The 72089-nt window shown below is 43.0% G+C and overlaps 3 protein-coding genes across 3 annotated transcripts; 1 reads left to right on the top strand and 2 right to left on the bottom strand.

Annotated features, from left to right (window-relative positions):
* Nucleotides 1–11131: 11131 nt before the first annotated feature.
* LOC124014388 (neurosecretory protein VGF-like) lies at nucleotides 11132–20351 on the top strand. Its single transcript, XM_046329296.1, has 2 exons — nucleotides 11132–11384; nucleotides 16328–20351. The coding sequence occupies exon 2, from the start codon at nucleotides 16373–16375 to the stop codon at nucleotides 18524–18526; it is 2154 nt and encodes a 717-aa protein (XP_046185252.1). The 5' UTR covers nucleotides 11132–11384; nucleotides 16328–16372; the 3' UTR covers nucleotides 18527–20351.
* Nucleotides 20352–31046: 10695 nt separating this feature from the next.
* Nucleotides 31047–52505, bottom strand: LOC124014024 (AP-1 complex subunit sigma-1A). Its single transcript, XM_046328670.1, has 5 exons — nucleotides 52314–52505; nucleotides 39180–39358; nucleotides 35325–35433; nucleotides 31657–31794; nucleotides 31047–31202 (listed from the first exon to the last, which is right to left on the bottom strand). The coding sequence occupies exons 1-5, from the start codon at nucleotides 52314–52316 to the stop codon at nucleotides 31155–31157; spliced, it is 477 nt and encodes a 158-aa protein (XP_046184626.1). The 5' UTR covers nucleotides 52317–52505; the 3' UTR covers nucleotides 31047–31154.
* A 664-nt stretch (nucleotides 52506–53169) lies between these two features.
* Nucleotides 53170–60342, bottom strand: LOC124014143 (plasminogen activator inhibitor 1-like). Its single transcript, XM_046328885.1, has 8 exons — nucleotides 60165–60342; nucleotides 58427–58665; nucleotides 56181–56405; nucleotides 55728–55922; nucleotides 55068–55367; nucleotides 54642–54728; nucleotides 54306–54389; nucleotides 53170–54026 (listed from the first exon to the last, which is right to left on the bottom strand). The coding sequence occupies exons 2-8, from the start codon at nucleotides 58662–58664 to the stop codon at nucleotides 53989–53991; spliced, it is 1167 nt and encodes a 388-aa protein (XP_046184841.1). The 5' UTR covers nucleotide 58665; nucleotides 60165–60342; the 3' UTR covers nucleotides 53170–53988.
* Nucleotides 60343–72089: the final 11747 nt, after the last annotated feature.

The following is a 72089-nucleotide window of genomic DNA, read 5'->3' on the forward strand; positions in this document are numbered from 1 at the left end:
TGGAACGACCAGGCCCTGTTGACGGTTTTCCACAGCGGGCAACAGGCGGACGTCCAAACCGACGTCCTGGCCTGTCACATTGGGGCGGCAGCGTAGCCTAGTGGTTAGTAACCAGAAGGTTGCGATTTCAAACCCCTGAGCTGTCAAGGTACAAATCTGTCGTTCTGCCCCTGAACAGGAAGTTAACCCACTGCTCCCAGGCCGTCATTGAAAATAAGAATGTGTTCTTAACTGACTTGCCTGGTTAAATAAAGGTAAATTTAAAATAAAAAATTGAGGACCTCACGTTGGACCTGCTCATAGCCATCCACCTGGATAATCTCCTGCGTGCCCGTCGTCAAGGAGAGACCCGAACTAGCAGGCAGTCTCCTTCCTATCGAATAGCCACCGCGGGAGTGGGGATGGAAGAGCAGACAGTTAGTGCAGTACGATCGTGGCCTCTTCCATCCAACATAAAGGCGGTGGCTGTTAGCCTGCCAGCTTAGTGGAGTCTGCCACTAGCACAGTCAGTGCAGTCAGCTCAGCTATCCCCATTAAGACTGTCTGTGCCTCGATCTAGTTTGGGCAAAACTAGATCGAAACATGGCGGTGTTCGCTCTAGCAATCTCACTGGAATGAAGACCTCCTCCATTCCTGTCATTATTGAAAGAGATTGTAATATATCTCATCTCAAAATATAGCTACTTAGTGTTAGATCCCTCAATTCCAAGGCAGTTATAGTCAATGAACTAATCACTGATTATAATCTTGATGTGCCTGACTGAAACATGGCTTAAGCCTGATGAATTTACAGTGTTAAATTAGGCCTCTCCTCCTGGTTACACTAGTGACCATATCCCCCGCGCATCCCGCAAAGGCGGAGGTGCTAACATTTACGATAGCAAATTTAATTTACAAAAAAATAATTGCTGCATTTTCATCTTTTGAGCTTCTGGTCATGAAATCTATGCAGCCTACTCAATCACTTCTTATAGCTATCGCATTCCTCACTGAGTTCCCTGAATTCCTATTGGACCTTGTAGTCATAGCAGATAATATTCACATTTTTGGTGACTTTAATATTCACATTGAAAAGCCCACAGACCCACTCCAAAAGGCTTTCGGATCCAGCATCGACTCAGTGGGTTTTGTCCAACATGTCTCCGGTCCTAGTCAATGCCACAGTCATACTCTGGACCAAGTGTTGTCCCGTGGAATAAATATTGTGGATCTTAATGTTTTTCCTCATAATCCTGGACTATTGGACCACCATTTCATTACGTTTCGCAATCGCAACAAATAATCTGCTCAGACCCCAACCAAGGATTATCAAAAGCCGTGCTATAAAATCTCGGACACCCCAAAGATTCCTAGATCGGTTGTCCTAGATTCCTTGCCCTTCCAGACTCCCTCCACCTACCCAAGGACGACAGAGTACAAAAATCGGTTAACCATCTGAGGAACTAAATTTAACCTTACGTAACACCCTAAATGCAGTCGCACCACTAAAAAAAACATTTGTCATAAAAAATGAGCTCCATGGTATACAGAAAATACCCGAGCCCTGAAGCAAGCTTCCAGAAAATTGGAATGGAAATCGCGCTACACCAAACTGGAAGTCTTCCGACTAGCTTGGAAAGACAGTACCGTGCAGTATTGAAGAGCCCTCACTGCTGCTCGATCATCCTATTTTTCCAACTTAATTGAGGAGAATAAAAACAATCCAAAATTCATTTTTGATATTGTCGCAAAGCTAACTATAAAGCAACATTCCCCAAGAGAAGATGGCTTTCACTTCAGCAGTGATAAATTCATGAACTTATTTGACACATAGATCATGATCATTAGAAAGCATATTACGGACTCCTCTTTAAATCTCCGTATTTCTCCTGAGCTCAATTGTCCTGAGTCTGCACAACACTGCCAGGACCTAGGATCAAGGGAGACACTCAAATTTTTTAATCCTATATCTCTTGACACATTCATGAGAATAGTCATGGCCTCTAAACTTTCAAGGTGCATACTGGACCCTATTCCAACTAAACTTCTAAAATAACTGCTTCCTGTGCTTGGCCCTCCTATGTTGAACATAATAAATGCCTCCCTATCCACAGGATGTTTGCCAAATTCACCAAAAGTGGTAGTAATAAAGCCTCTCTTGAAAAAGCCAAACCAGAAAATATCAAAAACTATCGGCCTATATTAAATCTCCCATTCCTTTCAAAATGTTTTGAAAAAGCTGCACAGCAACTCTCTACCTTCCTAAAGACAAACAATGGATATGAAACGCTTCAGTCTGGTTTTAGACCCCATCATAGCACTGAGACTGAACTTGTGAAGGTGGCAAATTACCTTTTTATTGGCATCAGACCAAGGCTCTGCATCGGTCCTCATGCTCCTAAACGTTAGTGCTGCTTTTGATACCATTGATCAACACATTCTTTTGTAGAGATTGGAAACCCAAATTGGTCTACACGGAACTACAAGTTCTGGCCTGGTTTAGATCTTATCTATCGGAAAGACATTGGTTTGTCTCTGTGGATGGTTTGTCCTCTGACAAATCAACTCTAAATGTTGGTGTTCCTCAAGGTTCCATTTTAGGATCACTATTGTTTTCACTATATATTTTAACTTTCACTGCTATGCTTTCACTGCTATGCAGACGATAGACAGCTGTACATTTCGATGAAACATGGTGATTCCCCAAAATTGCCCTCCTTGGAAGTCTGTGTTTCAGACATAAGGAAGTGGATGAAGAGGTGCCCATTGTAAACGGCCAGCTCCTCAGTCTCAGTTGCTAATATAAGCATATTATTATTAGTATTGGATAGAAAACACTCTAAAGTTTCAAAAACTGTCAACATATTGTCTGTGAGTATAACATAACTGATATTATTATTATATTGCAGGCAAAACCCTGAGGAAAATCAAAACAGGAAGTGGCTTCTATGTTCCATAGCCTCCCTTTGCTAGATTTAAAGGGATATGAACCAGATTCCTTTTCCTATCGCTTCCTCAAGGTGTCAACAGTCTTCAGACATAGTTTCAGGCTTTTATTTTGAAAAATGAGCCAGAACGATAACATCGTGTCAAGTGGTCACATGAGTTTTGCTCGCGCAACAGAGTTTGGATAGGTATTGCTTTTCCCTCTCCTTACTGTGAAAGACATTTGAGGTTGATATATTATCGATTATACATCGTGAAGGACTGCAGCACCCGCAAGGTCCCCCTGCTCAAGAAAGCACATATACATGCCCGTCTGAAGTTTGCCAATGAACATCTGAATGATTCAGAGGACAACTGGGTGAAAGTATTGTGGTCAGATGAGACCAAAATGTAGCTCTTTGACATCAACTCAACTCGCCGTGTTTGGAGGAGGAGGAATGCTGTCTATGACCCCAAGAACACCATCCCCACTGTCAAACATGGAGGTGGAAACATTATGCTTTGGGGGTGTTTTTATGCTAAGGGGACAGGACAACTTCACCACATCAAAAGGACGATGGACGGGCCATGTACCGTCAAATCTTGGGTGAGAACCTCCTTCCATCAGCCAGGGCATTGAAAATGGGTCGTGTATGGGTATTCCAGCATGACAATGACCCAAAACGCACGGCCTAGGCAACAAAGGAGTGGCTCAAGAAGAAGCATATTAAGGTCCTGGAGTGGCCTAGCCAGTCTCCAGACCTTAATCCCATAGAAAATCTGTGGAGGGAGTTGAAGGTTCGAGTAGCCAAACATCAACCTTAAAACCTTAATGACTTGGAGAAGATCTGCAAAGAAGTGTGGGACAAAATCCCTCCTGAGATATCCTCTTGAAGCTAGGGGGTGCTATTTTTATGTTTGGAAAAATAACGTTCCCAAAGTAAATGGCCTATTTCTCAGGACCAGATGCTAGAATATGCATGTAATTGACAGATTAGGACATAAAACACTCTATAGTTTCCAAAACTGTCAAAATATTGTCTGTGAGTATAACAGAACTGATATTGCAAGCGAATTCTGAGGAAAATCAAACCAGGAAGTGGCTTCTGTTTTGAAAGCTCCATGTTCCATAGCCTGCCTTCACTCCATTTAAAGGGATATCAACCAGATTCATTTTCCTAACGCTTCCTCGAGGTGTCCACAGTCTTTAGACATAAATTTCAGGCTTTTATTTTGAAAAATTAGCGAGAAAGATAACATCGCATCAGGTGTTCGCATGAGTTTGGGCAGCCATTGCCTCTCCCTCTCCTACTGATAAAGACAGTTGCGGTTGATATATTATCGATTATATATTTTAAAACAACCTGAGGATTGATTATAAAAAACGTTTGACATGTTTCTGTGGACATTACGGATATTATTTGGAATTTTCATCTGCGTTGTCTTGACCGCTCTTTCCTGTGGATTTCTGAACATAATGCGCCAAACAACCAGAGGTATTTTGGATATAAAAATAATCTTTATGGAACAAAAGGAACATTTATTGTGTAACTGGGAGTCTCGTGAGTGAAAACATCTGAAGATCATCAAAGGTAATCGATTAATTTGATTGCTTTTCTGATTTTCATGACCAAGCTAATTGATGCTAAGTGTACATAATGTTTCGTTGAGTGATTGATACATGTACACAAACACTTGGATTGCTTTCATTGTAAAGTATATTTTAAAAGTCTGAGACGGCAGGTGGATTAACAAAATGTTAAGCTGTGTTTTGCAATATTGCACTTGTGATTTCATGAATATAAATATTTTTTGTAATATTTATTGTATGTAGCACTATGCTATTCAGCGGTTGTTGATGACACTTATCCCATTAGTGGGATTGCAGCCATAACAAGTTAAACTTGGACAAAACAAATTTGCATTCCTCCTCCTCCAAACACGGCAAGTTGAGTTGATGCCAAAGAGCTCCATTTTGGTCTCATCTGACCACAATACTTTCACCCAGTTGTCTTCTGTGGACAGGTGTCTTTTATACAGGTAACAAACTGAGATTAGGAGAGTGTGCTGGACCCCAGTCTGGAGGAAGAGCAGGCCCTGAAAGCAGCCATGGAGGAGCAGAAGGCTGCCCAAGATGAGACAGAGGGCCTGGGTGGAGATGAAGAGGAGGATGATGATTGAGGAAGACTTTGTAGGAAACAGACACTACATTACAAAATGGAATGTTGACTAAAGCCATAATATGTAGGTCGCTCTGGATAAGAGCGTCTGCTAAATGACTTAAATGTAAATGTAAATGTAATCTCAGCTCGTTACCTGTATAAAAGACATCTGGGAGCCAAACAAATGTCTAATTGGGAGTGGGTCAAATACTTATTTCCCTCATTAAAAATTTCCCTCATTTTTGACATGCGTTTTTCTGGATTTTTTGTTGTTGTTATTCTGTCTCTCACTGTTCAAATAAACCTACCATTAAAATTATAGAGTGATAATTTCTTGGTCAGTGGGCAAACATACAAAATCAGCAGGGGATCAAATACTTTTTTTCCCTCACTGTATGCTCCCTCTAACTTTCCTCTCTGCTCTCGGAGGACCTGAGCCCTAGTACCATGACTCAGGACTACCTGGGCTGATGACTCCTTGCTGTCCCCAGTCCACCTTCTGCTGCTCTAGTTTCAACTGTTCTGCCTGCGGCTAAGGAACCCTGACATGTTCCTTAGCTGTCTCTAACTCTGAATGACCGGCTATTAAAAGCCAACTGACATTTACTCCTGAGGTGCTGACCTGTTGCACCCTCTACAATCACTGTGATTATTATTATTTGACCCTGCTAGTCATCTATGAACGTTTGAACATCTTGGCCATGTTCTGTTATAATCTCCACCCGGAACAGCTGGAAGAGGACTGGCCACCCCTCAGAGCATGGTTCCTCTCCAGGTTTCTTCCTAGGTTCCTGCCTTTCTAGGGAGTCTTTCCTAGCCACCGTGCTTCTCCATCTGCATTGCTTGCTGTTTGGGGTTTTAGGCTGGGTTTCTGTATAGCACTTTGTGGCATCGGCTGATGTAAAAAGGGCTTCATAAATAGATGTGATTTAAATTTGTATTTTATTTTCCTCTCTCTTTCAAAACAGTTCTCAGGAGACAGGTTAGTGTGTGTAGAGAGAACACATTTGACTTGGAGTCAGCCTCTCTTATACATGCAAGCTTATTTATTTACATTTGAGTAATTTATCAGAGGCTCTTATCCAGAGCGACTTAAAGGAGCACTTAGGGTAAAGTGCCCCACTCAAGCAAACATCGACACATTTTTCACAGTAGGCTCGGGATTCAAACCAGCAACCTTTCGGTTACTAGTCCAACACTCTTAACTACTAGGCTACCTGCCATTTATAGTGTTCATAGTGTATATACTACAGTGCATTTGGAAAGAATTCAGAACCCTTGGCTTTTTTACCGCACCCAGGTGGTGAGGTAGGCAACAACACATCCGCCAACCTGACCCTCAACACGGGGGCCCCTCATGGATGAATGCTCAGTCCCCTCCTGTACCTCCTGTTCATCCAGGACTGCGTGGCCACGCACGACTCCAACACCATCATTAAGTTTGCCTACAACACGACGGTGGAAGGCCTGATCACAGGCAATGATGAGACATTCACATCGACAGGGCTGTAGCGGAGTAGGTCGAGAGCTTCATGTTCCTCTGTGTCCATTTCACTAAGACCCGATCAAGGTCCAAACACAACAACACAGTCGTGAAGAGGGTATGATATCGCCTTTTCCTCCTCAAGAGGCTGAGAAGATTTGGCATGGGAACTCAGATCCTCAAAAAGTTATACAGCTGCACCATTGAGAGTGCTCGGCATCCAACTGCATGGCGCTACAGAAAGTATGTCACGCCCTGACCTTAGTTATCTTTGTTTTCTTTATAAATTTGGTTAGGTCAGGGTGTGACAAGGATGGTTGGTTTATTTTTCGTATTGTCTAGGTGTTTTTGTCCTGTCTAGGTTTTTTTATATTTCTATGGGGTTTTAGTATGTCTAGGTATATGTAGGTCTATGGTGGCCTGAATTGGTTCCCAATCAGAGACAGCTGTTTATCGTTGTCTCTCATTGGGGATCCTATTTAGGTTGCCATTTTCCATTTGGGTTTTGTGGGTTATTGTCTATGGTGAGTTGAATTTCAGCACTCGTATATATATATATATATATAGAGAGAGAGAGAGAGAGAGAGAGAGAGAGAGAGAGAGAGAGAGAGAGAGAGAGAGAGAGAGAGAGAGAGAGAGAGAGAGAGAGAGAGAGAGAGAGAGAGAGAGAGAGAGAGAGAGAGAGAGAGAGAGAGAGAGAGAGAGAGAGAGAGAGAGAGAGAGAGGAGAGAGAGAGAGAGAGAGAGAGAGAGAGAGAGAGAGAGAGAGAGAGAGAGAGAGAGAGAGAGAGAGAGAGAGAGAGAGAGAGAGAGAGAGAGAGCTTCAAGTTTGTTTTGCATAATTTGTTCAGTGTTCTCTTTCATTAAGGAGGAATGTATTCATATCACGCTGCGCCTTGGTCTCCTCGTTATGACGAACGTGACAAAGTAATGTGTACGGCCCAGTACATCACTAGGGCTGAGCTCCCTGCCATCCAGGACCTCTATACCAAGCAGTATCAGAGGAAGGCCCTACAATTTGTCAAAGACTCCAGCCACTCATGTCTCGGAGGAGAGAAGACACATACTTATTTACGAACACACAGGCATTGATTGTTGGTTTTTATTGTACACATTTAAAGATATCCAATACAAAGCTTAAGTTTCTCACTTTGCTATGTGTCCCACTACTCACCCTAAACATTAGACCTTGTGTGTGTATATACAGCGGGGCAAAAAAGTATTTAGTCAGCCACCAATTGTGCAAGTTCTCCCACTTAAAAAGATGAGAGAGGCCTGTAATTTTCATCATAGGTCCACTTCAACGATGACAGACAAAATTATAATTTTTCTTCTCCAGAAAATCACATTGTAGGATTTTTAATGAATTGATTTGCAAATTATGGTGGAAAATAAGTATTTGGTCGCCTACAAACAAGCAAGATTTCTGGCTCTCACAGACCTGTAACTTCTTCTTTAAGAGGCTCCTCTGTCCTCCACTCGTTACCTGTATTAATGGCACCTGTTTGAACTTGTTATCAGTATAAAAGACACCTGTCCACAACCTCAAACAGTCACACTCCAAACTCCACTATGGCCAAGCCGAGCTGTCAAAGGACACCAGAAACAAAATTGTAGACCTGCACCAGGCTGGGAAGACTGCATCTGCAATAGGTAAGCAGCTTGGTTTGAAGAAATCAACTGTGGGAGCAATTATTAGGAAATGCAAGACATACAAGAACACTGATAATCTCCCTCGATCTGGGGCTCCACGTAAGATCTCACCCCGTGTGGTCAAAATTATCACAAGAACGGTGAGCAAAAATCCCAGAACCACATGGGGGGACCTAGTGAATGACCTGCAGAGAGCTGGAACCAAAGTAACAAAGCCTACCATCAGTAACACACTACGCCGCCAGGGACTCAAATCCTGCAGTGCCAGACGTGTCCCCCTGCTTAAGCCAGTACATGTCCAGGCCCGTCTGAAGTTTGCTAGAGCGCATTTGGATGATCCAGAAGAAGATTGGGAGAATGTCATATGGTCAGATGAAACTTTTTGGTAAAAACTCAACTCGTTGTGTTTGGAGGACAAAGAATGCTGATTTGCATCCAAAGAACACCATACCTACTGTGAAGCATGGGGGTGGAAACATCATGCTTTGGGGCGGTTTTTCTGCAAAGGGACCAGGATGACTGATCCGTGTAAAGGAAAGAATGAATGGGGCCATGTATCGTGAGATTATGAGTGAAAACCTCCTTCCATCAGCAAGGGCATTGAAGATGAAACGTGCCTGGGTCTTTCAGCATGACAATGATCCCAAACACACCGCCTTGGCAACAAAGGAGTGGCTTCGTAAGAAGCATTTCAAGGTCCTGGAGTGGCCTAGCCAGTCTCCAGATCTCAACCCCATAGAAAATCTTTGGAGGGAGTTGAAAGTCTGTGTTGCCCAGCAACAGCCCCAAAACATCACTGCTGTAGAGGAGATCTGCATGGAGGAATGGGCCAAAATACCAGCAACAGTGTGTAAAAAGCTTACAGAAAGACTTACAGAAAACGTTTGACCTCTGTCATTGCCAACAAAGGGTATTTAACAAAGTATTGATATAAACTTTTGTTATTGACCAAATTTTCCACCATAATTTGCAAATAAATTCATTAAAAATCCTACAATGTGATTTTCTGGATTTTATTTCTCATTTTGTCTGTCATGGTTGAAGTGTACCTATGATGAAATTTACAGGCCTCTCTCATATTTTTAAGTGGGAGAACTTGCACAATTGGTGGCTGACTAAATACTTTTTTGCCCCACTGTATATATATATTTTTTGTTGTTGTTCAGATTTGAGTTATCTTAGGGTATCAGAGTTGGCAACTATTTAGATCATTTAATATTAGTTTTGACCTCACTTTCATACATATATCAAACCCACGTCCCAAAGGGGCCATGTGGGCAGCATTAGAGAAGGTGAGTCACTGCGGGGAAACGAGGAAGCTGCAAAACAACAAACCCGCGCTCCGCTCTAATATTGAGTGGCAGACGGTAAAATTAAACTGTTATAGGAGAATCTGCCCACTTGGCACCCGATTACCTGTGTCATCTATCTCTGCTGGAAACACACTCAGATCTACACAAACGCATATACATGCACACGCACACTCACACACACTCTTCCTCTCTATTTCTCTCTGTCGCTCTTGCTGGGTTTACACAGGCAGCCCAATTCTGATCTTTTTTTTCCACAAATGGGTCTTTTGACCAGTCAGATCAGCTTTGAAAAAGATCTGATGTGAAAAGATCTGATGTGACTGGTCAAAAGATCAATTAGTGGAAAAAAATATCAGAATTGGGCAGCCTGTGAATATGCAGCCTCTGTATTGCACACAAACACTTCCATGTCCAATCACTGTATGAGTCAGACAAGCACTGCTCATTGTAGCCTGCCCCACCATCAGATTAAATTATCCTTTAATTAGATTGGACTCTACTCTCCATACAGCAGTGTACGTCTTGACATTTGCTGGAGAAAATGCGTAGTGTTTCCAAATGAAGAAATGGCCGAGAAGGCATAAGATAGTAAATTAGTCTAACGTTGATAATCTATGATATAAACTAATGGATACAAGTTTTGTTGATAATAGGCTCATTAATGCATTTCACAGGGCAAAACATTCCAAGCATTCCAACATAGGTGGGGGGGTTACAGGTGCCCCAAAGGGACAAGCTCGAATATCAATATACAATAACCACTCATTTTTTGCAGTATTAATTTACTATCCCAAGAAACCACTTCATGTACATCACTGTATTGTACATAGGCTGGTCATCTAGGTTTGTACCTGTAGACTTTCCATCACCATGAAGAAAAACAGTGCACGATACAGTAATTGAGTACATTGAGACATTAAGTGGTGTGTGATGATTTAATGATGTTGCTCAGTTGGTAGAGCATCATGCTTGCAATGCAGGGGTTATGGGTTCAATTCCATGGGGGACCTGTATGAAAAGGTATGCACTCACTTCTGTAAATTGTTCAGGATAAATCTACTAAAATGGAAAATGTTAGACCAGAATAGATCAGATGAACTATTTTGTACAGATCATTATCAGACTCAAGAAGTTACAAATGCTGGTAAAGACTCAAATACATTTAGTTGTTTTTATCACAAAAGTAGTGTACTGGCCCTTTAATAGTTAGCGATTATAGTGTCTTCAGTGCAGGCAACAAAAACAAAAATATGCCCCCCCCCCCCCCTCCTGTCTGGAAACTAACGCAGCACCCACCCCCAAACTATATCCCGCTGCTTAGTTCACCTATCTCCCTCTCTTGTGGTGTGTTTTTGGCTATGCTCCCCCCTGGCGGGAGAAATACTATCTAATTCACCCCGTTTCCGTTCATTCATCAGGCTACTGCAGTGTGGCAGAGCCAGAACGCTCGTGGTTCATTCGAGCGAAGCGAAAATTCTTATCAATGAAAGCTTGGTTCCGTCACTAGGGGAAAACTCTGACGTCAGGTCACGTAGGCAGGGAGGGGGGGGGGACGTATAAAGAAGCGGTGCTGCCGGTGATAACTCACTGAAACAGAAGCGCAGCGAATGAGGCAACAGTAAGAAAACCTGCGGTGCTGTCGGTGATAATACTCACTGAAACAGACGCACAGCGAATGAGGCAACAGCAGGGAAACTAAAAGGGAGAAATAACGTTCTACTTTATTATGTACACTTCCAAATAACACCGAGCTTTATTTGTGTTAAGTAGACATTGGTGTGTTGAGTTAGAGTAACACGTTGAATTAGAGAGATTTGAGGAGTGGCAAGGAGGAGAAAGTAGCCTATCTGGTTTCACCGCAAGACACCAGGTAAGTCTTAACTACTTTAATATATCTTATTTAAAAAGTGATCAAACTGATTGATCCTGTGGCATGAACGATTGAAAACTAAAGCTATAGTAATGTAGTTGAGAGTTTGTATGGGATTCCACCTTGCATTTTGTTAGACAGACTGTAGGTAAAAGAAATAGTAACAAAAGTGTTTTAATAATAAAGGAAAATATATTGAATGTGTTTACTCCAATTAGGGGAGAGGTGATAGTGTAAGGGGGAGAGAAAAAAGAATATATATATATAGTGCATTCAGAAAGTGATCAGAACCCTACACTTTTTCCACATTGTTACATTACAGCCATATTCTAAAATTGATTAAAATGTTTTTCCCCCCTCATCAATCTACCCCATAATAACAAAGAAAAAGCATGTTTAGACATTTTAGCAAATGGAATAAAAATGAAATCACATTTACATAAGTATTCAGACCCTTTACTCAGTGCTTTGTTTGAAGCACCTTTGGCAGTGATTATAGCCTCGAGTCTTGAGTATGACGCTACAAGCTTGGCACACCTGTATTTGGGGAGCTTCTCTTATTCTCCTCTGCAGATCTCCAGGTTGGATGGTGAGTGTTGCTGCACAGCTATTTTCAGGTCTCTCCAGAGATGTTCGATCTGGTTCAATTTGTAAGTCGCTCTGGATAAGAGCGTCTGCTAAATGACTTAAATGTAAATGTAAATGTAAATGTAAATGTTCAAGTTCGGGCTCTGGCTGGGCCACTCGAGGACATTCAGAGACTTGTCCCGAAGCCACTCCTGCATTGTCTTGGCTGTGTGCTTAGGGTTGTTGTCCTGTTGGAAGGTGAACTGTCACCCCAGTTTGAGGTCCTGAGCACTATTGAGCAGGTTTTCATCAAGGATCTCTGTATTTTGCTCCATTCATCGTTGCCTCGATCCTGACTAGTCTCCCAGTCCTTGCCGCTGAAAAACATCCCCAAAGCATGATGCTGCCACCACCATGCTTCGCCATAGGGATGGTGCTATGTTTCCTCCAGACTTTATGCTTGGTATTCAGGTCAAAGAGTTCAGTCTTGGTTTCATCAGACCAGAGAATCTTGTTTCTCATGGTCTGAGAGTCTTTAGGTGCCTTTTGGCAAGCTCCATGCTGGCTGTCATGTGCCTTTTACTGACGAGTGGCTTCCGTCTGGCCACTCTACCATAAAGGCATGATTGGTGGAGTGATGCAGAGGTGGTTGTCTATCTGGAAGGTTCTCCCACCTCTACAGAGCAATTCTGTAGCTCTGTCAGAGTGACCATCGGGTTCTTCTCCCCCGATTGCTCAGTTTTGCGGGGCGGCCAGCTCTAGGAAAAGTCTTGGTGGTTCCAAACTTCAAGTCCTTCGACCTCATGACTTGGTTTTTGCTCGGACATGCACTGTCAACTGCGGGACCTTATTTAGACAGGTGTGTGCCTTTTCCAAATCATGTCCAATCAATTGAATTTACCACAGGTGGACTCCAATCAACTTGTAGAAACATCTCAAGGATGATCAATGGAAAAAGGATGCACCTGAGCTCAATTTTGGGTCTTATAGAAAAGGGTCTGAATACTTATGTAATAAAAAAAATTAAAACATGTATAAATTTGCACAAAAACCAATGTTTTTGCTTTGTCCTTATGGTGTATTGTGTGTAGATTCTTGAGCAAAATAAACAATTAAATCATTTTTAGAATAAAGCGAACAAAATTTGGAAAAGGGGTCTGAATACTTTCCAAAAGGCATATATATATATATATATATATATATATATATATATATATATATATATATATATATATATATATATATAAAATGTTTTATTGAACTAGGCAAGTCAGTTAAGAACAAATTCTAATTTTCAATGACGGTCTAGGAACAGTGGGTTAACAGCCTTGTTCATGGGCAGAACAACAGATTTTTACCTTGTCAACTCGGGGATTTGATCTAGCAACCTTGTGATTACTGGTCCAATGCTCTAACCACTAGGCTATCTGCCACCCCAAAACATACATATACATATATATATATGTATATATATATATATGGCCCCTGGTATAAATCCAGCCATGCCTCCAGGATCCATGCCTTGCCTTGTATATATATATATACATTGATAGAAGCCACAATCTATCTGCAATATTAAGGATGATCTACAAATAAAATAAATATATATAACACAAGTGTTTTGAAAGATCAACATAAAGGAATGTATTTTCACGAGTTTCAACATATTTTTCAATACTAATCTTTGTAAATTGTAAGAGATTACTATCTCTCAGTATAAATAGCCTACAAGAAAATGGGTGTGGATTATGAGACGAGAAATAATCGAATGATAGAATGACTGAGGCTGGCTAATGATTGTGGTAATCATATTGACAGGGATTACCGGAGATCATGATAATTGTCATATCACCATCATCATCATCATAGCCACGCCCCTTCCCAGTCTTCCATCATCTTTGCCATCACCATGGCGTCACCAACTGCCAAGAATAAACCCAGGGAGACCAAATAAAGACAAAAGGTGAAAAGGACACCTTAAACAGCTGCATCTGGCTGCGTAACAGAGTGGTTTTGCATGTCAAACCAATTTTGATGCAACTTTTTAATAGTTAGTTGAGACATTTATGCACATGCATTAATTATGTGTATAAGTGCTCTGCTTTCTTCAATACTTTCATGCATACTAGAGTTCCTGTGGTGATAGAGTTCTTGCACGTTTAATCTTGAGGCAACAGAGCGCTTCTCCCAGGTCGTGTGGCGTTTCGACTGAGCAGAATATGGCTAGATAGGGCTTCTTAAAAGCAAATGTGCTTTGGTGGAGAGCCTGCACCCTACGTATATTGCCCTCGTGGATGGGCATTTGCAGATAGAATTATGAGAACGGGAGAGACAGACATATGGGGTTCCAGAAGCTTTTTAATACCTGTACCACACGAGGTACAACATTTACCAAACATTATACAGCTAAAGAATTAAGTATGAAAAAGTGGGACCAATAAAGCCAACCAAAGAGATGGAATAATTGTAAAGTGATATAGATTGTTGCTATACAGTTTGCCTACGCATGACTTGGACATGTTAGGAAAGATCACTCTATTGGGAGAAAGTGAGATTTGTGGTGTGTCATCCACACACACACACACACACACACACACACACACACACACACACACACACACACACACACACACACACACACACACACACACACACACACACACACACACACACACACACACACACACACACACACGGGTGCATCATCCAGGCCAGGTAGGTTGTCTCCTAATCTCTCACTCTGTAGATTACACTGATCCATCTGTGTTATGATTATCCAGGGGTCAAACCTATATCATGCATTCCAAATGGCAGCTTATTAACAGTTGGCCTACTATTTTGACCAGGACCCATAGGACTCTGGTCAAAAGTAGTGCACTGTGTTGGGTAGGGAATAGCCTGCCAATTGGGATGCAGCCCCAATGCGGTATTATGATCTTTTAATCTAATCTCATGTCTATTTTCAATCTCATCTACATTCTGGGATGATATCTGCAGTGAGTACAGACCTGTGTCAGTGGTTAAATCCAATGGGTTTATGTTTGACACGGTTGTGGCTGTAATGAAGGAGATGATCAATTGCGATTGATTATTTCATCAGTCGATTCATGCTACTTATTGAATTTTTAAGAGAGAGAAAATATATCCGAAATCTTTGTGGAGTTAGTTACGGGTAGGTATTATACTGTAGCGATCAATGTGAAATTGGTTGTTGCCATGGCCACTGATATAGATGACCTTACAAATAGCACCTACTTCTTCTCTGTAGCACACGCATTGGAACGCTTTCTTGCCAATTGCCACCCGCCCTGTTACCACGTGCCTGGAGCGCTCACATGCGTAGGGAGCATTACACACGCAGGGAACAGCACTAGTTCGAGACACTGAGCCAATGAACCTTTTGTTAGATCAGCTCAGTGGAGGCGCGAGAAAATACTAAATACTGTATAGCATGTGCCAAATCCAACGGTTTAAACACAAATCGACGCACAATAGTTTAATTGATCTTGACATCTTGCAGCAAATAGCCTACAGGTATTCTAGTTTAGCCTGTGGAGCAGAACAATTCAATTGAGGAAAAGTCCAAATTGGACAAACTGGATTTAAAGGCATTGTTGTGAAAGCAATTAATATGAACCATGGAAATAGCCGAAAAGCTAGGAAGTCGTTGAGAAACCATTTCAAACTGTTGGCCTAATACTGGTCAGCCATTTTGTGTGGGTCCCTATGCTCAACTGATGTTATTTGTGACCTGCACAGAGGTGCATGATCTACATTGATTAAGGTGAATGAATATATTATTTGTTATATTTATGGGGGAAACTAGTAGTGTGCACTGAGAATATGACATCCGTTGTCAAAGCAACCTACTCTAGTGTTTCATCATGATTCTAGGTTGAGAATTGTTTTCACATGCAGATGAGTGATGACGTCATCTACTCCATTTGTGCTAATTATTTGGTTCATATCCCTCATTCCTTTACAGGCTGACTCACGTCCATTAATTCATTTCACTTTAATAATGCTATGAGCTAATGGTTTTCTTGGCAGTGACACCACGTACTTTAACTGAACTGTATATGCAGCTCCCGAGTGGTGCAGCGGTTTAAGGCACTGCATCTCAGTGCTTGAGGTGTCACTACAGAAACCCTTGTTCGAATCCAGGCTGTATCACAACCGGCCATATATATAATATATATATATATATGCTCATTAAACAATTTGTACCATCCTGTAAAACTTTTCATTATAGGTATATAAAAAGAAAATGCTTTTTATTGTATAGGGGGGTTCCATAGAATAAAAATTCTACGTGGGTTCACCCATTTTTCTTATTTTATCTAACAAATCTATATTTTCTGTCTCTCATTCACCAGGAGCATCACCTTCCCTCGCCCCCCTCTTGTCCTTTCTGTGTGGTCATGATGTGGTCCCACTTCGCCACAAGTGCCCTTATCCTACTGGTTGTCCTGTTGAGACTCACCCTAACCCTCCCGCTCACCGCCTCCGTGGCGACCGAGACACACAGCCCCGGCGACAGCCATGCTGCTTCCCCTCTTGGACTTAGGCCAACCGAGGGAGAGAATGAAGGGAGGAAGGGCGGACTTCCACAGAGAGAGAGAGCAGAAGAGGAGGATGAGCTTTTTGGAGGCATGGACCCCAAAACATTAGCAGCCGTTCTGCTGGAGGTGATGGATAAGCCACACGGGGAAAGGAGGAACGGTGTGGAGGATGGGCGCAAGGAAAAGGAGAGAGGAAAAGAGGAGAATGGGAGAGAGAGGCAGGAGGAGGAGAAGGGAGAGGAGGTGAGAGCCGCATCGGATGAGGAGGGAGCAGACCGAGACAGGGACGGTCGCGAGGAGCTTGAGCTGGTGATGGCGGCCGCTGCGGCGCAGGGCAAGGAGGAGCGAGAGAGGAATGAGGAGGAGGAGAGGAAAAGAGCACAGGAGGAGGAGGAAAGACTAACAGAGAAAGTGACTAGCCACACCACCAGCCAGACGATTCCTGGAAAGGAGATACGACCTCCGGCAGAAGGAGAAAGAGGGGAGGAGGTGGGAGTGAAGGATGTGGGGGCCAGAGAAGATGCGCAGCAGGGACCACCCACCTCACAGGAGACCCAGCAAGAGGAGGAAGAGGAGCAACTAAGTCCAGATGAAGTGCAGAACCTCCAGAGCATGTTGGAGGAACTGCAGAACTACAACACAGCTAACAAAAGAGAGAGGGAGGCCCAGGAGCAGAGAGGGAGAGAGAGCAGGGCCTACAGCCAAGACGACACAGACCAAGCGCTGATCCACAACCAGATAAAACTCAAAGCTAAAGGATACCCCCGAGCCATGCCGAAGAAGCTCAAATGGCAAGAGGAGATGCAGAAAGCCCTGAACATGCCCACTTATAGAGGAGGCAACTTCATGGACGACTTTGACAATCTGGCTCGACCGGCGGCTGAGGAGGATGGTGAGGAAATGCTGAGCCCCGAGGAGGAAGAGAGGAGGGCAAAGGAGGAGCAGGAGGAGGTCAGGAGGCAGGCGATGGAAGCTCAGAGGGCCAAAGCCGAGGAGGAGAAGTTGGCGGACATAGCCTCGGACATGCTCCTGCAGTACATGGTCAAACAGGACAAAGGAAAGTACCAGAACAAGAAGACCCTGCTGTCCAACGCAGCGGAGGACAAGCGCTCTGACGAGGAGGTCGTCAGCGAGGACGATGATATTGATCCTCAGACCATTGATAAGCTCATCGAGATCTCCAGTAAGCTCCACCTCCCCGCGGACGACGTCGTTGACATCATCAGCGACGTTGAGAAGAAGAAGAAGAAAGACGCTCCTGAGACATTGCCCTGGCAACGACCCCAGCAAAGACCCCTGGTTTACCCAGCAGCCAAAGCCATCGATGCCCAGCCTTCACACCCCCGATACCCCACCCTGAAGCAGCCTCTCCCGGCCATCAATCCCCTCAAGGCCTGGTTCAAGGACAAATATTCCATCAAACCCTCAAAACAAGACCTCTGGATCAAACCTCAACAGTCCTTTCGGACTTCCTCCAACTATCCTACGTATCCTTTCTACCAACAGAAGCCCTATCGAGGCTACTACCCAATTTACTTCCCCCCTCCTAAGCCCAAGCCTCTGTTCTATGCCAAGCCTTCCTACATGCTCAACGACCTCCTGTCGAATTCTCTGGACTACGCCTCTGATTTCCCCCCCAAGAGGAGGTACCGTCCCTGGGTACAGCCCCGCCCGAGGAAGCCCCCCGCTGCACTTCGGCGGAACCTCTACTACCCAAATTACTCCAACTATCCCAACTACCTCCTCCCCCCACACCCCAGGACATACAACCCCCTACCCGTCCCTGTCCCCATGCCTAAACCTCGCTCGTCCCCACCCAGGGGTCAGGTTCAGCCTCGCCATCGGCATGGTTACTATTACCAAGCGCCCTCAGCACCTTTGGTGACCCGGGACCAAGATTACTATGGGATGCAGGGGATAGGGATGGGGCCGCAGCAGCAAGATAGCAATGAAGACCTGGAGAACTACATTCAACAGGTCTTTATGAAACCCAGGCCTAGGATGTTTCAGTGAAAAGAGAGGAAAGAGAGAGAGGGGGCGGGAAGGAGGGAGGGGAAAAGGGGAGGAAGAGAGAACAATGGATTTTTTTTTTTTACACCACTTACTTTTGATTTCAGGTTTTGCCTTGGTTTTGTCTCTTTAATGTACTGTTAGATTTTTGTCAAAGAGCAACACAAATTACATGTAGCTTTTTTTTGTATAGAGTAAAAATGAACTTGCAGATAGAAAAGTGAGGGAGTCAGGATGACACACATCCATTCATTCCTCTTGCTCTTTTCTTTGGAAGATGAAACTGAAGCTGTTGTCCAAAATGACTGAAAGAGGGGCACTAAACCAATCACATAAAGAACTATAGAACATACAGAACCATAGAACACTGACTCTATAGACTCATCTCAACATCCTGGGATTCTGGAAAATATGAGGGAGCGTCGGCATCGTTCAGAAGACCAACATTGAGGGGAAATTGCAAATGGCACCCTATTCCCTATGTTGCGCAATACTTTTGACCAGGGTCCATGGGGCTCTGGTCAAAAGTAGTGCACTATATATATGGGATAGGGTGCCATATGGGACTCAGGCTGACTATCATGTTGCCTGTAAATCCAAAACTCATACAAGAGACTTACAGTTGTTAACAAATACACACATGTCAATGTTTGGAGCCAAAATGCACATTCAAGTGTGTTTATATTCCAAAAGACTAGCCATCGCTATTGGAGAAGAGGCCTCAATGGATATAAAGCCTTACCAATGTGTATCTGTTATGTTTTATTGTTATCGGTGGTTCCATTGTCACCATTTCAGTTATACGTCATTGATTGTTTTCAGGAAATGAAGCTAGCAAAAAAATATATAGAATTGGTCCTTTTCAAGAACTCACAGATAACAAACAGTTATCGTCAAGGACAGAGAAAGTCATTGTTATTGTTACTGATACGCTTGATGATACGGTGCCATACTGTACGCAAATGCAGTCACTATTTATTAATCAAATACATTGTTTGTTTTTTGATTATTTGTTACTTGTCTGTTTTTAATCACTTCTGTTTTGTTGTTCCAACAACAAAAAAACTGTTACATTTTTATGTCAATTGCCCCGTCTGCACACTTTTTGATTAACTTATGAATATATGATTTTATTTATTTCAATGTACTTGTAATGTACTTGTTTTTTTTCTACAAAGCAGTGCTAAGATTTACACATTCATACATTCCAGATATTTGTAAGACAAAGTGATTTTAAAGGAAAGAAACTAAAAATACTGAAATACAGTTTTATATTGCCTTATTATGATTCCTCCCTCATTTTGCTAAAACTGTTGACTTTGCAAAGGGGGTAGAATTGAGTTAAGCCCTTGTAGAGTAATGGGGTTGTGATCACAATTCCATTCAATCTCAAATTCGATTCACAAATTGAAAAATGTTCTGGGAACTTTTCAATGAAACGGACCTGATTTGAAATGGAATCGCCCCTCACATACTCCCGTTGAATGAGTGAAATGAAATGAGAAAAGGGAAAAGAAACTGAAAACAGTCCAGGATTTTCACTCTGTGCTACTGTAGAGAAACCAATATGTCTCTGTGTTTATGCCTTTAGATGCTGGAAAGGACTGTGATTCAGTATCTCACCACAAACAAAAAAATCTTTGTGTTATTGGAAATCAATATCTAATCATATCCAAATCCTTACTCGTTCAATATTTCCTTGTAAACGAAACCCCAACAAATGTTTTTTTTTTTTTACCCCGTTTTCTCCCCAATTTCGTGGTATCCAATTGTTTTAGTAGCTACTATCTTGTCTCATCGCTACAACTCCCGTACGGGCTCGGGAGAGACAAAGGTTGAAAGTCATGCGTCCTCCGATACGCAACCCAACCAAGCCGCACTGCTTCTTAACACAGCGCCATCCAACCCGGAAGCCAGCCGCACCAATGTGTCGGAGGAAACACTGTGCACCTGGCAGCCTTGATTAGCGAGCACTGCGCCCGGCCCGCCGCAGGAGTCGCTGGTGCGCGATGAGGCAAGAATATCCCTACCGGCCAACTCCTCCCTAACCCGGACGACGCTAGGCCAATTGTGCGTCGCCCCACGGACCTCCCGGTCGCGGCCGGTTACGACAGAGCCTGGGCGTGAACCCACCCTCATGTCTTTAAATAACCATGTGGGCAATCTTGTAGACGATGAGAGGGCTTGTGTCCCAAATTGTACCCTATTCCCTTTAATAGTGCACTACTTTTGAACAGAGCCCTATGTGCACCATATGGGGAAAATGGTGCCATTTGGGATGCACTCATTGGCGTGGCTAGCATCAAAGCTCAATCAAACACAGCAGAGACAATCTCAAAGTGAAACCATTTTCAATGTGACTGACGCCACAGACACCAATGAAAAATCCATTCTTTTAGAGAAGCGACGAGGGGAGAAACACTGGGAAAACATTGGGAGTGGTGTTTGATTTGACATGTGTGTTCTGCTTAACTGCGATTTAGACTTAGACCATAGGGCTCTGGTCAAAAGGAGCTCACTATATCGGGAATCGGTGCCATTTGGGACATACCTTTAGGACTGTTTCAGTTTACTCAACTGAACTCATTGCATTTTGGCATTTGAGTGGGTCCACTAGAAACACTGATCTAAGGGGACAGAATTGGCCTTTCAAACCTCCTACTCAATACTGAAGTGTAAGATATCTGCTGTAGGAGAGAGAGAGAGAGAGAGAGAGAGAGAGAGAGAGAGAGAGAGAGAGAGAGAGAGAGAGAGAGAGAGAGAGAGAGAGAGAGAGAGAGAGAGAGAGAGAGAGAGAGAGAGAGATTATATGGAAGGTCGTGAAAACATTACTTCCACTTTGAAACAGATTTGTTAGTTTTTTTGTTTCTTTTCTAAAAAGAGAGGGAGGGAAAGAGAACATTTACAGGGACGAGAAAGAAAGACAAGATAGAAGACCGTCTGCTGCACGTTTCTGTGTGCCTGCATCTAAAATGTGTTGCTTCTTTTTGATGAACTTAACGAGCATTAAATAAAAGTATTAAAAAAAAATCTCAAAGGAGAACTAAAAGATGACTTTATAGAAGTACGAAGTACCCGGGGAAAAAAACCCTGTTGAAGTCTTGTATGAGGATGTTCTGATCTATGTGCTCTATTTCTAGATGTACCTTGTACCTATGTCGTAATAAACATGCGTGTTGCTGATTGTAAATAACCGCATGTATCCATGATGACTAGTTTTGCTACACAGAGAGAAATAAATAAAATGAACTATTTTTTATTATGAAAGTGAAATGCCTTTTTAAACATTTTGTGTGAAGTTCTATTGTCTCTTGACTTTGACTCCTTTTCTCACCTATCACACGCAGCAACAATGGGACAAACCATCATGAGAACAGCACACTATGTTTGATAGGGATTTCTTGCTTATTCCCTTCTGATTCCGGGAATCTTCTAACAAGGATTTCTGAAACATTTTGGGAAAGTTACCCGAATTTTGCAACCGTAGACAAAACTGATACAGCTACAATGTATTCCTTTATAACACAGTGATTAGCGCACAACCTGCATGAGACAGCCAATAGATGCCCAACACACCACCTTTTGTCCCCCGCAACGAAATCACATGGGAACTATGGATCTGTCTCCGTCCGTTCATACGTACTTTAGACACAAGTGATATTTCAGACACCACTTGGGTGAATGATGCATCTTGCAATAAAAATCCAGCATTTACAAAATTACACTGACTGGCCCAAGGGGGCGCTATAGTAATCACCTGAAATACAAACTTTGAACAAGCATATGTCCTGTCCTGTTTGTCTCCAGTCATGACGTTTTGTACATACAGTGGGGTCGGAAATGATGGACACCATTGACAAAGATTAGCCAAAATTACTGTATAAAATAAATAATTCATATACTGAGCGACACGGAGTATAATAATATTGAGTTGCACTACCACCTTTTTTTCCCCTCAGAACAGCCTCAATTTCTTCGGGGCATGGACTCTACAAGGTGTCAAAAGCGTTCCACAGGGATGCTGGATGTCCTTTAGCTGGGGGACCATTTCTGATACACACGGAAAACTGTTGAGCCTAAAAGAATCCAGCAGCATTGCAGTTCTTAACCAAAACCGGTGCGCCTGGCACTTACTACCATACCCTGTTCAAAAAGTACTTACAGTTTTTGTCTTGCCCATTCCCCCTCTGAATGGCCCATAAACACAATCCATGTCTCAATTGTCTCAAGGCTTACAAATCCTTCTTTAACCTGTCTCCTCTCCTTCATCTACGCTGACTGAAGTGGATTTAAAAAGTGACATCAATAAGGGATAATGGATTCACCTGGTCAGTCTGTCACGGAAAGAGCATTTGTTTGTTAATGCTCCCAAAAATTTAGAAATTATATTATTTTACACTAATACAATTGCTCAGAGAAATAGATTGGGAGGGATCATAGACCATTCTTCCATACAGAATCATTCCAGGTCCTTGATATCCTTCGTTTGCACTCATGGACTCCCCTCTTCAATTCAAACCGTGTCGCCTTGTTAATTCTGTACTGACTGAAGAGATGAGGGAAGAGGTGGAGTGGAGCAGAAGAAGGAAGTGAAGGATGAGGGGATGTTAGGAAGTGGGAAAGATGAGAGAGGAAGCAGAAGAGGGATACGGGGCAGAAGAATGGTTGTGTTGGTTTGATAACACATGCACCTAAGGGGAGAGGAGGGAGAAGTGGGGAGGAAGGGGGAGAAAGCAGAGGAGGGAAGGAAGGGGTAAGAGGGGGAGAAGAAAGGTTGGAGTGTGTGTGTTCAGGGAGCTGTTTGAGATTTAATGGGTGATCAAAGGAGAGGTTGATCTCTGCTCACTGGAGGGATGGATACACACACACACACACAACCCATCCATTCACCCCATGTATCCAGCAACGGAACAGGAGGAGAAGAGAGGGCAGGAAGGGAGAGAAGGAAGAGGGGGAACGAGGGAAGAGAGGAAAGGAAGTCATGTCAGACTATATGTACCAACAAAGTCCCATGGTGCCACTGTGTCAGGGTCCTGGTAGGGGAGATTCAAACATGCATCACTGTCACGCTGAGATCCAGAGCACAAGGGGTCGGCCGGAAGCTTTGATCTCTGTAAGGAGTGCCTGTTTCCCCCTTGTCGAACAGGTGGGCTGCCCCCTCTGGAGCCCGCTGGTAATGATAGAGATATAATGGAGACTCACACGGTCAAAGGTTACTCAATCATATGGCTATGGAAGCATGGGGTAAATTGATGGGTGAAGTGTGAGTGGAGTGAGTATTTATACAGAGTTCCATTTGTAGGTGTTTCTGATACCTTAATGTATGTTAGTTAGCTAGTTCATCATTATTATTATTGTTATTCTTTCTCTCACTCACTCACTCACTCACTCACTCACTCACTCACTCACTCACTCAATCAGAGTCTAAATAAAGAGATAGATTGCAAATAAATGAGAGGAATAGAGGATAGGTTGGTGAGTGGGAGGGATCGATGGAGGAGAGGAGGGGAGAGGAGAGGGATGGATGGATGGATGATGGAGGGAAGGAGGAATGAGAGGAGGAGTGAAGGAAGCGAGTGATGGAGGGAGGAGATATGGAGAAAAGAGAGGAGAGGAGACGAGAGAGGGAAGGAAGGAAGATGGAGGGAGGGAGGCATGGGATGAGGAGAGGAGAAAGGAGGAGAGGAGAGGTTGATGAGTGTAGCTCAGCCAGCCCACGGAGGGTTAGGAGCAGTGATTCATTGGTCATGTGACTCCCTCCTTTCCCTCCCTCCTCTGCTGGGTGAGTCATCCTTCGCGCCACCATCTCCATGCAGAGACACTGCAGAACCCCTAGGCAGTCAGCCCAGCCTCCTCACTCGCACGCACGCGCATGCACACACGCACACACACACCATGGGCACAGTCAGCCACACACACTCAGGACCTACTGCAGAGAGGGCCTACTACACACTCATGCACATACTGTCAACATATGCAGAGATAGATGTACAGGTAACTGCCAAAATCAAGGCAACACCAGCATGAAGTGTCTTAATAGGGCGTTGGGCCGTCACGAGTCAGAACAGCTTCAATGCGCCTTGTCATAGATTCCACAGCTGTCTGAAAATCTATTAGAGGCATGCGACACCGTTCTTTCAAAATAAACATAATTTTGTGTTTTGTTGACGGTGGTGGAAAACGATGTCTCAGGCGCCACTCCAGAACACTCCCATAAGTGTTCAACTGGGCTGAGATCTGGTGAACTGAGGCAGCCATGGCATATGGTTTACATCTATTTCATGCTTATGAAACCATTCCGTGACCACTCATATTACGTGGAGGCAGGCATCGCCATCCTATTGGGGGCATAGCCATAGTAGCCAAAATAATGGCATGTTCAGCATTTTTATGACCCTAAGCCTGATGGGATGCTAATAACTCAGGAACCACACCTGTATGGAAGCACCTGCTTTCAATATACTTTGTATCCCTCATGTTTCCATTATTTTGGCAGTTACGTGTACATTCACTTAAACACCCACAGTTACTGCATCACCTCTGTCAAATCAACTCACATCATGTTTGTAGCCTATGCACACAGCCAGGCCATATCAGGAAATGGAATACACACCCACATAATCAAAAACAGACACCTCTCCCTATTTCTTTCTCTTTCAATCTCACTCTCTGTCACACACACACACACACACACAGTGTGCACCTACGACCTGTATCATTATTTGTGATATGTTCCCATTAATTGTCCATCCGTGTACTGATAAAGTATTGATGCAGTGCATCCCAAATGGCACCCGATTCCCTATATAGTGCACTACTTTTGACCAGGGCTCCATAGGTAAAAGTAGTGCAGTATATAGGGAATAGGATGCCATTTGGGATATAGACAGATGGAAAACCTAATGGAGCAGCATTCTAACATTCTAAGTGCACTTTATTTCACAGTATCAAACATTATTGATCGCGGCTGATGCGTGACTCCAAAAAAACAATAACACAGGAAAGAGAGATATGGCAAACAACGGTAAACAGATGCACATACAAGCACCCCCCCCACACACACACAAGGGCCCCATACCGTCACCAAATATAGTAGCGTTCTCCGAGAAGGTATGGGCCAATCACAGCAATTTATAAGGCAAGGATGAAAGGAGGGAGGGACAGGAGAACGAGAAAGTGAGGGCAGGAAGGCTGTTCTTTCATAACAGCAAGAACAACAGTCTGTTTGTGATGCAGAGGGTTAGATAGAGGTCTCTGGCAGTAGGGGAGCAAAGTAGGACCATGTGATGGGAAGAGGGCAACGGAGGGTAGGGGAGGGGGACAGGCAAGGGAGTGGCATAAAGCTTTTAAGGTATATCTAGTGTTGTAGGAAGTATGCATCTAGTATGCAGGGGAAGTGTGTTCATTTAAGTATGCTTGAAAAGACCAAAGTTGATATCTTCACTGGATGTTGTGAGGGAGCCGGATAGGTCATGTGAATGGAGGAGGGTCCAGCAGAGGATACTGTTGGCATAAAACCATGGCCATGTTCAAGTTGACAAACGTTGCAGATAGAAATGCCACGAATAGAGCCGTCATGATTCCTTGTTTTACATGTCAGGAGAGGCATGTTTGTTGAACAATACATATTCGTATCTGAAAGTTCCAGAACGTTGTGTCTTGCTGAACGCGCCCCATATCTCCATCCGCTAGCTTGGCGGTGGCCACTGCTTACATCCCAACGGGAGCTCTGGGCCAGCCAACATGGCGCCCGCCCTGAATGCCCAGCTCATCTCACCTACTTTGTGCCGTTCTGAAAACATTGAATAGTTTGTAGTAGATTATTCATTGCCTGAATAATCCTTCTCTCCACCTTGTCACTACCATTTTTCTCTGCACTTATTTACTGAGCTCTCCTTTATCTCATCCCTTCATCGCTCCCTCGTTTCTCTCTCTCTCTCCCCCTCCGCTGTATGGCAAGGCCACGCATCACTGCAACACTGTCACAAAGGAACGGTGACTCATACACTTAAATGCTCCATCTTGCTTCTCTTCTCGTCCCCCCCCCCCCCTTTCCCTCGCTCCTCCCTCTATCTCACACAAACAGCTTTGGCTTTAGGATTCTCTCTGAATTTCAAAAAATGGCTACACTATTTACACCTATAGACTTGACATTTCCCACTAAAACACGCATCCACTTTTGAACACAACAACTGTCAACAAATGATAAAAGTCCTGGTAAGACGCAGTTAAAGGGGCAATCTGCAGTTCAAACGACAACCAGGCAGTCACCTGCCACTGTTTTTGGTAAATCAAATCACAGTTTTAAACCATGTTTTGAGGCTATACAGTGTTTGTTTAGAATTCTTGCAATTGCGTAAGAAAATGTTGTTTTGGGTTCTGATGGGGTATGACAGTTGAACTACGCACATGAGCCATTTATAAAGTGAGGTTCTTACTCTCAATGGGTATAGAGTACACTCACCACTTCTACATAAATGTGGATTCTACCATGATTGTGGATACTCGTAAATTGTGAATAATGAGTGAGAAAGTTAGACGCACAAAAGGTCATACCCCCCCAAAAATACACGCAACGAGTTTGTAGTCACAAGCCAAGCTTGATGTACTCAGTGCGTGCTAAGAATATGGAACCAAAACTTGACTACTTTAACACACTAAGTTTGTATTAACGAACGAAAATGTTAGCTTCACTGTCCAAATACATATGGAGGGGAGTGTATATTAAAAGACAAAAAAATGTATATACCAATCACAGACTGCCTCTTTAATGCAACAAATGTTCATAAACAAAAGACAACAACCTTCTCTCTGACATACAGCTTCCTACACTGGGGCTTTGGATTCTCTCGGAATTAAAAACGGTAGCTACATCAACTGGTAGCTGTGCATTACGCGATATTGATAATGGTCCTCTGTACGCCTATATAGATACTCCATAAAGAAATCTGCCATTTCCAGCTACAATAGTTATGACATGAACAATGTCTACACTATTTCTTATCAATGTCGTTATTTAAAAAATGGGCAAATAAAAGTGCATTTCTATGTGACCCCATACTTTTGAACGGTACTGTGTATATCACACACACACTAACAGTCAAAAGTTGACACATCTACTCATTCCAGTGCTTTTCTTTATTTTTACTATTTTCTACATTGTAGAATAATAGTGAAGGCATCAACTATGAAATAACACATGGAATCATGTAGTAACCAAAAAAAGTGTTAAACTAAATCAAAATACATTTTATATTTGAGATTCTACGAAGTAGCCACACTTTGCCTTGACAAGCCTTGCACACTCTTGGCATTTTCTCAACCAGCTTCATGAGGTCGTCACCTGGAATGCATTTCAATTAACAGGTGTGCCTTGTAAAAGGTTCATTTGTGGAATTTCTTTCCTTCTTAATGCATTTGAGCCAATCAGTTGTGTTGTAGGGGTGGTATACAGAAGATAGCCCTATTTGGGAAAAGTCCATATTAGAACAGCTCAAATAAGCAAAGAGAAATGACAGTCCATCATTACTTAAGACATGAAGGTTAGTCAATCGGAAAATGTCAATAACTTTGAAAGTTTCTTCAAGTGCAGTCGCAAAAACCATCAGGCGCTATGATGAAACTGCCTCTCATGAGGAACGCCACAGGAAAGGAAGACTCTGCTGCAGAGGATAAGTTCATTAGAGTTACCAGCCTCTAATATGGACTTTGAAGAATCTCAAATATAAATTATATTTTGATTTGTTTAACACTTGTTTGCTTACTACATGATTCCATGTGTGTTATTTCATAGTTTTAATATCTTCACTATTATTCTACAATGTAGAAAATAGCAAAAATAAAGAAAAACCCTGGAATGAGTTGGTGTGTCCAAACTTGTCTATAGACTGACATTTCCTACTATGGAAATTCACAGGTTAAAACATGCATGGGCATTCACAGTTAACACAACAAACATACCCTTTTAAACAATAACTTGCTACATTTACATTTTCAAGAGAGAATAGACGCTCTTATCCAGACCAAGTTACTGTCAGTGCATTCAACTAAGGTAAAAATGACAATAGGTACACAAGTCCTTTCTAATGGCATTTTATTTTCATTATAAAATTACATTCACACAATTCCCTTTGATAATATGTCTGCGTCCCAAATGGTACCCTTCTATAGTGCACTACTTTTGACCAGAACCCTGGTCAAAGCAAAGATTGCACACTATAAAAGGAATAGGGTGCCATGACTGGACCGCTGTTCAATAGTCATTTATCACATGCCACCCACCCCTCATGCTGGATCCCAAATGAATAAAACCCTACACACACACCTTTTGGAGTCCTTGAAAAAACATGAATCAAAATATCTCCTAATTTCTTATTCGGCGCAGTTCCAATAATCCACACTAGCGCACTTACTAATAATGAAGCAATAGTTCTGTCCCATTGACCATGCTAGTATACCACTTTGAATGGAGCAATATATTGGGCATGCATCCAAAGGCTTCATCCCAAACGGCACCCTGTTCCATATTTAGGGCCTCTGGTCAAAAGAACTGCACTAAATAGCTGGTGTTCCAAATGGCACCCTAAGTGGTACGCTAGTGTGGATATCGGAATGTAGCCTATGTATTGATACTAATTGGAGTGAAGCAATGTATTGGGAATGCACACTAGCAAGTAGTACACTAGTATAATTGTTGGAACGCATCTTATTTAAATCAAAAAGCTAAAGTCATGTAATAAGAATGCATGTCTACAGTCTGAAGACAAACTCTCTTCTAGTTGCACTTTATTCCTATTGGTCTATTCCCTCTTGTTGCAGACACAAACATTATTACTCTTTGGAAAGTGGGTATTTGATCGGCGTAAAATGTACTACATTTAATGTGTGTGATGTTATAGGAATGGTAGGTAGCTAGGTCCATTATTTAAAAAGTCACGTGTATGTCAAAGTAGTTGGTTTGCCTTTTGTTGTACGTTGCTGCTCAAAAACAACACTCTCCCTCTCTGCCTATATTTTTTTGTGCCCTGGGTTAGTCTCATCTGAATCATCACTACATTGCATACTATGACATTGAGCCCTTTCCACATATACACATTCATGCTAGCACAGCCACACACAGGCTAAAAGATCACATCAAACTTCCCCATAGGTTACTTGCTCGATACGCGCGAGAGAGCGAGAGGGTTGAGAGATGGAGGAAATCGAGAGAGAGAGAGAGATGGAGGAAATCGAGAGAGAGAGAGAGATGGAGGAAATCGAGAGAGAGAGAGAGATGGAGGAAATCGAGAGAGAGAGAGAGATGGAGGAAATCGAGAGAGAGAGAGATGGAGGAAATCGAGAGAGAAGAGAGAGAAATCGAGAGAGAAAGAGAGAAATCGAGAGAGAGAGAGAAAGAGAGAAAGAGAGAGAGAGAGAGAGAGAAAGAGAGAGAGAGAGAGAGAGAGAGAGAGAGAGAGAGAGAGAGAGAGAGAGAGAGAGAGAGAGAGAGAGAGAGAGAGAGAGAGAGAGAGAGAGAGAGAGAGAGAGAGAGAAAAACAGTTGCAGAATAGAACACAGAAATAGAATTCTAAATTCTATGGAATTCTGGATGGAACCAGAACTTGGGAAGAATCATTCTTCAGTTTGACATAAATGGGAAGGGCAAGAATGTGTTCTTTGTTTGTACCCCTACAACATATCCTACGGGTTCAACAGAACTCACCAATGCAGACAATCAATGTGGTCCCTTAAAAACAGCAAACGTATTATATTATTCTCATAACGTGTGGTACATATACAAAATATTGGACGACCATAAATTTAAAAGCAAATCCCTGTCCCCTTCAAATTGCACCCTATTCCCTACATAAGGCTCTGGTGAAAGTTAACGCACTTTGGGTCCTGGTCAAAAGTAGTGCACTATATAGGGAATAGGGTGCAATTTGGGACACATTCTAATCTGATAAAACGTAATCTGTTGGGGAAAATGTTTGTTTTATTTCATCACCTGCTAAAAAAATTAAAAGCATTAAGACGCATTCTGACCTGCCTCTCGAGGGAAAGTTCCAAGGTCAAATCAGAGCGGGGACCAAATACTATTTCAAATACTTCAAACTGAGCTTGCTTGAGCGTCCTGGCAGAAGGGAACCAATAGAGTGGCCTCCATGCAGGCTAAAGCAAAACGCTAGAAGTACTTGAACAATTTCAGATAGTATTTGATCCCAACTCTGGGTCATACAACAGTAGTAGTAGCTAAATCCTTCGGCCAAAAGTGGCACCATTTTCACAGAGCTAATATAAATAGGGTGTGGATCATCATCATCATAATACACAACAATGTCAGCAATGTCTGGAATTCAGTACCCGAACGTCAACGTGTGAATTTCAATTGACACCCTATTTTTACTTAAAAAAAGGTGCACTTCTTTTGGCCAGTGCCCTAGAGTACTATGTAGGGAATAGGGTGCCACTTGAGACACACTTAGATAACAGATTCCACCCCAGCCCTTACCCCCTTCCCAGCCTCCCCCAAAACCCCCTCCACATCAAACCCCCTTTCCTCCACCCTGTTGCACATGGAACCCAAAGTCCCATCTCTTCGCCTGTCTGTTGCCTGATTAAAAAGTGCTGCAATCAGAGTACCCTGCTGTCACTACGCCAGGCCCATCTCCTCTAGAACACTTCTCGGAGACTCGTCCTCCTGTAAGGGGGAGACGGGGAACAGATGGCTCAGACTACATGGTGACAAATAAAACTACATTAATAATGGTTAGGTATTAAGTCATAAAGGCCCGATTCAGACTTTTATATAACAGACTCAACATGGACTTAAGTTAAAAAATGGTTTTACTTAAGTCCGTGTTAAATACATTTATCTCAAGCCTGAATAGGGCCCATAGTGAGATAGAGACACCCGATGGAGGTCGCCAGACTGGTGTGCTGGAGTTTTTCCTTTTTAATTAAAGAGATCACTCCTATCATATACATGCAGCCTAATTTTGACATAAAAAAAATAAAAAAACTTTAAACCACCTATTCAGTACTTATCCTTTGCCATCCGTTTTTAAATGTGATTTTTGTCTGTATGTATTATGTTTGCTGCTAGATGAATTGCCTCACTGAGGACATTAAGGTTTTTTCAATCTGAATCCTACCTCCTGTAGTAGGTCGGCCTGTTCGATGGCCTTGAGAACACTCTTCTTGGACGTGTCTTGGATCTCCCCCCCCATCAGAAACTCATCCAGTATAAAGTAGGCCTTCTCAAAGTTAAAGATGATATCCAGCTCACATACCTGCCAGGGCACACACACACACACACACACAGACAGGGAGCAATCAGAATCACCTTTATTTGCCAATTACATTTACATATATCAGGAATTTGACTTGGTGAAATGGTGCCAACAGCAAAAGACAAAATAGACAGAGGAATTGAAACAGTCTACGTACAGTATATACGGGGAGCCTATACCAATTACACGATAGAAGAGTATAAGCACATTTATAGTTGAGGATATACAAGGAGAGAAGCTTGAGCGAGAGGAGAGCAGTGTTTTCCACAAGTACATGGAGGAGCCAGCCATATAGAAAAAGGAGCCAGCCAAGTTCCCCTGAGCTGGGGGGTTTCTCCCGGGTTAAGACATTTTTGCAGAACAAGCCCTATTTTGGCGGCTTCTGGTACATTCTAACGCTAGATTGCATTTTCAACCTGCACCAATCAGGTAGTAACACTGATCTAATTTGATTTGCACTTTTACAGTGTTAGTTTCATCAGCTGTTGTATAATATGATATAAAACATAGGAAAACAACATTTTGACTGCATTGGGCCTTTAAAGAACCCTGTAAGAGTCCGCTGACATTCACAGGCTTTCAGCTTCCTTTTAAGAGTCATTTTCTCAGCTATCTACAATACAGGTATGACAGGTATCGGTTGTCTCAGGTTGCCTGCAAAAGCCAGCATGGATAAAATGCAATGATTGACTAATATTTTCCATATTGTAATAATTTCATGTGCCAACATATCTCCACGGTCTGTGCCATGGTGAAACTTACACTCCTGTAGATCTGAAATAATTGGATGGTGAAAATTGCCAGCCAACCAGAAAAGCAAGGTGAAGAAATTCATACATTCAGGACAATCCTTGTCCTGCAAAGAAACGTTTTTTTTCTTTTGTAAAAAATAATTTTTCAAGCAATTAGGCATTTAGAATTAAATGTGGAGTGGAGCTGGATAGTTCTACTTGACTTGAGTGGGTCGAGTCACTAACGTGATCATCCGGTCTGGTTTTGCGCCCCCTCGGGCTCATGCGGTGGGGGGAGATCTTAGTGGGAGATACACCGCTTTGTCTCTGGGTAGTAAGTTGGTAGTCTGTTCATTTCCCTCTGGTGGTCTGGGGGCGTGCTTTGGCAAAGTGGGTGGGGTTATATCCAGTCCGGAGGTATCGTCGAACGGGGCCACAGTGTCCCCGACATCAGTCTCCAGTATCTATGCTTTAATAGTCTATGTGAGGGGCTCTCGGGCCAGTCTGTCATATCTGGTGTAATTCTCCAGTCTTATCTGGTGTAATTCTCCAGTCTTATCTGGTGTACTGTGTGATCTTAAGTATGCTCCCTCTAATTCTCCCATCTTCTCATCCTCTCAGGACTACCTGAGCCCTAGGACCATGCCTCAGGACTACCTGAGCCCTAGGACCATGCCTCAGGACTACCTGAGCCCTAGGACCATGCCTCAGGAATACCTGACCTGATGTCTCCTGGCTATCCCCAGTCCTGGACCTGCTGTTTCGATGCTATCTCTCCCCCGCTCTACTGCACCTGCTGTCTCGACCTATGCACACTCGGCTATGAAAAGCCAACTGATATTTACTCCTGAGGTGCTGACCTGTTGCACCATCTATAACCACTGTGATTATTATTTGACCCTGATGGTCATCCCTACTGAACAAAAATATAAAATGCAACAATTTCAACGATTTTACTGAGTTACAGTTCATATAAGGAAATTAGTCAATTGAAATAAATTCATTAGGCCCTAATCTACGGATTTCACATGATTGGGCAGGGGCCCAGCCATGGGTGCCCATGGGAGGGCACAGGCGTCCCCCACTGGGGAGCCAGGTCCAGCCAATCAGAATGAGTATTTCCCCACAAAAGGGCTTTATTACAGACATAAATACTCCGTTTTCCCGGGTGGCTGGTCTCAGACAATCCCGCAGGTGAAGAAGCCGGATGTGGAGGTCCTGGGCTGGTGTGGTTACACGTGGTCTGCGGTTGTGAGGCCGTTTGGATGGCTCTAAAACAACATTGGAGGTGGCTTACGGTAGAAAAATTAACATTCAATTATTTGGCAACAGCTTTGGTAGACATTCCTGCAGACAGCATGTCAACTGCACACACCCTCAACTTGAGACATTATGGCATTGTGTTATGTAACAGAACTTTACATTTGAGTGGCCTTTTATTGTCCCCAGCATCAGGTGCACCTGTGTAATGATCATCCTGTTTAATCAGATTATTGATATGCCACACCTAGAGAAATATTAACTAAAAGGATAAACAAATTTGTGAACAAAATTCGAGAAATAAGCTTTTTGTGCGTATGGAACATTATTGGGATCTTTTATTTCGGCTCATGAAAAATGAGACCAACACTTTGCATGTTGCGTTTATATTTTTGTTCATTAAAATGAACGTTTGAACATCTTGAACGAATGATCTGTCCTTAATTGCCATGTACTGTTATAATCTCCACCCGGCACAGCCTGAAGAGGACTGGACACCCTTCAGAGCCTGGTTCTTCTAAGTTTCTTCCTAGGTTCCTGCCTTTCTAGGGAGTTTTTCCTAGACACCGTGCTTCTACATCTGCATTGCTTGCTGTTTGGGGTTTTAGGCTGGGTTTTTGTATAAATACTTGGTGGCATCGGCTGATGTAAAAATGGCTTTATAAATACACGTGATTGACTTGATTGGTTAATGTCGGGCTCTGCACGCAAAAAAAAATGTATGTGACAGAAGAAAATAGGCTAAGTGGATTTTGAGTCATGGTTACAACATTATTATGGGACGTGCAAATTCATGCGCTCTTTCTCCGTGTAAATACATTTGACTGCAACCACAGCGCACACACACACACACACAATTACCTGTCATCGCTCACTTTGTGACTGACTGGAGCCTGTCCTATCTGTCCTATCAATAGATGGCTGGAAGATGCTCGGCAGACTAGCCTAGTTAATTTAAGTGGGAAAAGTAGCCGGCTGAAAATGTGTCTAAAAATGGTCTACAAAGCCGGCAGACAGCACTAGTGGACAATACTGGGGGAGGGAGAGAAGACTATGGAGAGTTCAATAGAGGGACCGTGAGGGAGAATAAACAGCATATGATGCGAGTCATCGACTTACATGAAAATCCTTCGATTGTCCGGTAGTAAAATAGAAGAGAGGCAGGGAGGATGAAATGGAAGAGAGGCAGGGAGGATGAAATGGAAGAGAGGCAGGGAGGATGAAATGGAAGAGAGGCAGGGAGGATGAAATGGAAGAGAGGCAGGGAGGATGAAATGGAAGAGAGGCAGGGAGGATGAAATGGAAGAGAGGCAGGGAGGATGAAATGGAAGAGAGGCAGGGAGGATGAAATGGAAGAGAGGCAGGGAGGATGAAATGGAAGAGAGGCAGGGAGGATGAAATGGAAAATATATGATAAGCCAACGAGTGGAGGTGAGAAATAAGCAGTTGGAGAGAGAGAGTATGCAGTTGGCTAAAGAAGAGATAATGAAAGAGTTGGCTGGAGAAGTCGGAATGAGAGAGAGAGCGCGAGAGACTCACGCTGCCGAAGTACTTATCCAGCAGCTCTACGAAGCGGTGGATGACCTCTAGAGTGATGAGTTCGTTGTCCTGCTCCTCCACCGCACAGCAAAAATACAGACTGGCATACCTATAGAGCGCACACACACACATACATACACACCTTATTAGTGAAAACAGCATGCAGAGGAGGAATGGAAGGAAGGAACCCAGAAAACCCCCACACTGTCTTTGGGTTATTGAGGTTCAACACACCCACACCTTCTTCATTGAGGTTCAGCTCAGAACTAAAAAGAGGGAATCCATGGATCTCCTGCCAGTCAGTAACCCAGGGCCATGTTCTGTAGCCAAAAGTAGATAGAAATATGCTTTGTAGAAGAAGCATGCCCTCTTCGTGGCATTCTATCTGAATGTTCCAAAACGGTGCGTCCTACTGAACGCGCCCTTAGACAACTAATAACTACTGACAGACAAGCTTGTTATGCTAATGTGAATGATGCCAGTCTATGCAGTGTGCTTGGCAACTCAAGGGTTGTGCACTATACCATGTGTAGGGTTGTGTGTAAGGTTGTGTGTGTTGTTTCCCAACTGTGGCCCTGGACAAGCACACCTGATTCTACTTGTCACCTAGTCATCAAGCCCTTGACAAGTTGAATCAGGTGTTTTTTGTCTGGGCTACAACAGAAATGTATGCTGTCGAGGGTACTTGAGGACCAGAGTTGGGAAACACTGTATTAGAGCATTAGCGAAGTCAGCTCTTTGGCTCACTCACCTGGCCAGAAACAGGTACTGCACTACACCGCAGAGAGCACTGTTGAGTTTCCATCAGATTTACCTCAGTTCTTCCTATTTCCATCTACATTGCCTTCAGAAAGTATTCATAGCCCTGGACTTAATGCACATTTTCTTGTGTTACAGCCTGATTTCAAAATGGATTAAATTGTTTTTCCTCACCCATCTACACTCAATACCCCATAATGACAAATTGAAAACCTGTTTAGACATTTTAGCAAATGTATTGAACATAAAATACATATCTAATTTACATATGTATTCACAATCCTGAGTCAATACATGTTAGAATCACCTTTTTGCAGCGCTCACTGCTGTGAGTCTTTCTGGGTAAGTCTAAGATCTTTGCACACCTGGACTATTTGCCTACTATTCTATTAAATTCTATTAAATAAGCTCTGTCCAATTAATTGTTGATCATTGCTAGACAACCATTTTCAAGTCTTGGCTTATTCAAGTCTTGCAATAAATCTTGCCAAGCAGATTTGAGTCAACACTAACTCAGCCATTCGGAAACATTAAATGTTTTCTTGGTAAGCAATGCCAGTGTAGATTTGGCTTAGTGTTTAAAGTTATTGTCCTGCTGAAAGGTTAATTCAGCTCCCAGTGTCTAGTGGAAAGCAGACTGAACCAACACTAGGATTTTGCCTGTGCTTAGATCCATTACGTTTATTTTTATCCTCAAAACCCCCCAGGCCTTAATGATTGCAAGCATACAGTGCCCATAACATGATGCAGCCACCACTATGCTTGAAAATATGTAGAGTGGTACTCAGTAAGGTGTTGTATTGGATTTGCACAAAAACATAATTTGCATTCAGGACAAATAGTTAATTGCTTTGCCACATTTTTTGCAAACATGCTCTGACTTGGGGCCAAGGCCAAGCCACTGGTACTTTTCAGCTCGCATTTACATAAGAATGGCTAACTGTGAACTTTAAAACCTTCTCACAAAGCAACTTGATACAGAGGTTGTTGATTCGGCACACCCCAAGTCTTTAGTGTCACACTCCTGGTAAAACAATTACACTAGAGCAAAACATTAACACTAGGCTTGGGCGGTATCCATATTGTCATACAGACCTTGTGCCATATGGGGATATTCTGTAATACCGACACAGAACACCAGGGGTACTATTTCCTAACCCCACCGCCTCTGTAATACGAAGGCTAGCAATGCTAACAAGTACATGTAAAATCCCATAGAGAATGCTAACATTGCAAACATTTTATACAGTCTCTGACCTAAACCATTTTCAGGACAGACATCCCAGATCACAAAGTAACTTTAAAAAAAAATGCTACTCACAAAACAAAATGTTAGACAGCAAGGATCTTTATCCAGGAAGGGATTCTCTGCTGTTACAAAGCGAAGCTGGACTTGGGAAGAAGGTAACCACTTAGCTAGGTAGCTAACTAGCTACTAAGTTAGCAAACCAAATGTGCAAATGCAGAGCCTTCACCAGATTTTAGACAGTTAAATTATATCTAGCTGGCAAACATTTCATTGTGAATTCCATACCGTAACTAGATCAACTGGCACATGCTGCACAGTAGTGAGTGACTCACAAGGCTCCGTTCTCTGGTTGTTGTGTGCTTGTAAACAAATACAACATTACAGGGGACTACCAGTAAGTGTCATATTGAAATGAAGAACGCAATCTCCTTTATCTCCTAACGTATTGCACAAGTTGACTGCAGGTATTTACTTTAAAAGTACCAAAAAATATTCACATATTAAAAAAAAAACTTTAAATAAATAGTTTCAAAGGTATTAAAAACCATCCCGTGGCTATTTCCAAATACCTCGGTATACAGCCCGAGCCTAATTAACATAAGGACACTGGCGACACACAGTCTTAGGTGGAAGTGCAGCATATGATAAGCTTGCACAGATTCACTGTGGTGTAGGTTACTGTAGGATCCTCTGGGCAACTTCCACACCGAGTGCTGTGTGTGGATGGCTTCTGTATGAGATGTGGGAGGTGGAATGAGTGTTCAAATGGTGAGTCACTGAGCATCAGTTGGAATGGAAAGTCAAATCTGTGTTTTGGGGAAACAATACCAAACACCCCTCAGAGACAGCCTGGGTGATAATGCCAGGAGACAGGTCGGGGCACACACACACCCAGTAATGTCAAGTGTGTGTGTGTGTGTGTGTGTGTGTGTGTGTGTGTGTGTGTGTGTGTGTGTGTGTGTGTGTGTGTGTGTGTGTGTGTGTGTGTGTGTGTGTGTGTGTGTGTGTGTGTGTGTGTGTGTGTGTGTGTGTGTGTGTGTGTGTGTGTGTGTGTGTGTGTGTGTGTGTGTGTGTGTGTGTGTGTGACAGGTCTGTCTCTTTTAATGCCCCCCTGGAGCCACTTTTGAAGAACAATCATTACCAGTAGAGGGAAGGGGGGGGGCATCTTAACATTTAGTGTAGTTGCCTGGTTTGGCTCCCTCACATGGGCAAGTCTGAATACCATTGTGAGAGTTGTAGAGGTCTGTGGTAAGATTGAATGGAGAATGCAAAAGGCTCTCAGAGACATTTACAAAGAGCGCAAACATAAGGGGCAAATAAATCATTTCGGATCTTACACCGCCACTGAAGAGCCAGTTCTGCCATTAGGGAACAGACTCAGGACCTCTTAAAACCAAGAGAGCCACTAACAGCTTTGTACCGGCATCAGTATGGCTTTTAAATGAAAACAGTTGTGTGGTTTACGTGTATCTTGTAGTTTACGTGTATCTTGTATAGGCCTAAACCTTGTAAACATTGGTAAGGTCATGAACGTTGCCGTTTATATGTCTACTACACATCTTTATCTTATTCGACCTGCCACAAATGAAGTTCTTTCTGAAAAAAAAAGAAGTCATTCAATTATTGTGTGAGTGAGAGACAGTGGGAGAGAGAGTATGTGTGTGTGACTACAATTCCAGACACTTATGTAAAGCACGCAATACCCTTTGTTGCACTTTTTCAAGTGTGTGTTTGTGTGAACAGAGTGTGTAGCAGCTACATGCTGTCTCACACAACCATGAAAAAAACACACTTTTCAAGGATTTCAATGGCAGAAAAATCCCTGGTGTGTGCGTGTATTCCAGTACCTCTTGTAGACAATCTTGAGGTCCCTCCACTCCAGGAAGCTGCACATCTTGGGCTTGCGGGCCAGCACCACCTGCATGAGCTCCCTCACCATCTTCTTCTTGTCCCTCTCGGCCGTGGCCGTGTACCACTTCTGGAGACGCAGCTTCCCCTGCCGACTGAACAGCAACATGAAACGCATCTAGAAAGGAGGGAGACCAGGGAGAGTTAATGTCAGTTTACAGGGGGAGGAAACAGGTGGGGAGAAAGACAGGATCGGAGACAGGATCAATAGCATACAGAAAGGAGACCAGGGGACGTTAGTACCAGGTAACTTCAGGATGAACTAGTGTGTACAACAGACAGAACATAGAGGGTAAAACAAAGAGACTGAAATAGACAGTTCCACATAAAGCGGGAGGACTTTTGGAGACGCAGCTTCCCCTGTCGACTGAACAGCAACATGAAACGCATCTAGAGAGGAGGAGGTGGGACAGCAGACAGGGCAGAGAGGTCGTGATATGTAGGCCTACACATATTAGGCAGACACAAGCTAACAGAGAGTAAGCAGTGAGACCTAATTCTGGACACGCCACACAGGGTTAAGCTTTCGCGCCGGCGCAGCAAGTCTCATATTAGCAACCTGGACTGGGTCACAAAACAGGAAAAGGGGGATTATAAGTATGATGGGGAAAGAGATATTGCTCCATGTTCAAAGACAAAAAAAAATGACCATCAGATCTGCATAAAGAGAGAGAAAGATTATGAGTGAGAGAAAGAGAGTCAGTGGGAGAGAGAGAGGGGAGGACAGACAGACCATACTTTCTATGTCACAAGTTTAGTAGGGCCTACATGTGTGTCTAGATCTACATATCAACTGTGTTACTATTGACATGGTGGAAAAAGTACAGTAACAGACTTACATCTCCCACCGGACTTGTCCTAGTTATCGAGACCCTCCCTGGAACACAATCGCCAATCTCTGCTTTTAAACTCCCTGGCACCACGTGGTGTGGTGGAGAGTCAATCTCCTAGAGACTGCCTGGCCACAAATGTAGCACATACTCTAATGTTAAACTAGACTACTAACATCAGTGCCCTCCTACAAAATCATCTGTGAAAGTCACCTTTTGAAAGGAGTATCATTCTACTTGCATTCAGTGTGTGTGTTCTCAAAAACACTTCAGAGGGCGAGAGAGGGTAGTGAGCTCATGGGCTCCTGGGTTCTTCTGCAAAAAAATATAGAATTAGAGTTGGATAAATGTAGATAAGCCGGATTAAACCTGTATAAATTCTAGTTTATACAAGATACTAACCTCAACATCAAAACCTTGAATCCAAATTCCATACCTAAAACATTGATTTGACAAAATTACCTGAATGGTCTATTACTACCAAGGACTATCAAGAAAACTAACAAACCAAAACCTGCAGAAGAAACACAGCGCAACCTAAAAATACAATCCAACACAAAACTGAGTGAGTAATGTTGAATCTGAAACTACAAAAAAAAAGAATCTCTAGGTAATTGTGTTATACAAAGTTGAATAAATAAGGCTACCAAGCTGCTAGGACAGAACTGACCTGGCTGCAACTTCAATTAGCACTTAAGTGTGAAGTGAGAGGTCTGAAAACTCTTGAGCCTGACAATGGCAGGAGAGATTCCCTACCCAAATGCAAAGGCCATTGAAGCCCCATTGCTTATCCCTGTGCAGAGGTCATTACAATATAGTACCCCATGGATATAAAAAATAACACTGCATGGAATAAGTACACAAAAAGCTCCTTAACTTCTTTGGGACTGGGGTGCAGTATTGAGTAGCTTGGATGAATAAGGTGCCCAGAGTAAACTGCCTGCTACTCTGTCTCAGATGCTAATATATGCATGTTATTAGTAGTATTGGATAGAAAACACTCTGAAGTTTCTAAAACTGCTTGAATGATGTCTGAGTATAACAGAACTAATATGGCAGGAGAAAACCTGAGACAAATCCAACCAGGAAGTGGGAAATCTGAGGTTTGTAGTTTCATTTAAGTGATTGCCTATCCAATATGCTGTGTCTATGGGGCCAGATTGCACTTCCCAAGGCTTCCAGCAGATGTCAACAGTCTTTAGAAAGTTGTTTGAGGCTTCTATTGTAGAAGGAGGTCGAATAAGAGCTGTTTCAACAAGTGGACTAGGTTGTGGCCAATCAGTTGTTTACTGCGCAGTCACGCCGTTCCTTCTTTTTACATTACATTACATTTAAGTCATTTAGCAGACGCTCTTATCCAGAGAGACTTACAAATTGGTGCATTCACCTTATGACATTCAGTGGAACAACCACTTTACAATAGTGCATCTAAATATTTTAAGGGGGGGGGGGGGGTGAGAAGGATTACTTTATCCTATCCTAGGTATTCCTTAAAGAGGTGGGGTTTCAGGTGTCTCCGGAAGGTGGTGATTGACTCCGCTGTCCTGGCGTCGTGAGGGAGTTTGTTCCACCATTGGGGAGCCAGAGCAGCGAACAGTTTTGACTGGGCTGAGCGGGAACTGTACTTCCTCAGTGGTAGGGAGGCGAGCAGGCCAGAGGTGGATGAACGCAGTGCCCTTATTTGGGTGTAGGGCCTGATCAGAGCCTGGAGGTACTGAGGTGCCGTTCCCCTCACAGCTCCGTAGGCAAGCACCATGGTCTTGTAGCGGATGCGAGCTTCAACTGGAAGCCAGTGGAGAGAGCGGAGGAGCGGGGTGACGTGAGAGAACTTGGGAAGGTTGAACACTAGACGGGCTGCGGCGTTCTGGATGAGTTGTAGGGGTTTAATGGCACAGGCAGGGAGCCCAGCCAACAGCGAGTTGCAGTAATCCAGACGGGAGATGACAAGTGCCTGGATTAGGACCTGTGCCGCTTCCTGTGTGAGGCAGGGTCGTACTCTGCGGATGTTGTAGAGCATGAACCTACAGGAACGGGCCACCGCCTTGATGTTAGTTGAGAACGACAGGGTGTTGTCCAGGATCACGCCAAGGTTCTTAGCGCTCTGGGAGGAGGACACAATGGAGTTGTCAACCGTGATGGCGAGATCATGGAACGGGCAGTCCTTCCCCGGGAGGAAGAGCAGCTCCGTCTTGCCGAAGTTCAGCTTGAGGTGGTGATCCGTCATCCACACTGATATGTCTGCCAGACATGCAGAGATGCGATTCGCCACCTGGTCATCAGAAGGGGGAAAGGAGAAGATTAATTGTGTGTCGTCTGCATAGCAATGATAGGAGAGACCATGTGAGGTTATGACAGAGCCACGTGACTTGGTGTATAGCGAGAATAGGAGAGGGCCTAGAACAGAGCCCTGGGGGACACCAGTGGTGAGAGCGCGTGGTGAGGAGACAGATTCTCGCCACGCCACCTGGTAGGAGCGACCTGTCAGGTAGGACGCAATCCAAGTGTGGGCCGCGCCGGAGATGCCCAACTCGGAGAGGGTGGAGAGGAGGATCTGATGGTTCACAGTATCGAAGGCAGCCGATAGGTCTAGAAGGATGAGAGCAGAGGAGAGAGAGTTAGCTTTAGCGGTGCGGGGCGCCTCCGTGATACAGAGAAGAGCAGTCTCAGTTGAATGACTAGTCTTGAAACCTGACTGATTTGGATCAAGAAGGTCATTCTGAGAGAGATAGCGGGAGAGCTGACCAAGGACGGCACGTTCAAGAGTTTTGGAGAGAAAAGAAAGGGATACTGGTCTGTAGTTGTTGACATCGGAGGGATCGAGTGTAGGTTTTTTCAGAAGGGGTGCAACTCTCGCTCTCTTGAAGACGGAAGGGACGTAGCCAGCGGTCAGGGATAAGTTGATGAGCGAGGTGAGGTAAGGGAGAAGGTCTCCGGAAATGGTCTGGAGAAGAGAGGAGGGGATAGGGTCGAGCGGGCAGGTTGTTGGGCGGCCGGCCGTCACAAGACGCGAGATTTCATCTGGAGAGAGAGGGGAGAAAGAGGTCAGAGCACAGGGTAGGGCAGTGTGAGCAGAACCAGCGGTGTCGTTAGACTTAGCAAACAAGGATCGGATGTCGTCGACCTTCTTTCCAAAATGGTTGACGAAGTCATCATTTTCATCATCATTTTTCCTCTGTAATGAATACGCTATTGTCCGGTTGCAATATTATTTAAGATTTATTATAAAAATACCCTAAGGATTGACTGTAAACATTGTTTGACATGTTTCTACAAACTGTAATGGAACTCTTGACTTTCAGTCTATATTTTGCACTCGTGCATTGTGTCTTTGGAATAGTGAACTAAACGCGAACAAAATGGAGGTATTTCGACAAATATGGACGTAATCGAAAAAAACAAACATTTATTGTGGAAGTGGGAGTCCTGGGAGTGCATTCCGATGAAGATCAGCAAAGGTAAGTGAAGATTAATAATGCTATTTATGACTTGTGGACTCCACAATTTGGCGGTAACTGTATGGCTTGCTTTTGTGGCTGAACGCTGTTCTCAGATGATTGAATATTGTGCTTTTGCCGTAAAGCTTTTTTGAAATCTGACACAGCGGTTGCATTAAGAACAAGTTTATCTTTAATTCTATGTAAAACATGCATTTTTCATCAAAGTTTATGATGAGTATTTCTGTTTTTTGATGTGGCTCTCTGCAATTTCTCCGGATGTTTTGGAGGCATTTCTGAACATGGCGCCAATTTAAACAGAGGTTTTTGGATATAAATATGAAATTGATCAAACAAAACATACATGCATTGTGTAACATTGAGTCCTGGGAGTGTCATCTGATGAACATGATCAAAGGTTAGTGATTAATTTGATCTATATTTCTGCTTTTTGTGACACCTCTCTTTGGTTGGAAAATGGCTGAATGCTTTCTGTGACTAGTTGCTGACCTAACATAATGATATGTTCTGCTTTCGCCGAAAATCCTTTTTGAAATCGGACACTGTGGTTGGATTAACAAAAAGTGTATCTTTAAGATGGTGTAAAATACTTGTATGGTTGAGGAAATTTAATTATGAGATTTGTTGTTTTGAATTTGGCGCCCTGCACCTTCACTGGCTGTCGGCGAGGTGGAACGCTAGCGTCCCGAACGATCCCAGAGAGGTTAAGCCCCACCCTCTTCAACATATACACTGCTCAAAATAATAAAGGGAACACTAAAATAACACATCCTAGATCTGAATTAATTAAATATTCTTATTAAATACTTTCACATAAAATCACAAAAATTATCAATGGAAATCAAATTTATCAACCCATGGAGGTCTGTATTTGGAGTCACACTCAAATTAAAGTGGAAATCCACACTACAGTCTAATCCAACTTTGATGTAATGTCCTTAAAACAAGTTAAAATGAGGCCAAGTAGTGTGTGTGTGGCCTCCACGTGCCTGTATGACCTCCTTACAACGCCTGGGCATGCTCCTGATGAGGTGGTGTGTCTCCTGAGGGATCTCCTCCCAGACCTGGCCTAAATCATCCGCCAACTCCTGGACAGTCTGCGGTGCAAGGTGGCGTTGGTGGATGGAGCGAGACATGATGTCCCAGATGTGCTCAATTGGATTGAGGTCTGGGGAACGGGCGGGCCAGTCCATAGCATCAATGCCTTCCTCTTGCAGGAACTGCTGACACACGCCAGCCACATGAGGTCTAGCATGGTCTTGCATTAGGAGGAACCCAGGGCCAACCGCACCAGCATATGGTCTCACAAGGGGTATGAGGAACTCATCTCGGTACCTAATGGCAGTCAGGCTACCTCTGGCGAGCACATGGAGGGCTGTACAGCACCCCAAAGAAATGCCACCCCACACCATGACTGACCCACCGTCAAACCGGTCATGCTGGAGGATGTTGCAGGCAGCAGAACGTTCTCCACGGCGTCTCCAGACTCTGTCACGTCTGTCACATGTGCTCAGTGTGAACCTGCTTTCATCTGTGAAGAGCACAGGCCGCCAGTGGCGAATTTGCCAATCTTGGTGTTCTCTGGCAAATGCCAAACGTCCTGTACGGTGTTGGGCTGTAAGCACAACCCCCACCTGAGGACGTCGGGCCCTCAAACCAACCTCATGGAGTCTCTTTCTGACCGTTTGAGCAGACATGCACATTTGTGGCCTGCTGGAGGTCATTTTGCAGGGCTCTGGGCAGTGCTCCTCCTGCTCCTCCTTGCACAAAGGCGGAGGTAGCGGTCGTGCTGCTGGGTTGTTGCCCTCCTACGGCCTCCTCCATGTCTCCTGATGTACTGGCCTGTCTCCTGGTAGCGCCTCCATGCTCTGGACACTACTCTGACAGACACAGCAAACCTTCTTGCCACAGCTCGCATTGATGTGCCATCCTGGATGAGCTGCACTAACTGAGCCACTTGTGTGGGACTCCGTCTCATGCTACCACTAGAGTGAAAGCACCGCCAGCATTCAAAAGTGACCAAAACATCAGCCAGGAAGCATAGGAACTGAAAAGTGGTCTGTGGTCACCGCCTGCAGAATCTCGCATTTATTGGGGGTGTCTTGCTAATTGCCTATAATTTCCACCTGTTGTCTATTCCATTTGCACAACAGCATGTGAAATGTATTGTCAATCAGTATTGCTTCCTAAGTGGACAGTTTGATTTCACAGAAGTGTGATTGTACTTGGAGTTACATTGTGTTGTTTAAGTGTTCCCTTTATTTTTTTGAGCAGTGTATATCAACAAATTGGCAAGGGCACTAGAACAGTCTGCAGCACCTGGCCTCACCCTACTAGAATCTGAAGTAAAATATCTACTGATTATCTGGTTCTTCTGTCCCTAACCAAGGAGGGCCTACAGAAACACCTAGATCTTCAGCACGGATTCTGTCAGACCTGGGCTCTGACAGTAAATCTCTGTAAGATAAAAATAACTGTTCCAAAAAAGGTCCAGTTGCCAGGACAACGAATACATATTCCATCTTGACATCGTTGACCTAGAGCACTCAAAAAGCTATACATACCTTGGCCTAAACATCAGCTCCACAGGTAACTTCCACAAAGCTGTGAACAATCTGAGACAAGGGTAGAAGGGCCTTCTATGCCATCAAAAGGAACATAAAATTCAACATACCAATTAGGATCTGGGTAAAAATACTTGAATCAGTTATAGAACCCTTTGCCCTTTATGTTTGAGGTCCGCTCATCAACCAAGAATTCACAAATTGGGACAATAAACAATTTGAGACTCTGCAAAAATATCCTCAGTGTGCAATGTAAAACACCAAATAATGAATGCAGAGCAGAATTAGGCCGAAACCCGCTAATTATCAAAATCCAGAAAATAGACGTCAAATTTTACAACCACCTAAAAGGAAGTGATTCGCAAACATTCCATAACAAAACCACCTACAGAGAAATTAACCTGGAGAAGAGCCCCCTAAGCAAGCTGGTCCTAGAGCTCTTCACAAACACAAACAGACCCCACAGAGACCCAGAACAACAACACAATTAGACACAGCCAAATCATGAAAACTAAATGATAATTCCTTGACACATTGGAAAGAATTGACAAAAAAAACAGACCAAACTAGAATGCTATTTGGCCCGAAACAGAGTACACAGTGGCAGAATACCTGACCACTGTGACTAGGGTTGCACATTTTGGGGAATATCCAGAAGTGGAAACTTTCCGTGGGAATTAATGGGAATATATGCAAATTAATATTAATGCCATTTAAATGTAGATGTTTTTTTACATTGGATATATTTACCATATCATATGGAGACAGAAACTTAAACCTTTTACCTTATCATAAATTTCACTGAACAAAAGGGAATATTGAATGATCCCCAATGATCCATTGCATCTCCCAAAACCATTTTCAACATACATCTGTACAATGATAACCAAAGCTTTACTTTCTAGACTTTCTTCCTCTCAGGCTTCCATGTCTTCTCCCTGGACTTCCTCAAATGTCCACCTCTTGAACATTGACTCTGAGGCCTCATCTTCACTGTCACTTTCCAACCTTGTTGAGGATGGCTCATTGTCAGGCTCAAAAAGCCTCAAATTTGCCCGGATGACCACCAATTTTTCAACCCTTGTATTGGTCAGTCTGTTACGAGCTTTGGTGTGCGTGTTCCCAAACAAGAACCAGTTGCGCTCTGAGGCGGCTGATGTTAGGGGGATTTGGAGGATGATGGAGGCAACAATGGAAAGAGCCTCAGATCCACAAAGTTCCTTCCATCGGGTGGCTGATGAGATATGTTGGCACGACTGCCATATTGCATCTCCACCCCAAAGCCAAACTGCCAAGAACCGTGCCTTCATCCAGATACAGTAGTGATGACACCATAGGCCATTTTGATCTCTGCACCAGACAGGATGCTCTTGCCAGCATACTCAGAACTGCAGTTTCCTCTGCTTGGAGCAACATCTCTGCAAGCAGAGTCTGAACATCAGATAGGATGGCATCGTCTCCCTCGATCCATGCAATGACTACTGCTACAGGTTTCAGGAGTTTCAGGCTGCATAGCAGTCTCCCAAAATACATCATCCAGGAGGATCCCCTTGAGGGGATGTCCATATCAGCAGACTGTGATAAGGCAATTTCTTGGAAAGGCTCCTTCCCCTCCAGGGGACTGACAAACATGATAACGACACCACCCCAACAGGTGTTGCTGGGCAGCTTCAATGTGGTGATCTTATTCTTTGCTTGGTGAGGTAGATTGCTGCTATAACTTGATGACCCTTCACATACCTAATCATTTCCTTGGCTCTCTTGTAGAGTGTATTGATTGTTTTCAATGCCATGATGTCCTTGAAGAGCAGATTAAATGCATGAGCAGCACAGCCAAAGGGTGTGATGTGAGGGTAGGACTCCTCCACTTTAGACCAAGCAGCCTTCATGTTCACAGCATTGTCTGTCACCAGTGCAAATACCTTCTGTGGTCCAAGGCCATTGATGACTGCCTTCAGCTCATCTGCAATGTAGAGACCAGTGTGTCCTGTGCTCTTGTAGAATACTGGTTGAGGGCTGGAGATGTAGTTAATTATTCCTTGCCGACGAACATTCCACCACCCATCAGAGATGATTGAAATACAGTCTGCTTTCTCTATGATTTGCTTGACCTTCACTTGAACTCTGTTGAACTCTGCATCCAGCAAATTAGTAGATAAAGCATGTCTAGTTGGAGGGGTGTATGCTTTCCGAAGAACATCCAGAAATCTCTTCCAATACACATTGCCTGTGAGCATCATAGGTGAACCAGTTCCATACACAGCTCAAGCAAGACATTCATCCGCAAAACTTCTGATTCCAGGAGGACCATGAGCTATTGCTATCGATAAGGTGTCAGATTCCTAATTTTCCCCTCGAATAGAAGTACAGCGGCTTTTGTCAGAGGTTGCTTGTTGTGAGCGCTGAGGGAACTTTATGCACTTGGCCAGATGATTCTGCATCTTTGCTGCACTTTTCACATATGATTTGGCACAGTATTTGCAAATGTACACAGCTTTTCCTTATAGATTAGGTGCAGTGAAATGTCTCCACACATCAGCTAGTGTCTGTGTAATTTTCCTGAAAAGGATTAGAAAAAAAATGAGTTTAAAAAAGTATACAATTCCATGTACAGACAAATAGTTAAGCAGTTAGATTAGACAACTCCTTTGCAAGATAAATGTTTTAAAATGAAACATGTATGGGAACAGGTGAATTAACACTCCAAAGTTGGCAGGCTCAAGCAAGCTAAACCCCATATGGTAGCAAAAACTAACTAGCAGAAATTGTTAACAAGTTAGAAATGATTTAAAACACACTTTGCTGTAGGCTACCATTTACTAGTTAACAAAAAATCATGTAAGTCATAAAATATATTCACCCCACCCAGTATTGTAATCAAAACTTACCAGAAAGCATGTAGTTCTTAGCTCAGACAGTGTAGTAGCGTGGGCTCAATAGCATCTCATTAGTGTGCAAGAGCTTGAGAATCAGCTGTACATGTGATGGAAGAATGCACTGTGCATGCAAAGGGCTGCAATTCCATTGAATTGGGGATAGTTTAACCAAAATATGCCACAAGACCTAGAAATGCCTTGTGTATCCCACAAAAAAAAGGTTCACTGTTATAAGCTAACTTTTTTTAATGAATTTAAGCAAAATTCCCAAAATATCCAGGCTTAACGTCCCATGGAAAATTACCATAAATTTACCGGAAAGTTTCCGACCCTATGCAAACCTAACTGTGACTGATACAAAATGAAGGACATCTTCAACTATGTACAGACTCAGTGAGCATAGCCTTGCCATTGAGAAAGGCCGCCGAGGGCAGACCTGGCTCTCAAGAGAAGATAGGCTATGCACACACTGAACACAAAATGAGGTGGAAACTGAGCTGCACTTCCTAACCTCCTGTCAAATCTATGACCATATTAGACACATTTACCTCAGATTACCCAGACTCATAAAGACTTTGAAAACAGATCAAATTTTGATAAAGTCACATATCTACTGGGTGAAATACTAGTGTGCAATCACAGCAGCAAGATTTGTGACCTGTTGCCATAAGAAAAGGGCAACCAAGGAAGAAAAAAACACCACTGTAAATACAACCTATATTTATGTTTACAACACTGTATATATACATAATGACATTTTAAATGTCTTTATTATTTTGGAACTTTTGTAAGTGTAATGTTTACTGTACATGTATTATTATCTATTTCACCTGAATTGGCAATGTAAACATGTGTTTCCCATGCCAATAAAGCCCATTTGAACTGGAATTGAGAGAAGAGAGGAGAGGGGGACATGTGACAAGGGAGTGTGAAGTAAAGAAGGCCATGATGTGCATAAGAATAGACTAGCTTCCTTTTGGGAGATTATGCTTAAGCTTATCTGTGTCAGATCCTACAATGTGATGTGATTTAGCAGCAGCAGTCCTACTTAGTTATAAAGCAGTCAAAAGACCAACCATATTCTAGCCTGTGCCCAGATCTGTTTGTGCAGTCTTGCCTCACTCCTATGGTCAAAGGACCCACCATATTCGAGCCTGGGCCAAGCTCTGTTTGTGCAGTCTTGCCAACTCCTATGGTCATTGTCACACTGCAAAAACAGATCTGAGACCAGGCTAACACTATTCAACTTAGCCAACACAGTATACAGGACTATGTGCATTATATCTAAAATATGGGGTTTAGCTTGCTTGGTACAAACCATCCCTCTTCAAGAAGCAATGGCCAGCCAACCACAAATATTAGTATAGTACCGGTAATCAAATATGAATGACAGCAAGTGGGAGTCTATTTGTGTAATCATGCCAACTCCTTGTCATGCCAAACAAGAAGTTGACATGATAGTACAAACAGATTGTCACTCCAGGCTAGTTAGCTAGTTAGTTGGTTGGTGACCACGAAACATAGATGCAAAGATGAGCTACACATTATTTTAGGTTAAAAACACAAAACTGGACAGACCGTACAAACTCTACTGACACCAATCAATTTACAGTCAACTGCTTTGCTAGTTCCACTTTACTTACAGTCGAACCCGCTCAGTGCTTTCTCTCTAGTGTTAATCTGACAGAGAGGAGAAGACATGGAAGGGGTTTTATGTTCTGTAGAAGGACACTGGTGAGGACATCAATACCCTATATTGGAGAGTAGTGGTGAAGGAAGAGAGTGTAGGTAGTATTTACCAAGTTGCAGGGTGTCCAAACATTGTCCAGAGTGAAAAGTGATTTGGTGATGACATTTCAGATCCTTATGTTCTAAAATACATTTTACCAAGATAAATATGAAGATTTGTGTTCTGAATTGTTCAGTGAGGTCTTTCTCTAACATATCATTAACACTATCTGCAAAAAGTTGGATTTCGTAACTTAATACACCTGATAATTAGCACCGAGCTCTGTTGACATAGCGGTCAGGTTTCTTGTAACAACTGAGGATTTTACATTTTGTGGTCTTCCAAGTTGTTACTGCGGGTCAAAAAAAAAAAACATTTGCATGACAAACGGAATTAAATGTAATAGGCTAAGAAAATAAAAAGCTTGGTATACGCTCAGTGCTTCGTGGACATTTCACAAGAGATACGCTTGTTTTTGTGAGAAATCTTGAAAAAGAGGAATTTCGTATTAAAATGAAAATCATATGCTAAAATATTTAAAAACTGCAAGTCGTATCAAAATTGATATCCATCTTAACTGCAGATTCGAGAAGAAAGATGAGTTCAATAGTAAAGTTAGCCTGTCGGGTAACCAGTAGCCTTAATTCTTGCCCAGAATCCAGCCCAGCTGACTCGATGCAATTTTCCTGATATTTGAACACTTTTTCCCCCTCTGGACTCCATTGATTTAGTCACCCTAATTCTGACCCTTGTAGGACAGCAAAAACTCCAATCAATAGCTTTTTAACATATTGTGATCGAGATATGAGTTTTGGACCAATGGTTTATCCACACACTTAAAATATTATTTTACCCATTGGTCAAAACATGCATTTTGATTGGACACCCTTCAAGTTGACAAAGGTGGCAATTGTCTAATAGTCAACAGTTTATCATTCTGTCCACAGTAAAGGTGCAGTAAACAGGCAGCAATACAAGAGGCAGCCTAACTGACAACCAGATCAGCAAAAGAGAAAGAGGTGTCTGAATAGTTTAACACCATTTTATCAATACACATCGATCATTATATCAATGTAGCTAGTGCAGGGTCAGTGTTGAGGGTCACAGAGTATCTGCAACGTGTAGGCAGTCAACAGCCAACTTTACAGCTGTTAACACCAACTATGTACACACACACTAACAATGACAGTAACCGGAGGAACATGTCAAACTACCTAGTTCAAGTGTACATTTCGTTGAAAGCAAACAAAACCAGCTAGCAAGCCAGCTATTTGGCTAATCACGACACCTGGCTAGCTAAACAAGTGTCAAAAGGCTTAGTTATGCAAGGTTACCTTCGAAGAGAACTTGTTAGCCAGTGAGCTCAACATACATCTTCCTATCGAAGTTAGAATTTAGACTAGGCAAAACTCTAATGTGTGGCCTGTCCACTAGCAAACAAGTTGGCTGCTGTACCTGTAGCTATGTTAGCATTAGCCACTGTACCTTGCTAGCCAACACAGGTGGCCAACCAGCTTGCTTCACTCTGCTTCCTGAAACCATACACCTTGCTTGCAGCTAAGGTAATGAGCTAACCGGCTGGTTTGAGCTATTCAGCTCTTTATGGCGAAATTACTTACCATTTTATCAGGCTCACAACGCAAATATTAACTTGGATCTTCGTATATGAATTACTTGATTTTTCTTTTCGTTTTAAACACAGCAAACGTCAACATTCCATGTCTGTTTCAGAATACTACGGCTCGAGCGAGCAACTCATTCAACCAGCTAGCTAGTAGGAGCGATTCCGGTGACAGACGTCAGCTGTTCCCCTCCTCAGTGAACATGCGCATTGCGCATTTTGAGGCAACCGGTCAAGTCAGTTTCGTAACCAAGCCAACCGAGGCGAACTCGCTAGATCTACTAGGGCTATTTCAAACAATTTCATAACTAAAACTAAACATGTATGTAGACACAACGCTGTTTCGTTTGAGTTTAGGAGTTGATTATATTACATGTGAAATCTGATTCGTGGTGCTCTAAGATTCTTGGAGGATGAGGAGGGGGGCATGTGTCTCTCGTATCAGTACAGTATGTTCGGATGTTGTTGCCATGACAAGAAGATCGATGTGGTTTCCATGGAAACTGCGTTTTTACGAGGTGATGGCCAAAAAGTGTGCGTTCAGTCAGCAAGATATAGATGTTTATAGATTTCTACACAATTTAGTATGCCAGTTTTATCATAGGCTCTACAAATAATTGCTTGAAATATTACATTTAAGCCTACTCTGTTGCCTAAAGTGACTGCAACCACAACAGGTAGGTTACAGACAGCTTATATCACCTAGTGGGGCATATTGTATTGTATATTTATCTGAATTAAAACCTATATTTCTGGATCCAACTAGTCCAACCACTAAATTATTGTTTTTCTAGGTCACTATTCATGTTATGAACACCAGAGGTCAAAACTAATAAATTGTAGTCCACAACATGTAAGGTTTTTAAAAAGGTTTTCATTTTAATAAATATATAAATACTGCAAAAATAAGACTTGTCGGAACAAACAGAGCATTACAGACAATAAAATTCAACAGCAAAATAAAAATATTTCTTACACATTCAATAATTTTCCCTTCATATCAGTATCAGGCATTAACAACCATACCCATTGCTCACAAATTTTAAAAAACATATCCCGTCAGCGCAAATAATAGATATATAAACTTTCACTTATCAAAATATATGCATTTTGCCAATTTGGTAATATACAGATTAAGGATCATTTAAGTTACAGTTATTGTCCAGGTCATAGATTTAACTATGGTCAGTTTCAGTAGCAAGTTGATTGACAGGTGTCCCTGTCAATGTAATGAAAGGAATGTTCATGGTTGTTGTATATCAGCACAGATAATCCATTATATTGAACAGATACTCAGGTCAATCTCTTCAAAAATGGAAGGCAGTCGGGAGGAGGCAAGATCAGGGGGGGGCCATTCTAGCTAGCCAATGTGAGGGCAGATATGCGTGTGAAAAACAGTCACAACTCCGATATAAAGTGTTTTTTTCTCAAAGTTGCCGGGATGTCGTCTGACATATTTATATCAATACACTCGTAACGACCTAAGCATCAAGAAACATGTATTAGATAAAATAAGCCACATGTAGAAGATAAGCCATTCATTTTTTTGTTAACCAAATTTGATACTCTCATTGACCTCCATACAAAAACTCATCGCTGGTGAAGACAGATTTTGGGCCGTTATTCCTCTCGCTTCGCTTCTTCCTCTCTGGTGTATTGGTCTGTTAGTGTTGCTAGGGTTGGTTGACTTGACCCATGAACAGTACAGCACCTGGGAGGGGAAAACAAACATATTTTATATTAGAGGACGAACAAGGTAGGAAGTATGTCAAAGTGTCTGAGGGACAAAGAGAATTCCATACAAGATCATTCAGTATATGCAGGGCCAAAATAGCAGGACTTCCCCTGAACCTACTTGAAAGTGTATGCACTTATATAAAAAGGGCACAGCTAGCTGGACTTGTGGTGATTTGAGACATTGGATAACCAAGGCTAACATGATGTAGTTTTTAACATAGATGGTGGTGTAGGCACATTAGAGGAAGCTCACCTGTGGACTTGTGTTGGATGAGGAAAAGAAAGGGCCTGTCCATGGTGATCTCCTCTATTGCCATACGAGAGAACATAATGGCAGCTGTAAGTGGTAAAGAGAGGAGACAATACAGTCAAAACAACTCTGTACAGTAACATCACTTTAACATCAATTCATTATTGTTATGTACATCCGTATAACAAGCACTGTCAAAACACAACCCTGTAGCCTATGCTATCATCAATTCCTCATAAATGTATTGTCTTTATGTACATCTGTCTAAAAGACAAGTCAAAACACTTCTTTATACTATTGGTTAAATCATCAGGAATAAGTATTGGTCTTGTAATGTACCTGTGGCAGATGATCCCTCGGTTCCCTTCTCGTTCACCTCAATCTTGACTTTCTGCAGAACCTTGGACACACACAGCCTTTCCTCAGCTGGCAGAGAAATAAAGAGAGGGAGTTTAAATTAGCTGTCTAAAAAGAATGAGAAGCATGCAGTATTCTGTATTTGCTAAACACACCAACTGATCATACCAAGTCTGTCACTTTCCAATGTCCATACTTTCATACCACAGAATGTATGCCCAATACATTCCTTCATTCTAAAGTGAAATGCTAGTAGTGTGGATATTGCAACAGAGCCAATCCTATCCCCTACATAGTGCCCTACATTTGACCAGAGGCCTGGGCCCTGGTCAAAGGTAGTGCAATATATAAAGAATAGGCTGCCACTTCAGACACCAGTTCCTAAGTGATGAATGGTAGGGTACTCACTGGTGATGCGAGTGAAGTCTGCTTTGGCCAGGTTGAACATGTCCCCCAACCCCATGCTGGTCAGTGTAGACTTCAGATCCACCTCAGTGTCCAGGGTAAACTTGGGCAGAGCCAGTTGACGCTTGACGCTCCTCAGCTCCTCTCTCCACTGTTGCAGGCGTCTGGTGGTCAGCTCGCTACTGAGCACGCTCACTGGCCTCTCGGACTCGAAGGGGGTGACCAGCAGCATGCTCAGGGAATCTCCCTCGTACGGAACCTCGATGACATCATAGTCCACACCGTCGGGGGTCACGAACTCACCTGTAGAGGAGAAGAGAGGAGAGGTTGGATTAGTTTCAGTTTGATTGGTGGAGGTAGTACTTGTAGTCATGTCTGTTTTAAACACTGGCTGCTGGGCTGCGGTGGACTCGTTTGAATCACTTTTGAAGAACGCATGCCTTAAGGACCAAGTCCTAACTAAATGTGTGTAAATAATATCGATGGAAGACACGAAAACTTGAGTTACATTTACAGATCACATGTTAGGATTCTGCCAAAATGAGATATTCTAAGTTAACTTCTAAAGTATTTAAAAAGAAGAGAGGATGTACTCATGTTAAGGCGATTTAAAAATGTCTCATGGGAAAATTCTACACTTGAAAAACATCCTGAGGTACCCACCGTAGTTAAAGTGGTGTGTGAGCCTCATCATAGGTACGGGCACAGAGCTGCCATTGGCACAATGGAACAGCCTCTCCTCGGTCATCTTGGGGTCAAAGGGCACCTTCCATAACCCCTGGAAGTGCAGAGCGTTCAGTAGGACCACGCGAGTTTCGTCAGTCAGAGCACCGGACGACAGGAATGAAGGGATGGTACCTGGAGCAGAGAGAAGAGAGGAAAGAGAGTGTTAGGGAGGTTTGTTTTGATTATAAATCTGTCTCATCCCACAAAGAATTTGATTTTCTGGAGAAAACAAGCAACTTGTATCCTCTCTGTCTGTCACTGGTTGTGTTGTATGCATTGTTGTTGCTCTAGCTACTACAACTTCATCGATTTTAACAAAGTGCACTTGCAATATGTGGTGATGTGCATGACATTGAAGGTATGAGCCAATACTACACTACTGTATCTCACCCGCGGTGTGGTCAGAGACCCAGGCATTGATGGATTCCAGGGCCTGGTCTGGCCTGGAGAAGTCCAATTGGTGAGGGGAGGCCTGGAAGGCTTTCCCCAGCCCCCTCCTGAAGCCTTTCTCCAGAGCCATCTTCTTCTCTACCATGATGCCACTGGCCAACTCCACTCCCTTCTCACTGGAGAGGTTCTGCTGTAGCAGACGCTGCTGACGTGACATCCCTTGCTCTGGAGGAGAGGAATCATTTATTTTAATTTATGATTAAAAGTACAAAAAGTCTGGAAAGGAAGAGAAGGAGGAGAAGTGGAATGGAAAGAATGAGAGAATGAATGAGTCACGATTGCATATAGAGATGGTGAGAAAGTGTGGATGTTGCTCGTCGCCGGCTAGGATGGCTCTTTTTGTTTTGATTATGTCAGCCTGGAGTTATGTTATTGTCAAGGCCTCATTGTGTAGACAAAACCAAGTCTACCATCTGTCTCACTTTGCAAAACTCATTCAACTACCCTATGTAGTTGCATGAGATGACGCAGATGCTACACCAAAGGACTGTTTTGCTAGCACAGACTGGAATATGTTCCGGGATTCATCCAATGTCATTGAGGCGTATACGATCTCAGTCATCGGCTTCATCAATAAGTGCATCGACGACGTCGTCCCCACAGTGACCGTACATACATATCCCCACCAGAAGCCATGGATTAAAGGCAACATCCACATTGAGATAAAGGCTAGAGCTGACAGTTTAAAGGAGCGGGACTCTAATCCGGACACCTATAAGAAATCCCGTTATGCCCTCAGACAAACTATCAAACAAGCAAAGCATCAATACAGGATTAAGATTGACTCCTACTACACCGGCTCTGACGCTCGTCGCCAACAGATCCACAGATGATGCCATCTCAATTGCACTCCACACCGCCCTTTCTCACCTGGACAAAAGGAACACCTATGTGAGAATGCTGTTAATCGACTACAGCTCAGTGTTCAACACCTTAGTGCCTACGAAGCTCACCACTAAGCTAAGAACTCTGGGACTAAACACCGCCCTCTGCAACTGGATCCTGAACTTCCTGACAGGCCGCCCCCAGGTGGTAAGAGTAGGCAACAACATGTCTGCCACGCTGATCCTTAACACAGGGGCCCCCCAGGGGTGTGTACTTAGTCCCCTCTTGTATTCCCTGTTCACCCATGACTGTGTGGCCAAACACGACTCCAACACCATCATTAAGTTTACTGATGACACAACAGTGGTAGGCCTGATCACCAACAACGATAGGGACGAGGTCAGAGAACTGGCAGTGTGGTGCCAGGACAACAACCTCTCCCTCAATGTGAGCAAGACAAAGGAGCTGATCGTGGACTACAGGAAAAGGCGGGCCGAACAGGCCCCCATTAACATTGATGGGGCTGTAGTGGAGCGGGTCGAGAGTTTCAAGTTCCTTGGTGTCCACACCACCAACAAACTATCATGGTCCAGACATATCAAGAAAGTCATGAAGAGGGCACGACAAAACCTTTTCCCCCTCAGGAGACTGAAAAGATTTAGCATGATCCCCTAGAACCTCAAAAGGTTCTACAGCTGCACCATTGAGAGCATCCTGACTGGTTGCATCACCGCCTGGTATGGTAACTGCTCGGCATCTGACCGTAAGGCGCTACAGAGGGTAGTGCGAATGTCCCAATACATCACTGCAGCCAAGCTTCTTGCCATCCAGGACCTATATAATAGGTGGTGTCAGAGGAAAGCCCATAAAATTGTCAGAGACTCCAGTCACCCAGGTGATAGACTGTTTTCTCTGCCACCACACGGCAAGCGGTACCAGAGCGCCATGTCTAGGACCAAAAGGCGCCTCAACAGCTTCTACCCCCAAGCCATTAGACTGCTGAACAATTCATAAAATTCACCACCGGACAATTTACATTGACACCCCCCCCCTCTTGTACACAGCTACTACTCACTGTTTGTTTGTTACCTATGCATAGTCACTTCTTCCCCACCTACATGTACAGATTACCTCAACTAGCTTGTACCCCTGCACACTCATTTGGTACCAGTGCACCCTGTATATATCCTCGTTATTCTTAATCTTTTTGTGTTACATTTTATTATTACATTTTATATAGCATACTTGGTAAATATTTTCTTTTCTTTTTGAACTGCACTTTTTTGTGGCAAATTAAGTTTGATTTGATGTCATTATACAACACAGCTGTGGTAAGAGGCTACAAAACAGCCCACCCTTACCTTGTAGAGAGAAGCCCAATTTGGCGTTGAGTGTCTTCCGGGTGTTGCCCCCAGCGCCCAGCTGAGCCATGCCCAGGATGGTGGCCACGCCGTAGGGTGAGAAGGCCAAGTTAGAGCCCCTGGAGGTCTGGGCCACATGGGAGAAGACCCGCATCCCAAAGTCTGTCTGTTTCTCCTGGAGGTTAGAGAGGGCCGCTCCAGAGAGGCTGAGGAGGAAGCACACGTACAGGCACAGCATCCTGGGGAAAGGAAGGAGGGATGAGTGGAATGTTAGACACCTCTAACAACATTATCTAAAGCAGCCTGGGCAAAGGAGGAGGAGAGAGGGTTAAAGGAATCTAACAACATTGTAAACAGGTAAAGCATTTTTGGGAGATGGGGAAGATTGAACAAGAATAAAGATAAAGAATCCTAGGAGAGAGGGAAGCGAGGAGAGAGAGATTTGTGAAATTATAGAGATTCAACAATATTCAAAAATTGGGAGAGGACAGGGGAGAAAGATGAGTCAAATGATAGAAGGATCAAAGAAAGACTGAACAAGAAGATGAAAGATGAAAAGATCCTTCAGATGCATTGTTGCGGTACATACAAGAGTGTTACCCGAGGGGTTACATAAAACCATAGTTGTTCAAATCGTATGTTCTCTACAAATACACAGGTCCGTTTCGGTCTCAGTTGCATAAATTATTTTGCACAGTTTCTGCTTACTAGCCATTCGAATTTAGAACCATTTTAAAAAGCATTCCACAGTGTGTTTATAAATCTGTTTCTTGTTGGGCAACCTTCAAAGATACTTTCTATTCCACCGGACCAGTATAGACATCACAGACAGAGGTATGTAACCACACTTCTGGATGAAGGATAGTAAATCAAAATAGTTTATATGGTTATATTCACCAGGCAGCAAATGGAATAAAACTGACTCAAACAGGGAGGTTCTATGCAGGAAATTGACCAATAAGAAACATCTTTGTTTTCTGTAGCAAAACATTTAGCTATGGTGTCTACTAATGAATACGACCCTGGTTCTCAATGGAAAACAAACCATGGCACAGTGACCCTGGCATTGGTTTACTGTGGTACAGACATGGGTGAGACAAAACAAGAGACAAGACCCAGGTGCCAACCTTGGGCATGTTGGCGTGACACACACACACACACACACACACAGAGAGACAGAAAGAGATAGAGAGAGAGAGACAGAGAGAAAGTGAGTGTGTGGGAGAGAAATGTTTATTGGGGTGCAACTTTGTATGCTATTGTCATTTGTTGTTGTCCTATATTTGTTTTCATATATGTAAAAAAGTATGCTTCTTAATTTTTTAATCAGACTGTTTAATTGTATACTTGGACCATAATGCTTCATAATAAAACATATTTGAAACAGAATGGTTCATTTTGCCCTCAAGGCTTTAGTGCAGCGGTGGTCATTTGAGTTCATACATCTTTAAACACACATTTCTGTTGTAGAATTTGAAAATATACAGTGTTTTTCCCCCAGAAGTTCAGGGTTCAAATATTGACTCATGCAACATGTTGTCTGTATGCAAATTGCAGTGCAATTGTTACAACCTCTGAGTTTGTTTAGTGATGCACACAGACAATATATATATCCATTTGATGATTTGTTTCATAATAATAACAACAAATGGAAAACAAGACTAAGTTTGCCTTATGAGCATATTTCCAAGAACTTTAACATTTGCTCTAAAGAATATAATCATAAACGTACTCTTACCTTGAAGTTGAAGTGTTGAAAGATGTAGACGAACTTGATGAAGATTAGCTTGATGTAGCTCTTGAGTTGCTTGAGAGTTGCTGGAATAGTAATAGCTCAGTCGTTCAGTGTTTTCCCTGTGAGTTATTAGAGAAGCATCATTTGAGTGTGAGTGTGTGTGTAAGAGTTCTACTGCTTTATATAGCGTAGACTAGCGGCATTGCTCCCTAGGCCCCTCCCTCTTCCCTCTAGGCCCCATTCCAGTAGACATGTGCAGAGAGGAAGTTACTTGTGACTATGAGGTCGACATCCCTTACTGCTTAGACAGGCTTCTACTCCCTAGCGAGGCTGTTACACACACACACACACACACACACACACACACACACACACACACACACACACACACACACACACACACACACACACACACACACACACACACACACACACACACACACACACACACACACACACACACACACATGCTTTCACTCTCTTTCTCACTCTGGCACACACACACTCACTTATGTCCTCTTTATCACTCTCTACCTCACACAGAGACTCAGGAACATTTTTCTCTTTGTTTCTTTTTGCACTTGGGGAGAGAGAGCGAGAGAGGGGGAGGGGGGGGGTTCAGTCATGCTATTTACTCAGGGGAGTTTGGAGCTCCCATTGTCTGGCAAAGGTCAGGTGGTTCCAATTCTACCTGTCTCTGTGTCTACTCGTCCATCCCCGCTCTTCCCATGTAGTTCTCTCTCTATTCCTCTTTCTCTCCCTTCCTCTCTCTCACTCTCCTGTCAGAGAGGGGTGACACATAAACACAGATCTGACACATCAGAATTCCAAATTTGGTTCTGTAGCTGCCAGCATTCCATGGCCGCGTATTCACAAAATGTTCACACACACACACACCATTGCCCCATCGCACCTGCTGTCTATAGTCCTTGTGCTTACATTATTTACCTTCAGAGGTGAATGTATCAAACCAGTTGCCGTGATAAGTGTTTTGTTGCTGTGCACTCTCCTCAAGCAATAGCATGGTATTATTTCACTGTAATAGCTACTGTAAATTGGACAGTGCAGTTAGATTAACACAAATTTTAGCTTTCTGCCCATATGAGACATGTCTATGTCCTGGAAAGTTTGCTGTTACTTAAAGCTGTCATGCTAATCACATTAGTGCACGTTAGCTCAACCGTCCCGGTATAGGGACACCCATCCTATAGATTAAGGTGTGTGCATGCATGTGTGCGTATTCATTTTGCTGAGAGGCACTGTATGTATTTCCTTTTCTCCAACAGCTATGTGTGTTTAAGAGGTGTGAAAACTGAAATGAACCGCCACTGCAGTAGAAGCCTTTGAGGCCAAAACATAACAAAACGGAAAACTGGTTTGGTCAAGCTGGATGGTCTCCCAGAATTCTTGTTCCTTTCCACTCTCCCTCAAGCATCTTACTGTAACTTCACGGTTTCCACGGTAACTGAGAAGGAGGGGGGGTTGAACTTGAGGCAACATGGTAGTAAATTTGGGGTCCCTTTGACTCTGTGATGTCATAGGCTGTTAACGTTTTATTGTTGTTTTTGAACCTACATGTATTATAGTTGCTGTTGCTGCTTGTTCACATGAGCTTAACTGCCTAGTTGCACACAGCATGTTGATAGTGTATTGTAGATTTATACCATGGCATTTTTTAATACTCCTTTCTGATTGTCTTGAAGGGCATTCTAGAGCGTGCATTACTTCCCTATAAGGCACGATATATTTGCACTGGAAAATTCCATGGCTATAGTTTATTTTTAGATATTTTCTTTGAGCTGCTTTTGAAAACAGTATTGCAATTGTTGAATTCGATTTTCATAATAGCAAGCTATGACTGATGGTTTGGTTAGCTAAACAAGCAAATATGTTTGTTTGGTTACCATAGCAACCGCTGTAGCTATCTTGTAAACTTGCTATTTACTTCAGTGGATGTTGAAAACAGCAAATTAACACATTTCTGGTGGCAAATGTGTTAAAGTGAAACTGACAGAGTTTGAACTACTTTTCAGATGTGAAACAAACAGGCAATCATAATATCAGTAAAAAATATCACATTCCCAGTTTATGCAACAAAACCAACTTTATAAGAGGTTTTAAAATGAGGTTATATTTGACTCAACGTTCCATGACGTACACTAATGCATTGTTGGCAGAATACATGGATGCAGTTCAATGCATGATTAATATATTTCACCAATACATTCCTTGGTAGTCCAAAAAATATTGATATCAGGTTGTAAATCACATCTGGCCTGGTACATTGTTTGATGCCTTATTTCGGGATGCACCGTTTCAGTTTCAATGACAAAAACAGACACATGTAAATAAAGGCTGGGAATATCATTACACTCAAACTAGCAAGGGCAATGATCACAAGTCAGTCATAACGTGGCTAATAGGCTAGCTAGCGCATCTATTTATGTGGCAAGCTAAAAGCACAGAGTCTAACGTTAGCTAGCTAGGTAGCCGCTAGTAAGCTGACGTCATTGGATGAGGTGAATTATTTACTATTCCCCTCTCATATCATTTTTCGGTTGTCAACACAGCAAGATATGCGGGTGTCACTTGGTTAGCTAGCAAGATTTAGCCTAGTGGTTAGAGTGTTGGACTAGTAACCTGAAGGTTACGAGTTCAAACCCCTGAGCTGACAAGGTACAAATCTGTCGTTCTGCCCCTGAACAGGCAGTTAAAAATTTTTTTTTAAAAAAAAATAAGAATTTGTTCTTAACTGACTTGCCTGGTTAAATACAGGTAAAATAAATCAAATATCTCTGGCGTTGGCAAATGTATCTCTGGCTACCTTCTCCGATTTCACAGAACTCTCTCTTGAGTGTGACAGAGCGCAGAATAACTGATGAATTCACTTATTTTGAAACACACCACTGGTGGGGAAATTCGCATTTTCTTCATGCGGATTTCAGAGTATTTGAACGAAAATCTGTTGGCAATTGGATGGAAACCTAGCTACTGTCATATTTGTTTGCATAATGACGCTAAGTGGCGGCAGGTTGCCTAGTGTTTAAGATTGTTGGGCCAGTAACTGAGAGCTTGCTGGTTCAAATCCCTGAGCCGTCTAGGTTAAAAATCTGTCGATGTGCGCTTGAGCAAAGCACTTAACCCTAATTGCTCCTATAAAATGTTCTGGATAAGTGCATCTGCTAAATTAATCAAATGTAAACATTTTTTTTAAATCTAAAAATATCATCCCACCCACAAACCCCCAGACCCTTTCTTTTGGTACATTCCTTATTAGTTTGTCAATGGAAATCTGGTTTGACCTGCCCACTCCATTTTCTCTGAGGTGAGATCAAATGGGCATGGGAATGGGAACTCACTGTTCTGTTACTACGGGAAACAGACTAGGGCTACACTGGAAAAGGAATGAACCCAAAATACATTTTGGATGAAAAGACAAACAGCTTTTATGCAATATTAAAACTTCCCTTCCACTTTCTCAGATAAATTAATTCAACATTTCTACTTAGGCTGTTCAGGCCCAAGGCTACTCAGATCTAAAGTGAAACCAAAAAGCTGCAGTTTGAAGGAAAAGTTTTAGTCATAGTTATGTAGTAAGAAAATAGATCTAAAACCGTCCTACATTTGAAATATGCATTGCGAAAGAATCTGTGAAAATGTGTTTTGTTTCTACTATACAACACAGAGAAAGAGAAACTGCTAAGCTTCTGTGGTTTTAAGGAAAAGTTTTAGGGATAGTCATAGAGTAATGTGGAAAGGGAAAAAAAGTTGTCATGATATGCTGTAAATTACATAGAAGAATCATTAAGCGTCAGTACAAAATACACTCACACATTATGACAAGCATAGAAAGTCACCACCCCCTTTCAAAATGTTCACCTTTTGTTGCCTTACAGCCTGAAATGAAAACACATCAAATGTGACTTTTTCTGGCTTTATTTATACACCGTAACCGACAATATCAAAAAAAAATATAAAAGATTATCTGAAAATGTATTAAGATTAAAACAGTGAAATATTATATTTGGACCTCCCGGGTGGCGCAGTGGTTAAGGGCGCTGTACTGCAGCGCCAGCTGTGCCACCAGAGACTCTGGGTTCGTGCCCAGGCTCGGTTGTAACTGGCCGCAACCGGGAGGTTAGGTAGGGTTTGGCCGGTAGGGAAATCCTTGTCTCATCGCGCACCAGCGACTTCTGTGGCGGGCCAGGCACAGTGCGCGCTAACCAAGGTTGCCAGGTGCACGGCGTTTCCTCCGACACATTGGTGCGGCTGGCTTCTGGGTTGGTTGGATGGCGCTGTGTTAAGAAGCAGTGCGGCTTGGTTGGGTTGTGTATCGGAGGACGCATGACTTTCAACCTTCGTCTCTCCCGAGCCCGTACGGGAGTTGTAGAGTAGCTACTAAAACAATTGGATACCACGAAATTGGGGAGAAAAAGGGATCAAATAAAAAAATACAAAATAAATGTCCTATTTGGACATGTGAACACCCCCCCCCCTTACCTTCCAGATCACAAATCAAGCTAATTGGCTTCCATCTGTGTTCAATTATAGTGACTTTGATTAGAATAAAAGCAGTTGTTCATAGAGGACTCCACTGCTTAGTAGTGTAATTCAAAGCAAAGAATCCACTATGTGCAGAAAGGTACTTTCAAAAGCTCTATGAGAAACAGTTGTGGAAAGGCACAAGTCAGGGGATGGATGTAAAAAGATTTCAAAGGCTTCGTCTATCCCTCTGAGCACAATTAAGACCATTATCAAGAAGTGGAAGGCGTATGCCACCACCCAAACCCTGCATAGATCAGGCCTCCCTCCAAACTGGATGACCGGGCAAGGAGGAGACTGATCAGAGAGGCTACCAAGAAGCCAATGGCCACTTTGAAGGAGCTTCGGGTCTTTATGGCAAAGACTGGTCAATGTGTGCATGTGACCACAATATCAGAAGCGCTCCACAAATCTGGCCTCTATGGGAGGGTGGCAAGAAAAAAAACACTCCTCAAAAAAAGTCACATCAAGTCTCGTTTGAGCTTTGCCAAAAAGCACATTGTAGATTCTGAGACCAAGTGGCAAAGGGTGCTGTGGTCAGATGAGACCAAAATTGAACTTTTTGGGCTGAACGCAAAACGATATGTCTGGCAAAAACTGAATACATCTTCCACCCAAAGAACACCATGTCTACAGTAAAGCACGGCTGTAGCGGGGTGCGTAATTGGCGGCAGAGAAGTCAGGAGCAGGAGAGCAGAACTGGGTAATAACCAGAGACGTATTAAGCAAAACCAGCGGCATCCAAAACAACAAGATAAATGGGCACAAAATAACCTGTTGTGCACTCACAGGGAACATGCACTACAATAAACAATCCCACACAAAGACATGGGGGGAACAGAGGGTTAAATACACAACAAGTAAACGAGGGAATTGAAACCAGGTGTGTGGAAACACAAGACAAAACAAATGGATAATGAAAAGTGGATCGATGATGGCTAGAAGACCGGCGACGCCGACAGCAGAGCGCCGCCCGAACAAGGGGAGGACCCGACTTCGGCGGAAGTTGTGACAACGGCGGTGGCAGCATCCTGTTGTGGGGGTGTTTTTCTTCAGCAGGGACAGGAGCACTTGTCAGGAAAGAAGGGAAAATGGACGGTGCAAAATACCAACATTTTCTTGAGGAGAACCTGCAGCCCTCTGCCAAGAAGTTGAAAATGGGAAGATGGTTCACATTTCAACATGACAATGACCAAAAGCAACCGAACAGTGGCTGAAGGACAAGAAGGTGAATGTCCTTGAGTGGCCTAGTCAGAGCCCCGACTAAAATCCCATCGAGAATCTGTGGAATGACTTGAAGAGCGCAGTCCATGAGCGGTTACCATGCAAATTGACTGAGCTTCAACAATTCTGCAAGGAAGAATGGGCAGGTATTGCACAGTCTAGGTGTGCAAAGTTAGTAGAGACATATTCAAAGAGACTCATGGCTGCAATTCAAGCAAAAGGTGGATCCACCAAGTATTAACTTTAATTTGAGTTTTTAGATGTATTTTTTCACTTGGATATTGTGGGTTACTGTGTGTAAATAAAGCTGGAAAACGTCTGATTTGATGTGTTTTCATTTCAGGCTGTAAGCCAACAAAAGGTGAACATATTGAAAGGGGGTGGTGCCTTTCTATACCCACTGTAAGTATACAGGTATGTATAGTTTGATCATCATATTGATCATCATATGATGTGGTACTCACTCACTTACACTTAGACTACACACACACACACACACACACATTTCAACACACCTTTAGGAAACATCCTCCGCTGTGGAATTTTCTTGCCGTAATTTTGCGTGGCAAGGGTCTTACATACAACCTGAATCAGCTGTAGAGTAATAACTGCAATCCATCTGTTGTCACTTTAAACTTCCATATGTATGCTGTATATAACAATTCCTAGACATTTAGAAAGAATGACTAACTGTTTAATGCAACCTTAAAACTTAGCTCTCTTACTTTCCCAGACAAATGAATTCAGCTGAATAGCCTGAATCGGATCCAGACCAAATATTTTTCCACGTAGAATCAGCTGGCTAGTAATTGCAGCAATCCATTTGTCGTCACTATCAAATTCCATAAGTACATTGTACTGTATAACAACTCCTAGACATCTGCTACGATTGCTTGTCAGGCATATCATTGTGTTTAAGGCAAAGGCTACTATTCTTAAGAACTTCTATGCTCAACCTTTTCCAATCAATCCACTTGACTTTGCTACTACAATGGAACAGCTATTTAATGTATTTCAATAAATCAGCTTCTGAACTCTAACAATATGATCTCTTAAATAAGTAAAGAAGGATAAATTAAGCAATGACAGTGGTATGAGAAAAACACAATGACTCAAGAACGAAGAGAACAGCTTGGGCAAGGCCCAAAAAATATATTGCGCAACAGGCCAACCTATTCTGAATGAAAATGGAAAAAAGTTATTTCTTTATTTGTTCTTCTATCATAATTCACTGTTAAATACCTTTCCTGAACTCTTACTTTATGGGTGTAGTATACTCTTAGGAAAAAAAGGTGCTATCTAGAACCTTAAAGGGTTCTACGGCTGTCCCCATAGGAGACCCTTTGAAGAACCATTTTTGGTTGCAGGTAGAACCCTTTTGGGTTCCATGTAGAACCCTTTCTATAGACGGTTTTACATAGAACCCAAAAAGGGTTCTCCTATGGGGACAGCCGGAGAACCCTTTCAGAACCCTTTTTTCTAAAAGCGTAGAAGAAAACGACAATGAAAGTGTCAATAGTTCATCCAAATGAAGACTAAAATAGACTTATCTATTGGTCCGTGCTTATTTTGGCTGGTTGTAAGTCGCTCTGGATAAGAGCGTCTGCTAAATGACTTAAATGTAATGTAAATGTAATAACACATATACACATAAAGTAGCCTACACTGTTATGTAACCACGAGGAAATCTGGATATTATTATTGTTGTGGTCGTGATGGCAAATAAATAAACAACTGAGAAAAGAAGCGAGGAAGAGAGAGATCGGGGGCATAGGTCTAAGGACAGATGGTCTGGGAGCGAGGGATGGGGGACGGGGAAACGGAGGGATGTGATGTGCGGGGGAGGAATGACTAGATGAACAATGAAAGGAGGGGAAGTTAGAGGAAAGGGTGATTAGAGGGAGACACATGACGAACAGGAGGAATGGGTATTCCCCCAAAAAGGCCAATCCTTTCAGAAATGCTGACCCCGTCTCCCTGACTCCTACTCATCCTCTGACTCTCGTTGAGTAACAGATATCCATAAGCAGCGAAGATGTGACAGAAAGTTGCAGGAGTAGTAATCAGTAATATCATAGTATTCACTAATAATGTTCAAGCAGGCATGCTTAGAAATAAAGATGACAATGAATTACCCAATGAAAGTGAATTACCCAATGAAAGTGAATTACCCAATGAAAAATGTGACAATTGAAAGTGACTAAGAGTTAGCTACGAAGTATGTTACAAATTATTGTGGAAAAAAGGACTTTTCAATGAAAGTTGTGAAATTGCTGTTTGAACAAAAAACTTTTCCTACAGTAATTCTGCTTTGTAATAATGACAGTGCCGATGACCCTTACAGGAATATTCACGTTTTTCTGACGTTAGTATTCATTTTTGTCTGATAACGGTGGTTGCTTGCCCAGCGAACCAGACTCAACAACAGGAAGTGAATAAGGAGGTGAAATTGTCATGGGGAAAATAACATTTCCTGAACCCTCCCCAGAGAGAGAATAGCTATGGTGTCAGTGGTTAGTAATAAGGACATGCATGCACACACACACAAGGAAGAGCATGAAATGGCAATGCACACACGACCCCACACATTTCTAGATAGCTAGAAATGAGTGGAATTCTACTGGAGGGTCAACAAAGTATGAGTGGTCAAATTCTCCAGTTGGACACCGTTGTCTGTTGAAGATTCCAAGAAATGATGTGTCAGCCCTACTGGAAGGGAAGGTGCTTGGGTTTTGAATGGAAAAGTGGAAGATTTTCTGATCAATGGCTGCTTCCCAAATGGGACCCTTTTCCCTATATAGTGCTCTACTTTTGACCAGGACCCAGTGCCCTATATAGGGAATAGGGTGTCATTTGGGGCACAAACAATGGTGATACAGAGAGGAGGGAAGGCATTGTTTTGACACTGATAAGTGCGGCTGGCCGACAGAGCCTAATGTGTAAAGAATTTGGCTAGACGAGTCCGACATACTCACTCACTCTTAAAGAAAGTGCCAGGCCAACGACTGGAGTAAAATCAACTTGGTCTGTGTGCGATTGCCCAATTTTGGAGTAATAGTAGCTTGAGCCCTCAGTTTTTCCACTCCAGGGAAATTTTTTATAACTATTTTAGTTTATATTACAGGCTGTAAGTAGCTGGTAAGGTCAACATTTATTGTAACTTCCTTTGTCATATTTGGCCTCTAGCCAACAATACTGCTGGGTTACCAGTTCTACAAACACAAACCAGCATCAATGTTAACGTCATGCTTTTGTTTCCACTTCTGGAGACTGTGTGAAAAGAACATCCCCGTGGGGTGTGTCTTTGGTAATTGACCACAACTGGCAACAATTCAGGTTTTTATTTACTGAAAGAAAATGTTGTATTTGGTGTCTGCCTGGCTAGTGTGAGCCTGCATGTTGGTGTCGTTCTGGTAAGTTATTGGGAGAGGTTGTGGTGGTTATAACCACAATATGTACAGACTCGGGACTGATACTGTATCTTAAACACACAGCGCACAGTTCACACACAGCACGCGCTCGTATTAACGCACACACGCTTGTATAAACACACAAACCGAAACACACACAAACTCACACACAGGACGGAACACACCCAGACTTTTACGTAACCTGTCTAAGTCAATTCGGTCCTGACACATCAGAGGGGTATTCAGTACCACAAAGCAGGATCAATGAGATAGCCAGCTAACTTTGATAAGCAACCAGAAATAACTATTGATTTTATGGTTCATTAACCCAAGCCGGTGTGATTTAGGACTTCTAACCTCTTTTAAACATTGTTTTTTTAGTGTGATTAGAGGGGGCCAAGATTTAGCGGTGCTTGTGGGATAAGGGCGGATCTGGAAGGGGACCGGGTCGGGTCTTTTTTTTCTTCCAAAAACGCCTGTTTTGCTCTATGACACTCACAAGCTACACAAGAGCCATCTACATAGAAGATCATAGGAAATCCCAGGACATAGTGTCCATAATATTGTAATACCCTCAAAATGTTGCTGTCACAAACGCCAATCGCCACAGAGTTGTCACTGACAAGTTGGACATTACTTTCCCACTGAGCAAACAGAACCCTGTGTACTAGAAATATCAGGAGACCATCCTGATGTTAGTGTGCTATATGACCCCAGCCATTATCACCCTGGCTGCTGACGGTGTGTTTGCGAGATGCTGGACAAAAGGAAATGTTTCAAGACATGGTTCAATATGCAAATCAAAATGCAAACAATACAATTCTAAAAACGTCATATTTTTTTGTTTTGTCGCTGATGTTACATTCGGTCTGAATCATTTCTCGTATTAGCCTACAACGCTGCAATTGAATAGCTAGTAGGCTATGTGCTTGTAGATCGACTGAGGTGAATTGACCTACAGCAGCCAGGGTGATAATGGCTGGGGTCATATAGCACACTAACATCAGGATGGTCTCCTGATATCTCTAGTACACAGAGCAAATGTTTTTCCCCAGCAAAACCGAGAGACTCTTCCGAAACGAAAGTAATAGTCTAGTGAAGAACTCAAATTAAAAGAACCGCTGTGTGTCTGAGAGTTGTCCGACTGAGTGAAAACCTCAACCATTTTAAAAATATGTACTAACTTATAACCTCATTCATATCTTTATCTCCTTGGATTTCCCTTCAAATCTGCTCTCTCTCAATCTCTGTCTCTCTCACTCCCCTCTCTCTCTGACCCAGTAGTGTGTTTTGTGGGTACGGCGGGTGTGTCATTGTCCCTCTGGCATTGCACGACCCATTGAGTCACAGTGCGTGTGTGTTTGTATTTCACCCCAAACTTGTGTGTATACGCATCTTTCTGTGTGTTTTTTGTCCGTACCACGCCTCTCATCTGTCAGCCCTTAGATAAGGGTTTTATCAGACCTCAGGATAAGACCCAGAAGCAGACAGTTTGAATCACAGATGTTTATTAACAAAACAGGGGGCAATCAGACGACAGGTCAAGGGCAGGCAGAGGTCGGTAATCCAGGTCAGAGTCAGAAAGGTACAGAACGGCAGGCAGGCTCAGGGTCATGGCAGGCAGAGGTCAGTAATTCAGGGCAGTGTCAGACAAGTACAGATCGGCAGGTAGGCTCAGGGTCAGGGCAGGGAGAGTAGGTAAAACTGGCAAAACTTGAAAAACATGGGCTAGAGAGAAACAGGAATACGGGATAAACACGCTGGTAGGCTTGACGAGACAAGACGAACTGGCAACAGACAACAGAAAACACAGGTATATATGCACAGGGGATAATAGGAAAACAGGTCAAACAGATCAGGGTGTGACAGGTTTGGCGAATCTCATGTCAGTATAGATTATAATTTTCACCTTTATTTAACCAGGTAGGCCAGTTGAGAACAAGTTCACATTTACAATTGGGACGTGGCCAAGATAAAGCAAAGCAGTGCGACACAAACAACAACACAGAGTTACACATGGGATTAACAAACGTACAGTCAATTACACAATAGAAAATCTGTATACAGTGTGTGCAAATAAAGTAAGGAGGTAAGGCAATAAATAGGCCATAGTGATGAAGTAATTACAATTTAGCAATTAACACCGGAGTGATAGGTGTGTAGATGAGGATGTGCAAGTAGAAATACTGGTGTGCAAAAGAGCAGAAAAAAACAAATATGGGGATGAGATAGTAGGTTGGATGGGCTATTTATAGATGGGCTGTGTACAGCTGCAGCAATCGGTAAGCTGCTCTGACAGCCGATGCTTCGTCTGCAGATGACTTCGTCAACCATTTTGAAAAGAAGGTCAACGACATCCGATCCTCGTTTGCTAAGTCAAATGACACCGCTGGTTCTGCTCACACTGCCCTACCCTGTGCTCTGACCTCTTTCTCCCCTCTCTCTCCAGATGAAATCTCGCGTCTTGTGACGGCCGGCCGCCCAACAACCTGCCCGCTCGACCCTATCCCCTCCTCTCTTCTCCAGACCATTTCCGGAGACCTTCTCCCTTACCTCACCTCGCTCATCAACTTATCCCTGACCGCTGGCAACGTCCCTTCCGTCTTCAAGAGAGCGAGAGTTGCACCCCTTCTGAAAAAACCTACACTCGATCCCTCCGATGTCAACAACTACAGACCAGTATCCCTTCTTCCTTTTCTCTCCAAAACTCTTGAACATGCCGTCCTTGGTCAGCTCTCCCGCTATCTCTCTC

Source organism: Oncorhynchus gorbuscha, linkage group LG25 (genome assembly GCF_021184085.1).
Source record: "Oncorhynchus gorbuscha isolate QuinsamMale2020 ecotype Even-year linkage group LG25, OgorEven_v1.0, whole genome shotgun sequence".
Lineage (NCBI taxonomy): Eukaryota > Metazoa > Chordata > Actinopteri > Salmoniformes > Salmonidae > Oncorhynchus > Oncorhynchus gorbuscha.

What these genes read in the sequence shown, in the direction of transcription:
- LOC124014388 (XM_046329296.1), top strand. Translation starts at nt 16,373, where the DNA reads ATGATGTGGTCCCACTTCGCCACAAGTGCCCTTATCCTACTGGTTGTC.
- LOC124014024 (XM_046328670.1), bottom strand. An exon ending in CTCAAGATTGTCTACAAGAG is followed by an intron (nt 35,434 to 39,179) that starts GTACTGGAATAC and finishes TGCGCTCTATAG; the next exon opens with GTATGCCAGTCTGTATTTTT. An exon ending in TGGATAAGTACTTCGGCAGC is followed by an intron (nt 31,795 to 35,324) that starts GTGAGTCTCTCG and finishes GTGCCCTGGCAG; the next exon opens with GTATGTGAGCTGGATATCAT.
- LOC124014143 (XM_046328885.1), bottom strand. Translation starts at nt 58,664, where the DNA reads ATGCTGTGCCTGTACGTGTGCTTCCTCCTCAGCCTCTCTGGAGCGGCC. An exon ending in ATTGGGCTTCTCTCTACAAG is followed by an intron (nt 56,406 to 58,426) that starts GTAAGGGTGGGC and finishes CCTCTCCTCCAG; the next exon opens with AGCAAGGGATGTCACGTCAG. An exon ending in CACACACCACTTTAACTACG is followed by an intron (nt 55,368 to 55,727) that starts GTGGGTACCTCA and finishes TCTCCTCTACAG; the next exon opens with GTGAGTTCGTGACCCCCGAC.